This window comes from Phyllobates terribilis, unplaced genomic scaffold (assembly GCF_046119375.1).
Source record: "Phyllobates terribilis strain yellow unplaced genomic scaffold, ASM4611937v1 Scaffold_139__1_contigs__length_4784569, whole genome shotgun sequence".
Classification (NCBI taxonomy): Eukaryota; Metazoa; Chordata; class Amphibia; order Anura; family Dendrobatidae; genus Phyllobates; species Phyllobates terribilis.
Genome location: NW_027362899.1, coordinates 578,803 through 650,891, shown reverse-complemented (window position 1 = coordinate 650,891; position 72,089 = coordinate 578,803).

Genomic DNA, 72,089 nt, shown 5'->3' with positions numbered 1-72,089 from the left:
ATATGCTGCTCCCCCATCCTTGTATATATGCTGCTCCCCAATCCTTGTATATATGCTTCTCCCCCATTCTTGTATATATGCTGCTCCCCCATTCTTGTATATATGCTGCTCCCCCATCCTTGTATATATGCTTCTCCCCCATTCTTGTATATATGCTGCTCCCCCATCATTGTATATATGCTGCTCCCTCATCCTTGTATATATGTTGCTCCCCCATCCTTGTATATATGCTGATCCCCCATCCTGGTATATATGTTGCTCCCCCATCCTTGTATATATGCTGCCCCCCATCCTAGTAGATATGCTGCTCCCCCATCCTTGTAGATATGCTGCCCCCCATCCTTGTAGATATGTTGTCGTCTCCCATCCTTCATCCTGGTACATGCCCACCCATGAATATGCTCCCACATCCTTGTATATGTGCTGCTCCCCCATCCTTGTATATATGTTGCTCCCCCATCCTTGTATATATTCTGCTCCCCCATCCTTGTATATGTGCTGCTCCCTCATACTTGTATATTTGTTGCTCCCCCATTCTTGTATATATGCTGCTCCCCCATCCTTGTATATATTCTGCTCTCCCATTCTTGTATAGGTCCTGCTCCCCCATCCTTGTATATATCCTGCTCCCCCATCCTTGTATATATGTTTCTCCCCCATCCTTGTATATATGTTGCTCCCCCATCTTGGTATATATGCTGCTCCCCCATTCTTGTATATATCCTGCTCCCCCATCCTTGTATATATGCTGCTCCCCCATCCTTGTATATATGCTGCTCCCCCATCCTAGTATATATTTTGCTCCCCTATCCTTGTATATATGCTGCTCCCCCATCCTTGTATATATGCTGCTCCCCCATCCTTGTAGATATGCTTCTCCCCCATTATTGTATACAGGGTGGTCCAAAAGTAGGTGGACAGAAAGTGTAATAAGGTTATGAAGGGGGAGATTTATCAAACATGGTGTAAAGTGAAACTGGCTCAATTGCCCTTAGCAATCAATCAGATTCCACTTTTCATTCATCATAAACTCTTGGGAAAATGAAAGGTGGAATCTGATTGATTGCTAAGGGCAATTGAGCCAGTTTCACAGATCTAGTTTTCACAGATAGATCTCCCCTAAATCTGTTTTCTTTTTAGATAATTCAGATAACACATAATGGCAAATAATTTAAATACAGATTAAAGAAAATGTATTTTAACAGAGTATTGGAAATCTCAAAATGCTGAAACCGTTAGAGCAAATTAGGTTGAAACATTTGGTACTCAAGCCCCAAAGAGACAAACCATTTACCGCATTCGTGACAAATTCAATATCACTGGCTCAATCCTTAATGCTCCAAAAACTTGTCGACCCAAAACAGTCTGTACAGAAGATAATAAACAACTTGTTGCTGAAACATTTGTTAAAAGTCCAAAAAAGTCCACCAGAAGAGCCTCTTTGGAATTGGGAATTTCACGAGCTTCTATCATGCGAATCCTGAAATCTATTGGGTGGAAAGCTTATCGTCCACGTCTAATTCATGGTTTATTGGAGGATGATCCAGACAGGCGGCTGCAGTTTAGTGTATGATAAATCTCCCCCTTCATAACCTTATTACACTTTCTGTCCACCTACTTTTGGACCACCCTGTATATGTTTCTCACACATCCTTGTAGACATGCTGCTCCCCCATCCTTGTATATATGCTGCTCCCCCATTCTTGTATATATTCTGCTCCCCCATTCGAGTATATATGCTGCTCCCCCATCCTTGTATATATGTTTCTCCCCCATCCTTGTAGATATGCTGCTCCCCCATCCTGGTATATATGCTGCTCCCCCATCATTGTATATATGCTTCTCCCCTATCCTTGTATATATGCTGCTCCCCCATCCTGATATATATGCTGCTCCCCCATCATTGTATATATGCTGCTCCCCTATCCTTGTAGATATGCTGCTCCCCCATCCTGGTATATATGCTGCTCCCCCACCATTGTATATATGCTGCTCCCCTATCCTTGTATATATGCTGCTCCCCCATTCTTGTATGTATGCTGTTCCCCCATCCTTGTATATATGTAGCTCCCTCATCCTTGTAGATATGCTGCTCCCCCATCCTTGTATATATGCTGCTCCCCCATCCTGGTATATATGCTGCTCCACCATCCTTGTATATATGCTGCCCCCCATCCTTGTAGATATGCTGCCCCCCATCCTTGTAGATATGCTGTCGTGTCCCATCCTTCATCCTGGTACATGCCCACCCATGAATATGCTCCCCCATCCTTGTATATGTGCTGCTCCCCCATCCTTGTATATTATCCTTGTATATATGTTGCTCCCCCATTCTTGTATATATGCTGCTCCCCCATTCTTGTATATATGCTGCTCCCCCATTTGTGTAGATATGCTGCTCCCCCATCCTTGTATATATGCTTCTCCCCCATTCTTGTATATATGTTGCTCCCCCATCATTGTAGATATGCTGCTCCCTCATCCTTGTATATATGTTGCTCCCCCATCCTTGTGTATATGCTGCTCCCCCATCCTGGTATATATGTTGCTCCCCCATCCTTGTATATATGCTGCCCCCCATCCTTGTAGATATGCTGCTCCCCCATCCTTGTAGATATGCTGCCCCCCATCCTTGTAGATATGTTGTCGTCTCCCATCCTTCATCCTGGTACATGCCCACCCATGAATATGCTCCCCCATCCTTGTATATGTGCTGCTCCCCCATCCTTTTATATATGTTGCTCCCCCATCCTTGTATATATTCTGCTCCGCCATCCTTGTAGATATGTTGCTCCCCCATCCTTGTAGATATGTTGTCGTCTCCCATCCTTCATCCTGGTACATGCCCACCCATGAATATGCTCCCCCATCCTTGTATATGTGCTGCTCCCCCATCCTTGTATATATGTTGCTCCCCCATCCTTGTAGATATTCTGCTCCCCCATCCTTGTATATATGTTGCTCCCCCATCCTTGTAGATATGTTGTCGTCTCCCATCCTTCATCCTGGTACATGCCCACCCATGAATATGCTCCCCCATCCTTGTATATGTGCTGCTCCCTCATCCTTGTATATATGTTGCTCCCCCATTCTTGTATATATGCTGCTCCCCCATCCTTGTATATATTCTGCTCCCCCATTCTTGTATATATCCTGCTCCCCCATCCTTGTATATATCCTGCTCCCCCATCCTTGCATATATGTTTCTCCCCCATCCTTGTATATATGTTGCTCCCCCATCTTGGTATATATGCTGCTCCCCCATTCTTGTATATATCCTGCTCCCCCATCCTTGTATATATGCTGCTCCCCCATCCTTGTATATATGCTGCTCCCCCATCCTTGTATATATGCTGCTCCCCCATCCTAGTATATATTTTGCTCCCCTATCCTTGTATATATGCTGCTCCCCCATCCTTGTATATATGCTGCTCCCCCATCCTTGTAGATATGCTTCTCCCCCATTATTGTATACAGGGTGGTCCAAAAGTAGGTGGACAGAAAGTGTAATAAGGTTATGAAGGGGGAGATTTATCAAACATGGTGTAAAGTGAAACTGGCTCAATTGCCCTTAGCAATCAATCAGATTCCACTTTTCATTCATCATAAACTCTTGGGAAAATGAAAGGTGGAATCTGATTGGTTGCTAAGGGCAACTGAGCCAGTTTCACAGATCTAGTTTTCACAGATAGATCTCCCCTAAATCTGTTTTCTTTTTAGATAATTCAGATAACACATAATGGCAAATAATTTAAATACAGATTAAAGAAAATGTATTTTAACAGAGTATTGGAAATCTCAAAATGCTGAAACCGTTAGAGCAAATTAGGTTGAAACATTTGGTACTCAAGCCCCAAAGAGACAAACCATTTACCGCATTCGTGACAAATTCAATATCACTGGCTCAATCCTTAATGCTCCAAAAACTTGTCGACCCAAAACAGTCTGTACAGAAGATAATAAACAACTTGTTGCTGAAACATTTGTTAAAAGTCCAAAAAAGTCCACCAGAAGAGCCTCTTTGGAATTGGGAATTTCACGAGCTTCTATCATGCGAATCCTGAAATCTATTGGGTGGAAAGCTTATCGTCCACGTCTAATTCATGGTTTATTGAAGGATGATCCAGACAGGCGGCTGCAGTTTAGTGTATGATAAATCTCCCCCTTCATAACCTTATTACACTTTCTGTCCACCAACTTTTGGACCACCCTGTATATGTTTCTCCCCCATCCTTGTAGACATGCTGCTCCCCCATCCTTGTATATATGCTGCTCCCCCATTCTTGTATATATGCTGCTCCCCCATCCTTGTATATATGTTTCTCCCCCATCCTTGTAGATATGCTGCTCCCCGATCCTGGTACATATGCTGCTCCCCCATCATTGTATATATGCTGCTCCCCTATCCTTGTATATATGCTGCTCCCCCATCCTGGTATATATGCTGCTCCCCCATCATTGTATATATGCTGCTCCCCTATCCTTGTAGATATGCTGCTCCCCCATCCTGGCATATATGCTGCTCCCCCATCATTGTATATATGCTGCTCCCCTATCCTTGTATATATGCTGCTCCCCCATTCTTGTATGTATGCTGTTCCCCCATCCTTGTATATATGTAGCTCCCTCATCCTTGTAGATATGCTGCTCCCCCATCCTTGTATATATGCTGCTCCCCCATCCTGGTATATATGCTGCTCCACCATCCTTGTATATATGCTGCCCCCCATCCTTGTAGATATGCTGCCCCCCTTCCTTGTAGATATACTGTCGTGTCCCATCCTTCATCCTGGTACATGCCCACCCATGAATATGCTCCCACATCCTTGTATATGTGCTGCTCCCCCATCCTTGTATATCATCCTTGTATATATGTTGCTCCCCCATTCTTGTATATATGCTGCTCCCTCATCCTTGTATATATGCTGCTCCCCCATCCTTGTATATATTCTTCTCCCCCATTCTTGTATATATGCTGCCCCCCCATTTGTGTAGATATGCTGCTCCCCCATCCTTGTATATATGCTTCTCCCCCATTCTTGTATATATGTTGCTCCCCCATCATTGTATATATGCTGCTCCCTCATCCTTGTATATATGTTGCTCCCCCATCCTTGTATATATGCTGCTCCCCCATCCTGGTATATATGTTGCTCCCCCATCCTTGTATATATGCTGCCCCCCATCCTTGTAGATATGCTGCTCCCCCATCCTTGTAGATATGCTGCCCCCCATCCTTGTAGATATGTTGTCGTCTCCCATCCTTCATCCTGGTACATGCCCACCCATGAATATGCTCCCCCATCCTTGTATATGTGCTGCTCCCCCATCCTTGTATATATGTTGCTCCCCCATCCTTGTATATATTCTGCTCCCCCATCCTTGTAGATATGTTGCTCCCCCATCCTTGTAGATATGTTGTCGTCTCCCATCCTTCATCCTGGTACATGCCCACCCTTGAATATGCTCCCCCATCCTTGTATATGTGCTGCTCCCCCATCCTTGTATATATGTTGCTCCCCCATCCTTGTATATATTCTGCTCCCCCATCCTTGTAGATATGTTGCTCCCCCATCCTTGTAGATATGTTGTCGTCTCCCATCCTTCATCCTGGTACATGCCCACCCATGAATATGCTCCCCCATCCTTGTATATGTGCTGCTCCCTCATCCTTGTATATATGTTGCTCCCCCATTCTTGTATATATGCTGCTCCCCAATCCTTGTATATATTCTGCTCCCCCATTCTTGTATATATCCTGCTCCCCCATCCTTGTATATATCCTGCTCCCCCATCCTTGTATATATGTTTCTCCCCCATCCTTGTATATATGTTGCTCCCCCATCTTGGTATATATGCTGCTCCCCCATTCTTGTATATATCCTGCTCCCCCATCCTTGTATATATGCTGCTCCCCCATCCTTGTATATATGCTGCTCCCCCATCCTTGTATATATTCTGCTCAACCATCCTTGTATATATGCTGCTCCCCCATCCTTGTAGATATGTTGTCGTCTCCCTTCCTTCATCCTGGTACATGCCCACCCATGAATATGCTCCCCCATCCTTGTATTTGCGCTGCTGTTCATCGCATAGTAAAAACAGACAAACATTATAAACTCTCCTACTCACCTTCCTTCCTCTCCCGCGCCGCGTCCTCTCCTGTAGCCGGCAGCTGATTTCAGCGTCCTCTCCTGTAGCCGGCATGACGTCACTGCCATGCGCCCAGTCGCTTGTACGCTGACGCCGCCTGCTGGCAGAGTGTATGGCCGCGCACGGGTTTGGCAAGTTCGTGCGCTGCAATACACTTCAGCTAGATGTGTGTCAGAGAACGCACATCTAGCTGAAGTCGGGGGGCTCCAAGTAATTACCCGCCAGGCCCGGTCCTAGTGCTGAGGCGATGGCGCGCGTGCCCTTTAGGGAGCACTCTGCGTGCCCTCTCTGGCGCGCGTGCCATAGGTTCGCCAGCACGGTCCTAGGTCATAGCACAAAGGCTCAGCAGATGGATAGTACCCAGCGCCCAGGACATAAGATATTTTAGGAATCATTCTGAATTATTAGAAAACTTACAGTGTAAAATCATAATCTTCTTAAAGGGATTTACTGCTGCAATTAAAAAATATAAGTCACATGCAGATCTCCACTGGGAATTTAAAGGGGTTGTCCACTACTCGGACAACCTCTTCTCAATCCCTATGTGTCCCCCAGTAAAATAATAACACTCACTTCCAGTGCCGGCGCTGTTCCAGCGGTGTAGGCACTGGTTCTCCCGGGCTTGTGTGACATTGTTATATCACGCAATCCCTGCAGCCAATCAGCGCTGGCTTCACTTTTCCCTCCTTCATACAAATCAAGACATTCGGAGTAAGTGAGAGTTGCTGCGGCTCTTTCACTTCCCCTGGATGTCAATTCTATCCATAGCAGAGGAAAGTGAAGCCACCGCTGATTGGCTGAAGGGATCGCAGGGAGCACTGGAAGGGACACCGTAGGAACGGCGCCGGTGGTAAGTATAAGTTTTGTTATTTTAACTGAGTGTAAACATAGGAATTCAAAAGGGGTTGCCAAGTAGCTAACTTAGCAAAGTAGGTAACTTCTCCACAAAGAGAAAATGTATCCCTTGGATCCCCTGTCAGAGGTCACTCACCCATACAAGCAAGTTCTCTCCTGTCTTGCACTGATGAGGGACAAACATCCTTAAACACGTGTCCTGAAATTGGAGTTTCTGGTTTGGCCTTTTTATCCTAAGTCATGTGACAATACCCTTTAAAGAATCGATATTGACTTTTGAAATTAATACTTACAATAGGTGGCGCTAGTGTCATGGGTGTGTCAAATGTAACAGACAGTTGCCCTGCAGTTGGTTGCAGAAGATCTCTTCGTTTGGCAATACAGACACCTTCTTAGCTGTTTCCCTCTAGGACCCATCGGCTACCTCCCACCAGCTAATTGACACCCTGGCCTGGGTGTTTAAATAGTTTCACTTTGCAGCAGGGAGGGTCCGGTGATAGTCACGTTTCCTTGTGAATGCTTGGAGCTCTCAGACTGCTAACTTCCTCTGTGGTGGTAGGAGGACTCCTGGAGTTATCTCTACGAAGTCGGCTAAAGCTAAGCTACTTTCCCCCGTGTCTGTCTACCTTGTAGTCTTTATGAGGCAAAGTAATTTGACCATATAGGTCACATTTTAGAAAAACAGAGTCTGTTCAACGTCTCAAATAATGATTCATATAAAGAGAATGACGTACAAGAACATAGTAATATTAAAAATACAAAGTTTATTATTATCCAAACTTAAAAAAATGACTTACATATAAACCATAATGGCGCAGATACATTAGTGGTGGGCAAAAAGACAAAGTACTCTAGGACTGATCCAACACATGATATAGATTAGTAATAAAGAGAACATTAGAGTAAGATATATATAATCCAACACATGATGTAGATTGATAATCAAAAAGTCACTGAAATGAGACGGATAGTCCTCCAAATTGTATGATGGCCTCTACATAGCATTCCAAATAGCATGATGGCCTTCAAATAGTATGACGGCCCCCGCATAGCCCTCCAGATAGTATGACCGCCCCCACATAGCCCTCCAAATAGTATGTCGGCCCCCATATAGCCCTCCAAATAGTATGATGGTCCCCACCTAGCCCTCCAAATAGTATGATGGCCCCCACCTAGCCCTCCAAATAGTATGATGGTCCCCACATAGCCCTCCAAATAGTATGATGGTCCCCACATAGCCCTCCAAATAGTATGATGGCCCCCACATAGCCCTCCAAATAGTATGATGGCCCACAAACAGTATGATTACCCAAGATCCCTCAGATTCATGGGCCTCATAGCAGCCATATGTTTATCTGCTGTTAGCGGTATGCCACTGCGTCATGACCGTACCACATGTGACTGCTGCAGCCAATCAGTTGACTGATCAGCTCATACCATGTACACTAGGATTAGACAGCACCTGGCACAGCTGTGATGGATTTGTTTGGGCATATCAGGTGTACACATAGTGAGGCCAATATTATTCACTAGGTCAGATGTTGAAGCAGGGTAAGACATGGTTCCAGAGGCAACTGAGATGAGGATAGAGAAGCCATGCTCTCCTCTATCGTAGCCACCTCAGAGCTGGACCGGGACCGCTCCCTGCACATAGTCCCGGGTGTCAGCTGTGACAATCAGCTGACACCCGGCGGCGATCGCGCCCGCACAGCCTGTGTACAGGCGAAATCGCCAGGGCGTATTAATACGTATCTGGTCCATAAGTCCCAGGGCACAGATACGTACTAATACGCCCTATGTCGTAAAGGGGTTAATATCCATTAAAAAGGCACATATAGAAGTCCTTATATTTAAAGGGGTTGTCCACTAGTTTTGTAGGATAGGGCATCAATGTAAAAGTAGTGGACAACTTCTTAAGTAGTATAAATCCAACTCATTAAGTGGATTCTTTCAGATGAGGTAGTAGAAGTTGGGACAGGACCCTCTAGGACCTGGTAATAGGTGGTCCTTTGTCTGTAGTGTCAAATAGGCAAAAATATAGTGTGAACAGATTATTCAGATAAGGAGCAATGTCTGGTAAGACACTAATGTCAAGGCAGGCCCCCAGAGAGGTTAGCGTGGGGAACACATAGTTTTACAGGCCCAGTAGAATATTGGTTCTGGAGGTAAGAATTTTGGCTATACTTTGGCTGTATTTGTGCTCCCCTTCCGTTCTTATTTCTCCTCCTACTCTTTTCGGCAATGGTACTTATCATTTCAGAGTCACTGTTGTCTCAGCTGTGATCCTCTACCAGCAAGTTCTAGAAGATTCTGTTGTTTGCGCAGGAAGATGCATCTTTATCCTGATGGGAGAACTAATGCTAGCGCCGGAATATTTCTGCATAAAAGGCCCAGTTTCACCAAAGTCCGGGGTAGTCCATGCACAGCAAGTCACCAGCGTTGGCCACCCACCCTCTTTTTGTTGCGATGCCTATCAGTTGGCTAAGGCTGGGAGGACTAGGTCCATTTTTGATAGTGACAGTTGATTATTTATTTGATTACTGACTGATTAATTTATTCCATGGTTTTTAATATTTATTGACTTATTAATTTATGTTTTAAGTAACCTATTCTTTATCCAAACTAACCTTGTCTAGTCTTTTTTTATTAATAGGTTAAAGGAAATCTGTCACCAGGTTTTTGTTACTGAATCTGAGAGCAGCATAATGTAGAGACTCTGATTGCAGTGATGTGTCACTTATTGGGCTGCTTGCTGTAGTTTTGAAAAAATCACTGTTTTTTCAACAGGAAATTATCACTAGACGACTACTAATCCTGCTGCCAGGTAGTCCTCCATATTCATGAGCTCTATATAACCTCGCCCCCCACCACTGATTGGCAGCTTTCTGCCTATGCACAGTGTACACAGAAATGTGCCAATCAGTGATGTGGGCAGGGTTATACAGAGCTCTGCATTTTTAGATCTGCTGCAGGGAAAACTGTGATTTCATAAAAACTGCAGCAAGAAGCCCATTAAGTGATATATCACTGGAATCAGGGTCTCAGCCCCTACATCATGCTGCTCTCAGTTGGGGCAGCAAAAACCCAGTGACACATTCACTTTAAGTTAATTGGTTGTATTTTTGTTGGTTCTTGGGAGGGTGCAACCTAAATAAAGACCAGAGTGGCAGCCAAAAATGCACAGTTACAATATTGTCAACAAGAAAAACAAAGGATCGGACATCCAAATATATAATAGGATATCTTTATTGTCAACGCTATCAAGAGAAAAGCAGAACAAATCCACAGATCACAAAAATCTAAAAACACATCAACGTGTGCAAAATGACCAATCCATGTCCCAAGTCATGGACGGAAAGGACAACCCCCCCCCATACTCCAAATAAGAGCAGGGGTTCCCAGGAAACATACAAGGATAGTAAAAAATACTCAATAAGTAGAAAAGACTCAATGTAACAGAGGAAATATGGAATGAAAAAAATTATTAAATTGCAGAAAATGGCTTTGATAAAGTATTCATACCCTGTGAACTTTTCCATATTTTTCCATGTTACATCCACAAACTTAAATGTATTTTATTGGGATTTTATGTGATACAACAACACAAAGTGCCAAGTATTTGTGAAGTGTAATGGAAATGATACATGGGTTTCTCAATATTTTAAAAATATCATCCCTAGTAACCATGATATATGAGAAATAGTATTATAACATGAAAGATAAAAGTAATGATTTTTTAAATATATGGAAACCCTAGAATTACATTGGTAATGGGAAGAGCTGGTATTTCATAGTATGTTAGGTTTTTTAATGTATTTTTGACTTATTATTATCTGTCTGTATAATGTGAATAAAAAGAATGTATTATGAAATTAAAAAAAACAGCACTAGAAGCCGCCATGAAGTTCTGTGCCGTTCCTCTGGACCCTAAACTGTCCCCCATGATGCCCACATCAGTGTATCGGGCAGAGCGGGCCACGAGCCGCTGCCTGCACACGACCAACTGCCGTTTACTTTCAACTGTCGGCTGAAGAGATCGGACGGAAGTCTACAGACTGGAAGATATTACTGCAAATGGCGTCTACTGGACACAGAGAAAGCGAGAAGCAGAGAGAAGACAAGAGGACGAGAGAAGAGGACAGTGATACTTCTGGATTCAAGAATATCACAAAGAAGAGGAGAGAGGCCAAAGGCAATGGATTGGAGGATGAACAGCCAACACCTGGATGCAGCAGGGACCCCGGAACATCCAGCCCCTACCCCAGGCTTAACATCAGCAATTTTACCATCCATGATATCTTGGGTAGGGGCAGTTTTGGCCAAGTAAGTTTTTATATATTTTTCTTTATCACCTATACTTGCCATGTTATCTCCATCCGTTGTTTTCTGCAGCAGGGTCGGCATCAGCAGCCGGCACACCCGGGAAAGCGCCAGGGCCCTGAGGAAGCGGGGGGGCACACTCACCGTTAGGACACTGGCACACTGTGAGACCTGTGGGGCTGGATGGCAAAGTTTGGCCTAGGGGGCAAGCACACAGCAGCGGCTCATGAGCAGCGGCCCATCTTTTTTGTATTTACCTATGGCTATTTCATAAAGGGAGCAGAAGGTACAAGACTTTAAAAACATAAAGCCGGAGTAATGATGGGATAGTTGTGGTCAAATGCCGACTAGATTCTCATCCACTTCTATCAGTGAGCTGCTCAGAGAGGTGTCTGAGACTAATCGGCATGCGACCATAACTATGCAAACTCATACTTGTGATCACTACGCTGGAAATACGAAGGAATCGTGACAGTGTGTGCACAGCGCTCTATCACGATTCAGCAATCTGCAGTGACAGAGGGACTACAGGAAGATGAGCTCTGAAAAGTGTGTTAGAAACAAAAGTATGCGGCTGGTAAATTGCATCATGTCTTCAGAATTGATTAAAAATATAATAATAATATTTTTTAATTTTATAGCACCAACATATTCAGCAGCACTTTACATTTTAGAGGGGACTTGTTCAGAAAATAAAAGACATTACAGAATAACGATGATCACATAAATCAACAGATACCAGGAGAAGAGAGGACCCTGCTCGCAAGCTTACAATCTATGAGGAAAGGATTAATATATTCTTGCCTCTATTGTAAAATAGACAAAACCGTCCACCTATACAGGATAATATGTGACTGCTGTATATTATACTATGTGTATAGACATCTGATGGTATATACAGGATAGTATGTGACTGCTGTATATTATACTATGTGTACAGACATCTGATGGTATATACAGGATAGTATGTGACTGCTGTATATTATACTATGTGTACAGACATCTGATGGTATATACAGGATAATATGTGACTGCTGTATATTATACTATGTGTACAGACATCTGATGGTATATACAGGATAGTATGTGACTGCTGTATATTATACTATGTGTACAGACATCTGATGGTATATACAGGATAGTATGTGACTGCTGTATATTATACTATGTGTACAGACATCTGATGGTATATACAGGATAGTATGTGACTGCTGTATATTATACTATGTGTACAGACATCTGATGGTATATACAGGATAATATGTGACTGCTGTATATTATACTATGTGTACAGACATCTGATGGTATATACAGGATAGTATGTGACTGCTGTATATTATACTATGTGTACAGACATCTGATGGTATATACAGGATAGTATGTGACGGCTGTATATTATACTATGTGTACAGACATCTGATGGTATATACAGGATAGTATGTGACTGCTGTATATTATACTATGTGTACAGACATCTGATGGTATATACAGGATAATATGTGACTGCTGTATATTATACTATGTGTACAGACATCTGATGGTATTTACAGGATAGTATGTGACTGCTGTATATTATACTATGTGTACAGACATCTGATGGTATATACAGGATAGTATGTGACGGCTGTATATTATACTATGTGTACAGACATCTGATGGTATATACAGGATAGTATGTGACTGCTGTATATTATACTATGTGTACAGACATCTGATGGTATTTACAGGATAATATGTGACTGCTGTATATTATACTATGTGTACAGACATCTGATGGTATATACATACAGGATAGTATGTGACTGTTGTATATTATACTATGTGTACAGACATCTGATGGTATATACAGGATAGTATGTGACTGCTGTATATTATACTATGTGTACAGACATCTGATGGTATATACAGGATAGTATGTGACTGCTGTATATTATACTATGTGTACAGACATCTGATGGTATATACAGGATAATATGTGACTGCTGTATATTATACTATGTGTACAGACATCTGATGGTATATACAGGATAGTATGTGACTGCTGTATATTATACTATGTGTACAGACATCTGATGGTATATACAGGATAGTATGTGACTGCTGTATATTATACTATGTGTACAGACATCTGATGGTATATACAGGATAGTATGTGACTGCTGTATATTATACTATGTGTACAGACATCTGATGGTATATACAGGATAATATGTGACTGCTGTATATTATACTATGTGTACAGACATCTGATGGTATATACAGGATAGTATGTGACTGCTGTATATTATACTATGTGTACAGACATCTGATGGTATATACAGGATAGTATGTGACGGCTGTATATTATACTATGTGTACAGACATCTGATGGTATATACAGGATAGTATGTGACTGCTGTATATTATACTATGTGTACAGACATCTGATGGTATATACAGGATAATATGTGACTGCTGTATATTATACTATGTGTACAGACATCTGATGGTATTTACAGGATAGTATGTGACTGCTGTATATTATACTATGTGTACAGACATCTGATGGTATATACAGGATAGTATGTGACGGCTGTATATTATACTATGTGTACAGACATCTGATGGTATATACAGGATAGTATGTGACTGCTGTATATTATACTATGTGTACAGACATCTGATGGTATTTACAGGATAATATGTGACTGCTGTATATTATACTATGTGTACAGACATCTGATGGTATATACATACAGGATAGTATGTGACTGTTGTATATTATACTATGTGTACAGACATCTGATGGTATATACAGGATAGTATGTGACTGCTGTATATTATACTATGTGTACAGACATCTGATGGTATATACAGGATAGTATGTGACGGCTGTATATTATACTATGTGTACAGACATCTGATGGTATATACAGGATAGTATGTCACTGCTGTATATTATACTATGTGTACAGACATCTGATGGTATATACAGGATAATATGAGATGGCTGTATATTATACTATGTGTACAGACATCTGATGGTATATACAGGATAGTATGTGACTGTTGTATATTATACTATGTGTACAGACATCTGATGGTATATACAGGATAGTATGTGACAGCTGTATATTATACTATGTGTACAGACATCAGATGGTATATACAGGATAGTATGTGACTGCTGTATATTATACTATGTGTACAGACATCTGATGGTATATACAGGATAATATGTGACTGCTGTATATTATACTATGTGTACAGACATCTGATGGTATATACAGGATAGTATGTGACTGCTGTATATTATACTATGTGTACAGACATCAGATGGTATAAACAGGATAGTATGTGACTGCTGTATATTATACTATGTGTACAGACATCTGATGGTATATACAGGATAGTATGTGACTGACTACTGTATATTATACTATGTGTACAGACATCAGATGGTATATACAGGATAATATGTGACTGCTGTATATTATACTATGTGTACAGACATCAGATGGTATATACAGGATAGTATGTGACTGCTGTATATTATACTATGTGTACAGACATCTGATGGTATATACAGGATAGTATGTGACTGCTGTATATTATACTATGTGTACAGACATCTGATGGTATATACAGGATAGTATGTGACTGCTGTATATTATACTATGTGTACAGACATCTGATGGTATATACAGGATAATATGTGACTGCTGTATATTATACTATGTGTACAGACATCTGATGGTATATACAGGATAGTATGTGACTGCTGTATATTATACTATGTGTACAGACATCAGATGGTATATACAGGATAGTATGTGACTGCTGTATATTATACTATGTGTACAGACATCTGATGGTATATACAGGATAGTATGTGACTGACTACTGTATATTATACTATGTGTACAGACATCTGATGGTATATACAGGATAGTATGTGACTGCTGTATATTATACTATGTGTACACACATCTGATGGTATATACAGGATAGTATGTAACTGCTGTATATTATACTATGTGTACAGACATCTGATGGTATATACAGGATAGTATGTGACTGCTGTATATTATACTATGTGCACAGACATCTGATGGTATATACAGGATAGTATGTGACTGCTGTATATTATACTATGTGTACAGACATCTGATGGTATATACAGGATAATATGTGACTGCTGTATATTATACTATGTGTACAGACATCTGATGGTATATACAGGATAGTATGTGACTGCTGTATATTATACTATGTGTACAGACATCTGATGGTATATACAGGATAGTATGTAACTGCTGTATATTATACTATGTGTACAGACATCTGATGGTATATACAGGATAGTATGTGACTGCTGTATATTATACTATGTGTACAGACATCTGATGGTATATACAGGATAGTATGTGGCGGCTGTATATTAGACTATGTGTACAGACATCTGATGGTATATACAGGATAGTATGTGACTGCTGTATATTATACTATGTGTACAGACATCTGATGGTATATACAGGATAGTATGTGACTGCTGTGTATTATACTATGTGTACAGACATCTGATGGTATATACAGGATAGTATGTGACTGCTGTGTATTATACTATGTGTACACACATCTGATGGTATATACAGGATAGTATGTGACTGCTGTGTATTATACTATGTGTACAGACATCTGATGGTATATACAGGATAGTATGTGACTGACTGCTGTATATTATACTATGTGTACAGACATCTGATGGTATATACAGGATAGTATGTGACTGCTGTATATTATACTATGTGTACAGACATCTGATGGTATATACAGGATAGTATGTGACTGCTGTATATTATACTATGTGTACAGACATCTGATGGTATATACAGGATAATATGTGACTGCTGTATATTATACTACGTGTACAGACATCTGATAGTATATACAGGATAGTATGTGACTGCTGTATATTATACTATGTGTACAGACATCTGATGGTATATACAGGATAGTATGTGACGGCTGTATATTATACTATGTGTACAGACATCTGATGGTATATACAGGATAGTATGTGACTGCTGTATATTATACTATGTGTACAGACATCTGATGGTATATACAGGATAATATGTGACTGTTGTTTTTATACTATGTGTACAGACATCAGATGGTATATACAGGATAGTATGTGACTGCTGTATATTATACTATGTGTACAGACATCTGATGGTATATACAGGATAATATGTGACTGCTGTATATTATACTATGTGTACAGACATCTGATGGTATATACAGGATAGTATGTGACTGCTGTATATTATACTATGTGTACAGACATCTGATGGTATATACAGGATAGTATGTGACTGCTGTATATTATACTGTGTGTACAGACATCTGATGGTATATACAGGATAGTATGTGACTGCTGTATATTATACTGTGTGTACAGACATCTGATGGTATATACAGGATAATATGTGACTGCTGTATATTATACTATGTGTACAGACATCTGAAGGTATATACAAGATAGTATGTGACTGCTGTATATTATACTATGTGTACAGACATCTGATGGTATATACAGGATAGTATGTGACTGCTGTATATTATACAATGTGTACAGACATCTGATGGTATATACAGGATAGTATGTCACTGCTACATATTATACTATGTGTACAGACATCTGATGGTATATACAGGATAGTATGTGACTGCTGTATATTATACTATGTGTACAGACATCTGATGGTATATACAGGATAGTATATGACAGCTGTATATATATTATATACCGTTTTGCTGGGGATTCGGAAGTAGGCCTCAGCGGGACCAATGAACGAGCGCCAGAACGCAGTGTGAATACACCCTTACTGATTACACCTGGACCTGGCTACAGAACATCACATATTATCATGTATAGCAGTATATATAATGTATGAAGTCCTGGATCCAGGCTCAGGAGCAGTCAGTGTTGGAGTATGTATACAGTCTGCAGTGGCTCTGGGACTTTCCTGCAGATCTGGCTACAGACAGCGCGACCTGATGAAGCTGCAGTAATAACTCATGAGACCTCAGAGCATCGCTGACACAAGACACTCAGGATCCAGCCCTGACCTCCTGCCCTGGCCCCTGCTGACCTCTCTCCGGTGAAGACCCAGCAGGCCGGCGTGCTACTGAGTTCAAGAGATAGGGTCACACAGCCGGCAATACAGGGATGGCCGGACCAGCACTTATATACAATTAAAGTGCTGGCTGCTGTCTTCTTGGCAGCCGACGGCTCAAAGCCTCTGCTGGGGAACTGGCCCGGGGGGCATTTGCCCCTCTTCCCCCAGGCCCAGCCCACTCCTGCCTGTGAGTAAGCGGAGTTTGGTGCCAAAGCCCGTGAGAGGGGCCCCCCCGCTTGCTCAGGGCACCGGCACTTGCAATACTTACCTCTCCCTGTTCCACCACAGCTCCGGTGTCTTCAGCGTCTTCTGACTCTGTGATGTTGTGACGCCTCACGAAAGCCCTACCCTGGGAGATGGGGGACTCGGAGCCGGGTCCTATGTTGTAGATGGGGTGCAGCCGTGGCCCGGACCCGCTCCGTGCTCAGGGCCGTCACATTAAAAAGGGATGGTACGGGCTTATCCAGGTTGAGTGGCTGATCTCCACTACGCCACCTGTGGCACCTGGTGAAGGCCACCAGCGCTGCTGCAGTCCTCTGAGGCGGGATTTTACGGCAGCCGTCGTTGTTACTACTCCCCACAGGCGGAGCAGGGCCTCAGGGCAGAGAGACAGGATGGAGGGGGTAGTAGTCTAGGAGTTCTTGTGCCGTGTAGTGCGGAGTAGTGCCGAATAAAGAGTCCGGAGGCCATAGGGGTTAACTTCCAGGGTTTTTACTCACGTTGAAGAGTACAGCTGCAATGCTTCTCCCTGCTCCTCGCGGAGTTCTGCGGTCACCAGGAACGAGGGTCCAACCACCTCCGAGTAATACAAGTGTTTAATCAGGACCCCACACCAGAGTGTTCCTAGACTTCAGACTGGGTCCATTCCTGTCTGCGTGTGTAGATAGGCCAGGTCTCCCTCTGAACTCCTCTCAGAAACAGGGTACGGGTGGCAGCTTCGCTCCTTCCATTACCCGGTGGGATCCTCCGGGCCTACCGGGCTTTCCCGACCAGGACGTGGAGTAGCAAGGTCGGGTGTCGGTACCCCTCTTGCAGCCGGAATCCCTCTGAATAGATCAGCATAGCGAGGACAGGTGGCGTACACCGCTCCGTCTGCATCCTCCCTGGGATCCATTTGCGGTGGAGCTACACTCTTAAGCTCCGGGCCTTCTTGGTCATGGTCCTTGACCGGGTTGAGACATACATTATCTGCAACCTGCCCCTCGACCCAAGGTCAAGGTACGGGAGCTGTGTCTCCATCAGCTGCAGGTCCACACAGGATCCACGCTCAGGGTGGGAGATCACAGTAGAGGACAGTCAAAGAACCATTGCAAAGGACAGACTGCCAAAAGACGACGACCAATGACCAAGATGGCTGTGTATTAAATATGAATTATTGTCACTAAAATGTGAGTCCTCCACCCTCACCCACTAAATGGTTCCCCTATCTCTTGGTTCCCCAGTCTCTCGAGTACCCAAGAGGGAAGCACCTAGTGCATTCTAGCCCCCTCTGGTGGGAGAAGTGTGGTGTTGGATGTGGAGGTGGGGTCCTGACCATCACACTGTTCTTACCTCAGAGGAGGAACACTACACTCCATTAAAGAAGTGCAGTATCCCTGTGGCAGTCGAACCCTCAGGGGCGCCACATTGTCATAGGACAGAGGGAGCGATGACGTCACTACAGAAGCACCCTCTGTACTGAGAAGTGCTCAGAGCCAGAAGACGCTAACACTGAGGAGTCCGAAGCAGAGCAGCGGCCAGCGAGGAGAGGTGAGTATTTGATTTTTTTTATGTATGGAGCAAAATATGGGGCCCATTATGTATGGAGCATTACATGGTGCCCATTCTATATGGAGCATTATATTGGGCCCATACTGTATGGAGCAATATATGGTACCCATTATTCTGTATGGAGCATTATATGGGGCCCATCATTCTGTATGGAGGACTATGTGGTGCCCATAATACTGTATGGAGGACTATCTGGTGCCCATAATACTGTATGGAGGACTATGTGAGGCCATTATACTGTATGGAGGACTATGTGGTGCCTATAATACTGTATGGAGGACTACGTGGGGCCCATTATTCTGTATGGAGGACAATGTGGTGCCCATAATACTGTATGGAGGACTATGTGGGGCCATTATACTGTGTGGAGGACTATGTGGTGCCTATAATACTGTATGGAGGACTACGTGGGGCCCATTATTCTGTATGGAGGACTATGTGGTGCCCATAATACTGTATGGAGGACTATGTTGGTTCCATAATACTGTATGAAGGACTATGTGGTGCGTATAATACTGTATGGAGTTCTATACTGTCCGGTCTGCACTGTGCGTTGCGAGGATTCGCCGGTTTCTGAGTTATTGTAGAATTTACAATAGATATCACTCATGTAAGTGAAATCTTTGGCATTGTACTATACCTATATTTCCCTACCGTATCTGTGCATCATGAATGGTGGTATGTGTTAAAGGGGCCCACTTAGACTTTTTCACCCGGTGCCCATGGAAACCTTGGGTTGGCCCTGTTCTGTAGATATATATTCATTGAAGTGCTCTTCTATGGGATGACTGAAAAAACATCCAGACGCTCCCCTGAGCTCATGATTATTTCACATATTAGCTCATCTATTCTATAAATGGGTATTCTGATTCATTGAAGAGCTGATCTCTGGGATCACATCTGTGGGGAGTTGGGGGGACAAGGTTTATTTCCGTCCATGCCCTGGTCCATATGACGTGCCCCCTGGGCCGTGGGGTGCATGGTGCCGGGCCGGTCGGTGCAGGGGATGTCACAGTGGCAGTGACCCGGTCCGTGACCCAGGCCGGTCAATAAAAGGGGATTATAGTTTTTATAGTTTAATGTTCATGACGCAACCTGTGGTATGCGGCTATATGGAGCCGCCGCTGCGGTGCAGATCCCTTGGAGCTAATGGTGATGCAGCAGAGTTGGTTCAGCTCTCCACAGGTAGAGCTATGCTCCAGGGCAGGATATAGTGATTTTATGAGGTAGATGTTGCTGGTGCTGTGTAGTGCAGGGCTGGTGATGGTTATTCAAGGACACAGTGGGGTGCAGTCTTCAGATTTTACTCAGTTATCATGCTGCTCCTGGTTACAACTGCCAGCTTATAACCACCCACTTTGCCCTGCGTTCACCAAGGAAGGGGTTCAGCAATCCCTCTTTCAGGAGTACTTAAACGAAGTACTAAAACGGGACCCCGTTCTATGTGCCTTCCTTTTTCAGGAGTACTTAAATGGAGTACTTAAACGGGACCCCGTTCTACGTGCCTTCCTCGGTCGTCTTCCTGCACTGGCTCTCACCCTCCTGCCCTGCGCCTCACAATCAGTGCCCCAAGCCGGTAGCCTCGGATCTTGTCGGGCGACCTGCAGTCCCCTGGACCTTCTGTGACCACCTTTTTGGCGATGTAATTGTGGTGGTTGGCAGCTGCACCTTGCAAGTACAGCAGCCTCTGGTTTCTAGCTGAGATTTGTAGTTCTCCACTAGTTAGGGGCCGGTCCCCTCTGCGGCCTGATCCCTCCACTTCCTGGTAAATTCGCGCGCACGGGAGGCATCCGCACTTCCCGTGCCCCTGGGATCCCCCCTGTTCCTCTTGGAGCCTTCCCTCTGCTCCCATCCTCTCTCTCAGTCTGTTCTCCTGGGCCTCCCAGACTAGACCCGCTCCTTCCTCCTCTCCTCCTGAGCAGAGTTCCTCCAGAGCTCCTGCTCCCAACTATCTCTCTCTCAGACTGACCACACTCTCTCAAGATGGCTCCCCTTTTTATACACCTACTGAAGTGCTCCCCTAAACTACTTCTTCCACCCACACCCACTACATGGTTCCACCCTCCAGCTAGAGACCAGGGACTCTGCTCTCCCTTAGAAGCAATCTCGCCCTTCCCTCTGAAGTGGAGTCTAATGGATGCAAGTGTGTGGGTCCCGGGCAGTACTCCATCCTTACCTGAGAGTGGGATACCACACCTCTGGGTGAGATGCAGTACCTATGGGGCGCCACACATATATGCTCCTATCAGGATACAATATATACATTGCCCTCTATGTTTCAGTAAACTTTAAATCAGTTGCACATTGATATAAGACCAATACTGACTCCAACCAGCTCAAAGTGCCATCCAGTGTTTGTCCTATTTGTTCCCATATGGTGATAATGGAATACCCTTTAAGACCTCTCCATAGAGCATTCATGGAGCAGATAATGCATTATGCCGATAGATTAGCTTTGCTCAGCTATAAGGTCCAGGTTACTGTGATGCCTCCCCTCACGGGGACTCGCTCGCTAGCCCACCCTGAGAGTTGGGGTACTCGGAGCCGGGTGGTTGCAGTTGTGACCTAGGCCCGCTCCGTGCCCAGGGTTGTCACATAAAAATACGGGCTAGGAGGGATGATGGAAAGGTACTCGACTACGCCACCTGTGGTGTCTGGTGATTGCCAACAGCGCTGCAGCAGTCCTCTGAGGTGGGATGTCATGGCAGCAGCAGATGGTACTACTCCCCACAGGCGGAGCAGGGCCTCAGGGCAGCGAAGAGGGATCAGGAGAGTAGTAGTGGGTTGTATGTTGTGGTGTGGTGTCGCGCTAGAATAAAGGACTGGAGGCAATGGATGCAGTCTTCCAAGCTTTACTCACGTTGTCAATGGTCAGCTGCAAGGCTTCTCCTTGCTCCTCACGGCGCGCTGTGGCCACCAGGAAAGGGGGTTCGGCACTCTCCGGGTAGTTCGGGTGCATCAATCAGGAACCCCAGCACCAGAGTGTTCCTAGAAACTCCCACTAGGTCCTCTCCTGTTCGTGTGTGGTGCGTGTAGTAAGGCTGGGTCTACCTCTGGTTACTCACAGAACAAGGGTACGGGTGGCGACTCCGCTCCGTCTGTTACCTGGTGGGATCCACCAAGCCTCCGGAGCTTTTCTGACAAGGACGTGAAGTAACAAAGTCAGATAACGGGTGCCGGTCCCCTCTTGCAGCAGGAGTCCCTCTGACTAGGCCAGAATGAAGAGTACAGGTGGCGTAAACCGCTCCGTCCGAATTCCCTGGGATCCTTTTGCCTGTGGAGCTTTACTCCTCCGCTCCCCTCCAGGCCTTCTTAGGTAGGGACCTTGACCGGGTAGAGACAGCCGTTAACTCTAACCCGCTCCTCGCCTCAAGGCCAGAGTACGAGGACCGTGTATCTTCAACAGCTGCAGGTTCTAGCAGAAAGCCAAGTTCAGCGATGAAGATCTCAATCAAAAGACCTTGAACCTAAGATGGCCGTTTATTAAATATGTATTAGCAAGTGTAACCTCCTGGTGTGTCCTCCATCCTCACCCACTACTAGGTTCCCCCTATCTTTGGTTCTCCCCATCTCCTCTTATCCTGGCTGGGGCAGCACCCTGGTGCATATAAGAACCCTACAGGTGGGAGAGGTGTAGTGTTGAATGCAGAGGTGGGGTCCTGACAGGTGCTCCATCCTTACCTCGGAGAGGAGATACCACACCTCATTAAAGAGATGCAGTACCCCTGTGGCGACAGAACCCTCAGGGGCGCCCCATTACCATCAGACTCACACACCACTCAGCCCACCCATTTCTTGTGCAGTGATAAACCAGCTGTTCACCTCCCATACACATTTTCTAAGCATTCCCTATTTCTTTCTTCAGGTGGTCCTGACATCAGTCCCCAGCCGAAACATCTTTATGGCTGTAAAAATGATCAAGAAAAAGAAGGTGAAGGAAAACATCCTTATGAGAGAGCGGCGGATACTCCTGGCGGCCCGAGACTGCCCATTCTTATGTCACCTCTATGCCGCACAGCAGTCTCGGAAGCTGGCGTATTTCATCACGGAGTATCTGTCCGGCGGCAGCCTCGAGGCTTTGATTGACATGTGCGGCTGCCTGAACATCGACAGCGTAAGGTGAGTATGAGGAAGATATACCAAAAAGAAAGCAGAGGGGTGAAAATAAAAGCAGAGGTGGAAATGTAGCTGGGAGAGGACTGGCAGGTCATGTAACCCAGGAGGGAAGGAGGTATCAGCGATGACATTGATACTACACTCTGTTCTCTCCATCAGATTCTACACAGCAGAGATTGTATGTGGTCTCCAGTTCCTCCACGGACACAACATCGTCCACCGGTAAGCACAACTTTCCTCCTTCTCTCTGTCCCCTCTACATGCTCAAAAAATTGCCCCCAACTTTCCTGGGCTCCAGTCTGCCTAGTCCACCTGATCTTGCAGTGACCCATTTTCCATCTCCTGTATCATGGGGCAGATTTCTTATTATGTTTTCTTATTTCATTGCAGAGATATTAAGCCAGTAAACATCATGTTGGATGCCGATGGCCACATCCGTGTAGTTGACCTGGGGCTCGCCCAAGATGGGGTCACCTCCTCCAATAACATCTCTGGAGTGACGGGCACTTTCCACTTCATGGCCCCTGAGGTGCTTCTCAAAAAAGGATATGGCACAGCAGTGGATTGGTGGAGCCTGGGGATTGTGGTGTCCAAGATGGCAACAGGACGCTCCCCATTTTACACTGGCTCCGTCAGCAAAATGGCTTACACAGCGATAACCAGAGGAGAGCCTGAAATTCCATCTTGGCTTGATGCTGACTTGAAAGATCTTATCAAGAAGCTGCTGTGCAAAAATCCTGAGAAGCGCTTGGATGTGTGCGGTAACATCAGAGAGCATCCATTCTTTACCAACATCGGCTGGGAGGATCTAGAGAAAAGGAGAGCAAAGCCGCCATTTATACCATTCAGGCCAGTTCTGGAGAACCATCATCTGCAGTGGCCGGAGGATAAGAAAGCCTTTAACCCCGTGGCCGGATTCAATTATGTGTCATCAAGCTGGGCCCGGTAAGATCATCCTCTGTGAGGATAAATCCCATCAAATGTTCTTCTCACCTTGTGGCCATTATGACCATCTTTGTCTTCTCCCACTGTTTCTGTCAATGACTATGTCTCTGTCATTCTTAGGTGGCTGAGAATATCTGGGCTGTGAAAGAATCCACGACCATCTGGTGAGTGACCGCTGTACACACAGGACACCGATCATTAGATGTGTACATTATATCTGATGTTACATAGGGGAATGGTTCATTATAATGACCATTCCTCTAAGATAACAGAAGATCCTGAAGATAGAAGTTATTGAAATGTCTTCCTCCTTATGTCTTGCAGGATGAACCCGTGCCAACTGCCCAGAACTTCTTGCCTCCTGACCCGTACCTCACATCTCTGCTGCTGTTTGTCACCTCGGCTGCCCTAGAACATCATGTCTCTCATTAACACCTTCATGTCGGACCACTGCCATCGTGTCGCTGCACCAGGCCCTTGACTTGGCCTCCTCCAATCCATGGCTGGCATCTGAGATCCCTCCAGCCCGAAGGTCTTCTGCGCCCCAGGAGCGGCCTGTGCTAAGTTTCCATCTGGTGAGTTCAGGAACAATAGTATAATATAGGCCATTATCCCTGAACTTACCTCAGCGCAGGCCGGGTAAGTACTGCACCCATCATCCGTCACATCCACAGTACATGATAGGTGTAGACCCTACACTACACTACAGGTATAGGCACACACACATAGACACATAGGACGTAGATAGAGATTTCGGCTTTTGATCCTGGGATTTAATCTGATCGCCATATTTGGGGTCAGGAAGGAATTTTCCCCCCTAATATGAGGATAATTGGCCCATTCCTCATAGGGGGTTTTTGCCTTCCTCTGGATCTACACGGCCTTAAATAGGTTTAGTAATATATCAATAAGTAGATTCACACATAAGTAGTGCAAAAAAATAAGTTTAAAAAAATAAAATTCAAAAATAGTTTATTTTACACAAACCAAAAACATTTTTAGTCTAAATTAAAAAATGTAAATATATATTTTAAAAATCTCACTTCCACTACACACAGGGAGGTACGAGCCTTTGATCCTGGGATTTAATCTGATCGCCATATTTGGGGTCAGGAAGGAATTTTTCCCCCGTCATGAGAATAATTGGCCCATTTCTCACGTGGGGTTTTCGCCTTCCTCTGGATCAACACGGCCCATAGATAGGTTTAATAAAATAGAAGAAATAAGTAGGTTCTTATATTTATAATGAAAAAATATCTAAAAAAATAATTTATTTTTTGGTTTAAGAAAAATTATTTAATATAAATATAAAAATAAATTAGTCCAAAAATTGAAAATAATTAAATATTTAAATAAAAAATGTACACTTACGTATCACACATTAGCTATGAGCCCTTGATCCTGGGATTCATCCCGATCGTCATATTTGGGATCAGGAAGGAATTTTTCACCTTCTTCTGGATCAACACGGCCTTAAATAGATATAAACTGACAGTTATATAAGTAATTCCCAGATTAATGGCTTATTATAAATACATAAAAACATTTTAAAGTATAGGTAGATTTTCAGATAATGTATAATATATACCGTAGCTCTGAACTTAAATAAGGAAAAGATAAATAGTTTAATACATTTTTTAGAAATTAATTTATTTTCGGTCTCAGCCCTTGATCCTGGGATTTATTCTGATCGCCATATTTGGGGTCAGGAAGGAATTTTTCCCCCTGATATGAGGACAATTGGCTTATTCCTAACAGGGGGTTTTCGCCTTCCTCTGGATCAACGCGGCCCATAAATAGGATTATTCTGATAGAAGAATAATTTACACATATACATGATACTATAACATATAATAACCCCATCTATAAATAAAATCTTTCGTTTACCCCCTACATCGTTGTTCTTGTCTTTATTCCATCGGTCGTCCATGTAGTCTCATGTAAGTTTTCTCCATATGGGTCAGAGGTGAAACCCCAATGTGCTGCGGATAAAGACCAAACTGATCCCTTCTGCAGTAAGCGAGTACCCGGCAGCAGGTGCTGAATTTCCCTACAGCACCTCCAAAGGAGAAATGAAGTATTACACATGATTCTCTGTAATCACTGGGCTGTACCTGGAAATCATGGAAGTGTTGGGTCCTCCAGGGCAGGAGACGCTGTTTGGTGGTCGTTTTCATTCTGACTAATGGATGAGAATACAGAACTTCAGATTCCCATAAAATGGCATTTGGATATTGGGTTTTCTACAGCTGCCGCTCACTATACACAGAGCGGTGATTGAAACCGCGCAGGCGCCGCCCCTGTGACTGACAGAGAGAGGCTGCTGGGTGACATAAAGTTAATTTCCTCCTGGCAGCGGGGCTCTCAGTGCAGGCACCGCACAGTGTCACAATGCTATTACTTGCAGATTTACCCCATATCCCATATCTGCAGGTTAATAGTGTTATTTTACATGACAGGTTCCCTTTAACCCATGATGTAGTTTTGTCCCAGGTCTCTAAGGCCTCTATGAAACCAACTCAGTAGTAGAGCTCACATCATATGTAGCAGATGCCGGCTGTGCTACACAGCCAAAAACTGCCTGTAACTGCAGCAACCGGAGCTCGCTCCGATCGCTGAGGTTTATCCATCTAAATGCCTTTGTCAATCACTGAATGGCGATTGCAGGGAGCTGATGGGTTACTGACGCGCCCCCTGGGGCTGTGGGGTACTCGGTAGCTGGGCCGGTTGGTGCTGGGGATGTCACGGTGGCAGTGACCCGGTCCGTGGCCCCGGGTGGTCAAATTAAAGGAAAAGTAAAAGGGGAATAAAGTTTTTTAGAGATAATGTTTGTGACGCCACCTGTGGTATGCGGCTATATGGGGCCGCCGCTGTGGTGCAGATCCACTGGAGCTGAAGGTGACGCAGCAGAGTTGGTTCAGCTCTCCACAGGCAGAGCTTAGCCCCAGGGCAGAATAAGATTAATTTTGAAGGTAGATGTTGTTGGTGCGGTGTAATGCAGGTGATGACGTAGCAATTATTCAAGGACGCAGTGGGGTGCAGTCTTCAGGTTTTACTCACAGTTGTTAAGTTCCTCAGGTTACAGTCACCAGTGTGCAACTTCCCATGTCGCCCTGTGTCCTCCGGGGTAGTGATCCAGCAAACTCTAAGGTACCTCAGGAGCACTTGGACGGGACCCCGTTCAATGTACCTTTCCTGGTCGTCTCACAGCGCTGGTTCTCACCCTCCTACCCTGCGCCTCACAATCAGTGTCCCAAGCCAGTGGCCTCGGGCCTTGTCGGGCGACTTGCAATCTCCTGTACCCTATGTGGCCACCTTTTCAGCGATATAATTGTGAATATTGGCTGCAACACCTTGCAAATGCTGCAGCTTCCGGTTGGCTAGCTGAGCCTGGTTGTTCTCCACTAGTCTGGGGCCGGTACCCCTCTGCGGCCTGATCCCTCCACGTCAGCATGAATTCGGGCGCACGGGTGGCTTCCTGCGCTCACCGTGCCCCTGGGATCCCCTCTGTCTCTGGAGCCTTTCTCTCGCTGCTCCCGTCTTCTCTCACTCTCCTCCTGGGCTTCTCTTACTAGGTCCGACTCCTCTCTCTCCTTCCTTGCTCTCCTGAGCTCCCACTCCCAACTGAGCTCCTCACTGTACTGTCCGCTTCTAGATGGTTTCCCTTGTCTTTTATACTCTTTCTGTCTGTGCTCCCCTGAACTTCTTCCTCCACCCACCTCCTGTACCTAGTTCCACCTCCAGCTAGGGACCAGGGACTGCTCTCCCTTAGGATCAATCTCGCCCTTCCCTACTGTAGTGAAGAATATTGGATGTGGGTGTGTGGGTCCCGGGTAGTACTCCGTCCTTACTTGAGTGTGGAGTACCACACCTCTGGGTGAGATGCAGTACCTCTGTGGCAACTGGACCCGCAGGGGCGCCACATTACCATGGCAGCCGGTAAGTATAGTGTAAGCAATCGAACAATTGCAGGTTGAGATCCCCTAGTGGTACAAAAAAGTAGAAATAAAAAAATGGGTACCTGTCACGTGAAAAAACAGGGTTAATCTGTAGGTTAATAGCGTTCTGAACCTGTCTGGCCCTGGCACTTAGAGCCCCGCTGCCGGGAGGAAATTATGTGTATTCCTCCTGGCAGCGGTCAGCTTCCAGTCATAGGTGCGGTAGCGCGGGTTCAGTCACTGCTCTGTACATAGAGAGTGGCGCCTCCAGCACTGACTGTCGTCCGGTCGTACTACTGAGCTGCTGTCAATCAATGCCGGGGGGTGCGGTTACACCAATGCCGGGAGGAATAAAGCTTCCTCCTGGCAGCGGGGCTCAAAGTGCGGGCGCCGAGCAAGTTCAGAGTAACCCCACATCTGCAGGTTGATAGCGTTTTTTCACATGATAGGTTCCATTTAAAAAATAAAACTGTATAAAAAACTGCACCTCCTTTGTCCCCATTCAAAAATGGAAAAATGGAAAAAAAAATTGATATTGTCATGACTAGTGTTGAGCGATACCTTCCGATATCAGGAAATATCGTATTGGATTGGATCGGCCGATACCCAAAAAGTATCGGATATCGCCGATTCCGATACCGGAAACCAATGCAAGTCAATGGGACACAAATATCGGAATGAAAATAAACCCTTTCTTTCCTTGTAGGTTAATTCTACATGAAGTAAAACAACTAAGAATAATGTAGAATGTATTATGCGAAAAGCCGGCAATTCATCAGCGGCATTCACCGGTACCCGACAATTTACAACAGAAAGAATAGAGCATCACACATAGATTAGATAGATAGAACCATGTCAGTCACATATATATGAAGTACAGTGACAGTGTTGCTTATTGTTCTTGTCATTTAGTGTAAATGATTTATTTAAAAAAATAATAGTGTTTTCATGCACTGTCTCTTTAAAAAAGCCGGCCGGCAATTCAGCATCTGTACCCGACAATTTATATCAGAATAGAGCTTCACACATAGATTAGATAGATAGAAACATGTCAGTCACATATATATGAAGTACAGTGACAGTGTTGCTTACTGTACTTGTCATTTAGTGTAAAGGATTTATTTAAAAAAATATTAGTGTTTTCATGCACCGTCTCTTTAAGAAAGCCGGCCGGCAATTCAGCAGCGGTACCCGACAATTTAGAATAGAAGGAATAGAGAATCACACATAGATTAGATAGATAGAAACATGTCAGTCACATATATATGAAGTACAGTGACAGTGTTGATTACTCTACTTGTCATTTAGTGTTAAAATAAAGGATTTATTTAAAAAAAAATTGGCGTGGGGTTCCCCTTAATTTTAGACTCTAGCGGAGGTTAAGCAGATGGCTGGGGCAGATGTTTGAAGCCTGGGAAGGGGGTAATACCCACGGAGCTTCCCAGGCTACTAATATCAGCCCCCAGCTGAATACCTAGCCTTTACTAGCTATTAAAATGGGGGAACCCCCCCCAAAAAATAACGTGGGGTCCCCCCTAATTTAATAGCTAGCAAAGGCTCGGCAGACAGCTGGGGGCTGATTTTAATAGCCCAGGAAGGGTGCCATGAATATTGGCCCCCTCCCAGGCTAGAAACACCAGCCGTCAGCCGCCCCAGAAATGGCGCATCCATAGGATGCGCCAATTCTGGCACTTAGCCTCGCTCTTCCCACTGCCCTGTAGCGGTGGCAGTGGGGTAATAGGGCTGGGGTTGATATCAGCTTATAATGCCAGCTGACATCAAGCCCAGATTAGTAATGGAGAGGCGTCTATAAGACACCCCCATTACTAACCCCATAGTCAAAGTTAAAGAAAAACACAAACACCCAGAATAAAGTCCTTTAATTGAAATAAAGACACAATTCTTTATTGTTCTAAATTAAACCATACTTACAGTCACGCCCATTCCAGCTGAAGCCAACGATCTCCTGCAATAAAAGAAAAATAATAAAGCAACCTCATCCTTACCTTTCCATGGTTCCCACGACAGCTTCAGTTCTGCTACATCGAGATGACAGGCTGGACCGCAGCAGAACGCTGCCAACCAGCCTGTCATCCCGCAGACACTGAGAAGCGCAGGCATGCTTGCGCTCCTCAGTGTCTGGCTGTGACGGCATAAAGATGAGCCGAGGTCATGTCCAATGAACTCAGCTCACCTCATGCACGTCACTGACAGCGTGGGAAAATTCTCCTGCACTCAGCGCTTCAGCGTGAGAATTCTCCCACGCTGTCAGTGACGTACATGAAGTGAGCTGAGTTCATTGGACATGAACTCGGCTCATCTTTATGCCGTCACAGAGAGACACTGAGGAGCGCAAGCATGCCTGCGCTTCTCAGTGTCTGCGGGATGACAGGCTGGATGACAGCGTTCTGCTGCGGTCCAGCCTGTCATCTCGATGTAGCAGAGCTGGAGCCGTCGTGGGAACCATGGAAAGATAAGGATGAGGTTGCTTTATTATTTTTCTATTATTGCAGGAGATCGTTGGCTTCAGCTGGAATGGGCGTGACGGTAAGTATGGTTTAATTTAGAACAATAAAGAATTGTGTGTTTATTTCAATTAAAGGACTTTATTCTGGGTGTTGTGTTTTTTTAAATACTTTACTAGAAATTCATGGCGGTCATGTCTAATATTGGCGTGACCCCATGAATTTCGGGCTTAGGGCCAGCTGATAATGCCAAGCTGGCCTTAACCCCTTTATTACCCAGTGAGCCACCGCACCAGGGCCCTGGATGAGTTGGGTACAGCGCCAGAAGATGGCGCTTCTATGAACGCGCCATTTTCTGGGGCGGCTGCGGACTGCAATTTGCAGCGGGGGTGGCCCAGAAAGCTTGGGTCTCCCTGCGCTGCGGATTCCAGCCCCCAGCTGCCTAGTTGTACCTGGCTGGGCACAAAAATAGGGCGAAGCCCTACGCATTTTTTTTTTAAATTATTTCATGAAATTCATGGAATAATTAAGAAAAAAAGGGCTTCCCTATATTGTTGTGTCCAACCAGGTACAAATAGGCAGCTGGTGGTTGGGGGCAGCCCGTTCCTGCCTGCTGTACCTGGCTGGACACAAATATAGTGCAAAGCCCCACGTCAATTTTTTTTTAATTATTTCAGGAAATTCATGAAATAATTAAAAAAAATTGATGTGGGGCTTCGCCCTATATTTGTGTCCAGTCAGGTACAGCAGGCAGGAACGGGCTGCCCCCAACCACCAGCAGCCTATTTGTACCTAGCCGGACACAACAATATAGGGAAGCCCTTTTTTTCTTAATTATTCCATGAATTTCATAAATTTTAAAAAAAAATACGTGGAGCTTCGCCCTATTTTTGTGTCCAGCCAGGTACAACTAGGCAGCTGGGGGCTGTAATCCGCAGTGCTGGGAGGCCCAAGCTTTCTGGGCCCCACCCGCTGCAAATTGCAGTCCGCAGCCGCCCCGGAAAATGGCGCGTTCATAGAAGCGCCATCTTCTGGCGCTGTACCCAACTCATCCAGGGCCCTGGTGCGGTGGCTCACTGGGTAATAAAGGGGTTAAGGCCAGCTTGGCATTATCAGCTGGCCCTAAGCCCGAAATTCATGGGGTCACGCCAATATTAGACATGACCACCATGAATTTCTAGTAAAGTATTTAAAAAAAACACAAACACCCAGAAAAAAGTCCTTTAATTGAAATAAACACACAATTCTTTATTGTTCTAAATTAAACCATACTTACAGTCACGCCCATTCCAGCTGAAGCCAACGATCTCCTGCAATAAAAGTAAAATAATAAAGCAACATCATCCTTACCTTTCCATGGCTCCCACGACAGCTTCAGCTCTGCTACATCGAGATGACAGGCTGGACCGCAGCAGAACGCTGCCATCCAGCCTGTCATCCCGCAGACACTGAGAAGCGCAGGCATGCTTGCGCTCCTCAGTGTCTGGCTGTGACGGCATCCAGATGAGCCGAGGTCATGTCCAATGAACTCAGCTCACTTCATGTACGTCACTGACAGCGTGGGAGAATTCTCACGCTGAAGCGCTGAGTGCAGGAGAATTTTCCCACGCTGTCAGTGACGTGCATGAGGTGAGCTGAGTTCATTGGACATGACCTCACCTCATGTATGTCACTGACAGCGTGGGAGAATTCTCACGCTGAAGCGCTGAGTGCAGGAGAATTTTCCCACGGTGTCAGTGACGTGCATGAGGTGAGCTGAGTTCATTGGACATGACCTCGGCTCATCTTTATGCCGTCACAGCCTGACACTGAGGAGCGCAAGCATGCCTGCGCTTCTCAGTGTCTGCGGGATGACAGGCTGAATTGCAGCGTTCTGCTGCGGTCCAGCCTGTCATCTCGATGTAGCAGAGCTGAAGCTGTCGTGGGAGCCATGGAAAGGTAAGGATGATGTTGCTTTATTATTTTTCTTTTATTGCAGGAGATCGTTGGCTTCAGCTGGAATGGGCGTGACGGTAAGTATGGTTTAATTTAGAACAATAAAGAATTGTGTCTTTATTTCAATTAAAGGACTTTTTTCTGGGTGTTTGTGTTTTTTTTAAATACTTTACTAGAAATTCATGGTGGTCATGTCTAATATTGGCGTGACCCCATGAATTTCGGGCTTAGGGCCAGCTGATAATGCCAAGCTGGCCTTAACCCCTTTATTACCCAGTGAGCCACCGCACCAGGGCCCTGGATGAGTTGGGTACAGCGCCAGAAGATGGCGCTTCTATGAACGCGCCATTTTCCGGGGCGGCTGCGGACTGCAATTTGCAGCGGGTGGGGCCCAGAAAGCTTGGGCCTCCCTGCGCTGCAGATTCCAGCCCCCAGCTGCCTAGTTGTACCTGGCTGGACACAAAAATATGGCGAAGCCCCATGTATTTTTTTTTTAAATTATTTCATGAAATTCATGGAATAATTAAGAAAAAAAGGGCTTCCCTATATTGTTGTGTCCGGCCAGGTACAAATAGGCAGCTGGTGGTGGGGGGCAGCCCGTTCCTGCCTGCTGTACCTGGCTGGACACAAATATAGGGTGAAGCCCCACATAAATTTTTTTTAATTATTTCATGAATTTCCTGAAATAATTAAAAAAAAATTGACGTGGGGCTTTGCACTATATTTGTGTCCAGCCAGGTACAGCAGGCAGGAACGGGCTGCCCCCAACCACCAGCTGCCTATTTGTACCTGGTTGGACACAACAATATAGGGAAGCCCTTTTTTTCTTAATTATTCCATGAATTTCATGAAATAATAAAAAAAAAAAAACCGTGGAGCTTCTCCCTATTTTTGTGTCCAGCCAGGTACAACTAGGCAGCTGGGGGATGGAATCTGCAGCGCAGGGAGGCCCAAGCTTTCTGCCCCCCCCCCCTGCTGAAAATTGCAGTCTGCAGCCGCCACGGAAAATGGCGCGTTCATAGAAGCTGGATGCTGTACCTGGCTGGCATACAAAAATATGGCGAAGCCCACGTCAAAAGTTTTGGGAAAAATTAATTAAAAAATAAATAATAATTTAGGGACTGCATCTTTATTAACTCCTCAAATGTCATTTAGTGTTAAAATAAAGGATTTATTTAAAAAAAAAATGGCGTGGGATCCCCCATAATTTTAGTCTCTAGCGGAGGTTAAGCAGACGGCTGGGGCAGATGTTTGAAGCCTGGGAAGGGGGTAAAACCCACGGAGCTTCCCAGGCTACTAATATCAGCCCCCAGCTGAATACCTAGCCTTTACTAGCTATTAAACTGGGGGACCCCCCCCCAAAAAATGACGTGGGGTTCCCCCTATTTTAATAGCTAGCAAAGGCTAGGCAGACAGCTGGGGGCTGATATTAATAGCCCAGGAAGGGTGCCATGAATATTGGCCCCCTCCCAGGCTAGAAACACCAGCCGTCAGCCGCCCCAGAAATGGCGCATCCATATGATGCGCCAATTCTGGCACTTAGCCTCGCTCTTCCACGCTGCCCTGGTGCGGTGGCAGGGGGTAATAGGGTTGGGGTTCATGTCAGCGCCAGCTGCCATGAAGCCCAGGTTAGTAATGATGGGCGTCTATAAGACACCCCCATTACTAACCTACAAAGTGTTAAAAAGAAAACACACATTACACCCAGAAAAAAATAATTTATTTGAAATAAAACAGACCATTTTATTTAATTCTTAGTTTACTAAAAATAATAGTTACCTGTCCACGTTCCTGCGCTGATCTCCCATGCACAGCTGTCACATCTGGAGATGGTGACAGCTGTGCATGGCTGCTGTAAGCTCACACTGCCGCGAACACGTCAGCTCCCGGCAGCGGGAGCCCCTGACTGAGGTCACCGGAGTGCATTCAGTCAGCGCTGCTCCGGAGACCTCCTTTACGGCAGTGCTGTACCGTGGGAATTTCTCACTATACAGCAGGGCCGTAAAGGAGCTAACCGGAGCAGCGCTGCCTGAACTCCGGTGAACCCTTACGGCCCCGTCATTCTAGCGGCGGCGGCGGTTCAGAGCGGTCACATTCTATGTGGCTGCTCTAAACTGGAGATCTTCGTGGGACACTCGTGGACTACTACGGAGGGGTAAGGATAAGGTTGTGGTTTATTATTTTATATTTTATTACAGGAGATCGATGACTTCGGGGAATTAGGTGTCTAGGTGAGTATAGGTGTAGTTTTTTATTTTTTACTTTATTTTAGGTGGCGATCGGCGGGGACAGGTAATGTATGAACTAATTTATTGTAGGTAACCACTGGCCACCAATGACATGTATTTAAAATTTATTGGGGACACAGTAGGGCAATTTAAATAGCAGGATCAGGCTGATGGGAACTACTGCTCCCATCGAGCTGATCCTGCTAGCACGAGTGGACCGGGGACAGACATAGGCCGATGGGAGTAGTAGTGTCACATCGGCCTATGTCTGCCTGCACGCACAGACACCGCGCACACCCGCACAAACATCGCACAGACACCCCGCACACACACGCAGACATCGCACACACACCCCGCACACACACGCACAGACACCCACACACACCAATCATGATGGGTCTGGGAGGTGAGGCTGACCTGTGCGACCGTGGGAAAGTTCATGTGAGTTCATGCAATGCAGTCAAGCATGAACTCACATGAACCCTCTGAGGGCAACGCGGCAACTTCAAATGAACAGCTGATCAGCATCACCTGATACCTCAGCTGTTCATTTGAAATAACCGGCGGGAAAGCGCAGCACAGAACGGGAAAGCCGGCGGTGAAGTCTTTTCACTGCCGGCTTCCCCGCCCGGGTCCTTCACTCCCCGCTTCTTGGTGCTGCGCTCCCCGCCCGGTCCTAACTTACGATCGGGATGGGAGGTGGCGAGGGGAGCGGAGGTTCGGGGTGGGAGGCTACGGGGAAGCAGTATGGGGCTGTGTGATTGTTTAAAAGCCGGCGGCTTTTTACCGCGCGCCGGCTTTTAAACAATCAGGAGAATTCTCCCCCGCTGGGATGGCATTCTGATGACAGGCTGGATCGCGCTGCCATCCAACTTGTCATCCTTCACAGACACTGCAGAGCTCAGGCATTATGGGAACTTCCGATTCCGGTATTCGATATTGTAAAAGTATCGGAATTAAGTATCGGAATTCCGATACCGCGAATATCGGCCGATACCCGATATTTCAGTATCGGAATGCTCAACACTAGTCATGACTAAAAAGTCCGATCTATCGAAATATTAAATTATTCAGACAATATGTTAAACATGAAGAAGGAAAAAAAAAGTTATGGCTCTGGGAAGAAGGGGAGCAAAAAACGAAAACGCAAAAATGGAAAAACCCAAGGTGGTGAAGGGGTTAAAAGCATCAGCTCCCAGCGAAAAATAACCAAGACCTCACTCAGCTCCATGAGCGAAAAGATGCAGGTCTCAGAATATGGAGGAACAAACAATTTAAGGGTCTGAATTTTTTTTTAACCACTAAAATATAAAGAAACGTCATAAGGGTATGTGCACATGTTCAGTAATTGCAGCAGAAAAACCCACTGCAAATATTGGAGTATTATTTTCCGTCCTATAACAGAACCCAGAGGGTCCCCTTGCTTCCATTTGTATCAGACATACTGATAGGGAATGTAGATTGTGAGCCCCAATGGGGACAGCGCCCAGAATGTCTGTAAATTGTCTGAATTGTAAAGAGCTGCAGAATATGTTGGCGCTATATAAATAAAAAGATTATTATTATTATAAAGATTATTAGTTATGCAAAGAGTTGAAAAAACGCAGCATGTGAACATAGCCTAATAACTGTTCTTAAAAATAAACTATTATCACTTCTATTTTTAAAGCTTTTTACTCTGCGGCATATTTTCCACACCTGCCTAAAACTTTTGCACAGTACTGTATATGAGATGCTTTTACAAAAAGATGCAGTATTTTTTGATAGTATGATACAAATCACTCTTGCTATGTGACTCCCTATTTCTTAATTTAAGAATCCATGTAGTAATTTGCATTTCGACCTCTAGATGGTGACACCTGAATACTGCAGTGACAATATCTCCAAAATATCCTAGGTCGGTGATGGCGAACCTTTTACAGACCGAGAGCCCAAACTGCAACCAAAAACCCACTGATTTATCCCATAGTGCCAACACGGTCATTTAACCAGAATGCTGAGGTTTTAGTTTAGAAAAACAACTCATACATAGAGCAGACGAGGGGAACCAAAAGCAGCCTCAAACAGCAGCAGGGGTATGAGACTGCAGATAGAAAAAATATGCTCCCCCTTCCATCCTGGTATATGTTTGCCCATCCTTGTATATATGCTTCTCCCCCATCCTTGTATGTGCTACCCCCCATCCTTGTATATATCCTGCTCCCCATCCTTGTTTATATGCTGCTCCTCCATCCTTGTATATATCCTGCTTCCCCATCCTTGTATATATGCTGCTCCCCCATCTTTGTCGGAACAAAGAGGAATCTGCTACTAGTGAAATGTTTCTGTGTTTTCTTATTAGGAGTTTTCCCTGGAGAAGGCGATGCATACCATGGAAGAAATGTGGGACTCCATAGCCTTTAATAAAGATAAAACCATATATATTTATATTATGCACAGCTACTACTTACACATACACACATGGAGTACAGGATATACAGACAATTACCACATACTACATACAAAATATTTCTCACTCTCTGAAAAAGTGTAAAATACATAATGGTGCATCCAGACACCAATTCTACAGTGCTGCTCATACACTGCAAAGAGTCTAAATACCTGTGGTCATCTGTGACTTGCACACACAAGTTAAGGTGGCCACACACAATAACCCTCTCCTCAATCCTGGTATATATGCTGGTCCTCCCGTCAATCCTGGTATATATGCTGGCCCTCCCCTCAATCCTGGTATATATGCTGGCCCTCTCCTCAATCCTGGTATATATGCTGGCCCTCCCCTCAATCCTGGTATATATGCTGGCCCTCCCCTCAATCCTGGTATATATGCTGGCCCTCCCCTCAATCCTGGTATATATGCTGGCCCTCCCCTCAATCCTGGTATATATGCTGGTCCTCCCGTCAATCCTGGTATATATGCTGGCCCTCTCCTCAATCCTGGTATATATGCTGGCCCTCCCCTCAATCCTGGTATATATGCTGGCCCTCCCCTCAATCCTGGTATATATGCTGGCCCTCCCCTCAATCCTGGTATATATGCTGGCCCTCCCCTCAATCCTGGTATATATGCTGGCCCTCCCCTCAATCCTAGTATATATGCTGGCCCTCCCTTCAATCCTGGTATATTTGCTGGCCCTCCCCTCAATCTTGGTATATATGACGCGCCCCCTGGGCCAGTGTTGTTTGGGGGATACCCGGAGCCGGATCAGGTGGGGGTTGTAGTCTCCGAGTGGCGGTGACCCGGTCCGTGCCCAGGGTGTCAAGCTCAGTGTGTGGCAGTCCTACAGATGTTGCTGGATGTTCCTTAGTGTCGACTACGCCACCCGTTGATTTGCGGTCACTACGGCCGCCGCTGCAGCAGGGTCCGCTGAGGCTGGTGGTGTGTGTGCAGCTCAGGTAGTATAACCCCCAACGGGAGGGGTATAGCCTCAGGGGGTCAGTTGTAGAGGGTGGTGGTTGTGGTGGTGCAGTGAGAGTGGTAATAAGACTCCGAGTCGGGCTGTGCAGTTCAGGGTTTTACTTACTGCTTTTGTGTTGGTCACTCCGGCCTTGAGTGACCACCCGAGCCGTGCTGCGTCCACCAGGTCCTGGACTCGGCCAACCCCCAGGTGATTCTGGAGCGTGGTCCTGAGCTCCCTTTCTGACTTGTCCTTCTCTCTGGCCTTCCCCACCAGGGATCCACCTAAGTCCGGCTCCCTCGGGCCTCTTGTTGGTAAAACCCTTGTCTCTGGGTTCCCTGACCCTATTCTTGGTTTGCCTTCCGGGTGGATTTAGTGGGTGGTCGTGGCAGATCCTGCCCACGACCTCCGGTCTCTGGCTAAGGATTAGGGCCCTCCACCAGCTTGGGATCCGGTACCCTTGTGCCAACTCTTCACCCTCTGGTCTAATTTTGGGTTCTTGGAGTTCCCTCTTCTCCCCCTCTGGGTCCTTCTTTCTCCTCTCTCTCTCTTGGCCTTGGAGCTGGCTGAGCTGCTCTGCTTCTCTGACTCAACTCTGACAGACTGACCCTGATCTAAGATGGTTCCCACCTTATATACTCCCTCTATGTGTGAGCTCAGGTGACCAGCACCCAATGAGCTCCTAGCATTACCCAGACTGCTCCCCCTATCTGCCCCTACACTACTGGGATGTTCCAACCCCCTCCCACTCCAGCCAGGGACAGACACTGTCGTACCTGCACATTTCTCTAGTGGGAGTACCATTGATCTGTCCCCCGGAAATGGGATGTGTGTAGTGCATGCAGCCTACTGAGCCCAGTTCCACACTCCATCCTTACCCGGGAGTGGAATACCACACCTCTGGCTTGAGGTGTAATACCCCTGTAGCAGCCGAATCCTCAGGGTGCTACATTCCCCCCTAGTAAATCACAGCACGTCCTCGGGCTGTTAAAGATAAAAACATCCAAAACATACAATTATTTTTCATAAACATCAACATATAAACATATAAAACATCATATATATATCAGCAATAAAACGTTTTCATAAATAACATTCTTGTAAACATTCCTGTCGCTGGTTCCTCCGGTCACGGTGCAACTTGTGACCGGGTAAAGTGCGACAGTCTCTTGAAGAAAAATGGTTTTCCCATAAAACCAGTAGGGGGCGCTTTAGGAAGCGCAACTATATACAAAGGGGATATGGCCGCTCTCAGTCCTCGGCCAGCTATTAGGAACTAGGGACACACGGGCATCAGTTCACACTTTGTCCCAACGGGGAACATATTTTAAATAAGTAACAGTTCTTGGTACCCCGATGGGTAACTATTTACAGTCTCTTTACCGTACTTTAACGACGGCGTCCTCCTGCTCCTTCTTTGGATTTAGACCCGTCCGGGTCCTCCTGCTCCTCCTCACACCGCAGCTCCTCCTCCGTCAGGCGATGTACATGGAGGGCGTAGGGTCCTTTGGCACACTTGTGCCGGGTGAAGGTGACCTCGTCCCCTACGTACAGGTCACGACCTCTGTGTCCCTCCGGCAGATGGCTTTCTACGTCTCTGCGGGTCACAAAGACGTCGCCGGGGGTATGATGGTCTCTAATGAAGCCCCACCCATGCTGCATGTTGAATTTTATCACAGTCCCGGTGGAAAGGGGACCATGAGCTGCACGGGGATTCCTCCTGGTCCGGCTCTTCTGCTCCGCGCTCCTTATCTGTGCTTGCTGTTCCCGGACCCGCCTCTCTCTCCGCTCCCTCTCGAAGACTTCGAGCTGCTGCCGGCAGCACTCTGCACGCTCCGCTGCGGCCGCCCGAGTCTCCTGAGTGAACCCCATGAGGTCTTCTCCGGTGGGGTCCCACTCAAACTGTGCCTCCTCCAGCGGGGGTGAGGTCCTCTTTACAGGCTTCGGAGCCGGAATCAGGGGCTCGCACATGGGCCTTGCTCTCTGGAGTTCCAGCTGAATGTACTCCTGGGGCCATACAAAGGGCTGCCCATCCGGGCACGTATGCTGGGCAAATAGATTTTCACCCAGGTGCGGCACTCTAGATGTTGAGGGCGCGTTGATGGTAGCGGCGCCCGGGTTGACCAGGCCTTGCGACCAGGCTTGGGGCACCCTAAAGGCAAAGGGCACCGTAAGAACGGCGGCGCCCTGGGTTACTCGGCCCTGCGACCAGGCCGGTGGCTCCGCGGAGGTAGGGGGCGCTGTTGGAATTGCGGCGCCCGGGGGTACTGGGCCTTGCGACCAGGCTGATGGTATATCCTGCTTGGCCACGCTCAAGGTCGAGGCGTGTGACGTCACAGGGGTCACGGCCGCGGTTTCCGGTTGAGGCCTAGTCGGCGGCGGTGACGATGCAGCGACGGGCACGGCAGGGGGAACTTCGGGCTCTGCGACGGGGAGCTGGGGCAGGCACGCGGTTTCCCGGCTCGGGGTAGAGACGTCCCCTTTACCTGCCTCCGTCCGTTCAGCTCCCTTCTCGGCGCCGTCTCCGGCCTTCAGTCCTCCTGCACCATCCTCAGAGGCGGTCTGTCTCCTCGTCTCGGGTGGCGTGCTCCGCTGTCGGGTTTCGGTCTGCTGGGCCATCTCTCGGCTCCACTCCGCCAACGTCTCTCGCTGTACCCGGGCCATCCTCCGTGCGAGGCTCTCCAACGCAGTCTGTGCACACTCCCGGTCTCGGGGGAGCTGTGCCAGGACCTCCACTAGGCCTAGTGGGGTTGTTGCTTGCAGCAGGCTCCTGACCACTGGGTCGGTGCTGCCTGATTCTCCCTCCATCTCCGGGTAGGCTTTCTCTGGACTCCCCTCCAGACTTCTTGTCTCCGGGTGCGCTCTCTCCAGACTGCTCCAGGCGACACCCATCTTTGCTCTCTTGTTCTGTCTCCGCCCACATTGAGGGTGGTCCCGGGGCAACTTAGTGATTGTCAGTTCCAGGGGCAGTTCTCTCACGCTGATGGACACTTCCAGCATCACAGTCTCTGTTGGTGGGCGCGGTTTCCGCTTTTGGCGCCATCTTCGACCTGGCCCACGATGGGAGGTGGCCTTTTGCCACCCTCTGGCACGCCCATAATGGCGTCCGCTCTTCCAAGGCGGGAAATCTTTGGAAATGGCGGGAAAAAGCTGCAAATGGCGGACAACCGGCGGGAAACGACCTGTGATGGGGTCCGTTGGCGGGGACCCTCCGGAACCGGCGGGACACTTCTTTTTAAGGTAACGGTGAACTTTTCTTCAGGCACGCAGTACCCGGTTGTTGCGGGCACGTAATCCTGCCGACTACGCCAAAGTTGACGCGCCCCCTGGGCCAGTGTTGTTTGGGGGATACCCGGAGCCGGATCAGATGGGGGTTGTAGTCTCCAAGTGGCGGTGACCCGGTCCGTGCCCAGGGTGTCAAGCTCAGTGTGTGGCAGTCCTACAGATGTTGCTGGATGTTCCTTAGTGTCGACTACGCCACCCGTTGATTTGCGGTCACTACGGCCGCCGCTGCAGCAGGGTCCGCTGAGGCTGGTGGTGTGTGTGCAGCTCAGGTAGTATAACCCCCAACGGGAGGGGTATAGCCTCAGGGGGTCAGTTGTAGAGGGTGGTGGTTGTGGTGGTGCAGTGAGAGTGGTAATAAGACTCCGAGTCGGGCTGTGCAGTTCAGGGTTTTACTTACTGCTTTTGTGTTGGTCACTCCGGCCTTGAGTGACCACCCGAGCCGTGCTGCGTCCACCAGGTCCTGGACTCGGCCAACCCCCAGGTGATTCTGGAGCGTGGTCCTGAGCTCCCTTTCTGACTTGTCCTTCTCTCTGGCCTTCCCCACCAGGGATCCACCTAAGTCCGGCTCCCTCGGGCCTCTTGTTGGTAAAACCCTTGTCTCTGGGTTCCCTGACCCTATTCTTGGTTTGCCTTCCGGGTGGATTTAGTGGGTGGTCGTGGCAGATCCTGCCCACGACCTCCGGTCTCTGGCTAAGGATTAGGGCCCTCCACCAGCTTGGGATCCGGTACCCTTGTGCCAACTCTTCACCCTCTGGTCTAATTTTGGGTTCTTGGAGTTCCCTCTTCTCCCCCTCTGGGTCCTTCTTTCTCCTCTCTCTCTCTCTTGGCCTTGGAGCTGGCTGAGCTGCTCTGCTTCTCTGACTCAACTCTGACAGACTGACCCTGATCTAAGATGGTTCCCACCTTATATACTCCCTCTATGTGTGAGCTCAGGTGACCAGCACCCAATGAGCTCCTAGCATTACCCAGACTGCTCCCCCTATCTGCCCCTACACTACTGGGATGTTCCAACCCCCTCCCACTCCAGCCAGGGACAGACACTGTCGTACCTGCACATTTCTCTAGTGGGAGTACCATTGATCTGTCCCCCGGAAATGGGATGTGTGTAGTGGATGCAGCCTACTGAGCCCAGTTCCACACTCCATCCTTACCTGGGAGTGGAATACCACACCTCTGGCTTGAGGTGTAATACCCCTGTAGCAGCCGAATCCTCAGGGTGCTACATATATCCTGGCCCTCCCCTCAATCCTGGTATATATGCTGGCCCTCCCCTCAATCCTGGTATATATGCTGGCCCTCCCTTCAATCCTGGTATATATGGTGGCCCTCCCCTCAATCCTGGTATATATGCTGGCCTTCCCCTCAATCCTGGTATATATGCTGGCCCTCCCCTCAATCCTGGTATATATGGTGGCCTTCCCCTCAATCCTGGTGTATATGCTGGCCCTCCCCTCAATCCTGGTATATATGCTGGTCCTCCCCTCAATCCTGGTATATATGCTGGCCCTCCACTCAATCCTGGTATATATGCTGGCCCTCCCCTCAATCCTGGTATATATGCTGGCCCTCCCCTCAATCCTGGTATATATGCTGGCCTTCCCCTCAATCCTGATATATATGCTGGCCCTCCCCTCAATCCTGGTATATATGCTGGCCCTCCCCTCAATCCTGGTATATATGCTGGCCCTCCCTTCAATCCTGGTATATATGGTGGCCCTCCCCTCAATCCTGGTATATATGCTGGCCTTCCCCTCAATCCTGGTATATATGCTGGCCCTCCCCTCAATCCTGGTATATATGGTGGCCTTCCCCTCAATCCTGGTGTATATGCTGGCCCTCCCCTCAATCCTGGTATATATGCTGGTCCTCCCCTCAATCCTGGTATATATGCTGGCCCTCCACTCAATCCTGGTATATATGCTGGCCCTCCCCTCAATCCTGGTATATATGCTGGCCCTTCCCTCAATCCTGGTATATATGCTGGCCCTCCCCTCAATCCTGGTATATATGCTGGCCTTCCCCTCAATCCTGATATATATGCTGGCCCTCCCCTCAATCCTGGTATATATGCTGGCCCTCTCCTCAATCCTGGTATATATGCTGGCCCTCCCCTCAATCCTGGTATATATGCTGGCCCTCCCCTCAATCCTGGTATATATGCTCCCTCTCCCCCCCCAGTCACTGTGCATCACATATTAAAAAAAAAAAAAAGACACATAATAAACCCTCCTCCTCACCTTCCTTCTTCTCCCGCGCAGCGTCCTCTCCTGTGGTCGGCACATCTAGCTGAAGTGTATTGCAGCGCACGTACTAGCCAGGCCCGTGCTCTGCAATACACGCTGCCGGCCAACATCATATGCCCAGTCGATCCTCTAATTGGCCGGCCGAAGTCATGCTGGCCTCTGATTGGCCGGCAGCCGCTGATTGGCCGGCCGAAGTCATGCTGGCCTCTGATTGGCCGGCAGCGTGTATTGCCGCGCACGGGCCTGGCTAGTTCGTGCGCTTCAATACACTTCAGCTCGATGTGTTTCCGTCCGAGAGAGATCGCACATCTAGCTGCAGTAGCGGAGCTGGTGCCGGCACTCGGCGGCTCAGAGTTCTCCCCGCCGGCCCAATCCAGTAGCGCTAGTGCTGCGGCCATGGTGCCCCCCAGGAGGGCTCTGCTGCCCCCTCTGCACGCTGCCATAGGTTCCCAGCACTGGTGTAAAGCTTTTCTTCTTTTACAGCTGACGACCCAAAATTGGTGATTTTCTGAAAAAAAAAAAAAAAAAGGCCAGTCTGCATTATATATGGTGGAAGTGAGAATGTATCATCTGGATAAGGGGGTGGTCTTCACAGAGGGGTCTATGGAGAGATGTCTCTTTATAAGAAGCACATAGCATGGAATACCGGGGGGAAGCCTTCTGGCTCCTTATGTTGCTCCAGTCCGGAATGCTCCACTATGGTCCATCCTTCTATAGTTCTTCTCTTACACTTTCTGCTGGTCGGTATATGGACGTATTCGCTCTATGCTGACAGGCGCTCCCTTAGTATAGCCCATGTAATGCACGGCACCACAATGTTGTAGGTTCTGACTACTGTGTAAAAAAACACCCACCCAGAGACCGGCCATAATCTTATAGTCTGGGTGTGAATACGCTGTAGGTAGAGCTACACTTTTGTTGTGGAAAGTTTGGTCATTTTATTTACCTTTTTGCATTTACCCGAATGAGGCTTGTGAGAAATCCTTAAATATGCAGCAGATTTCTCCTGTATGATGCTGACCAATCATAAGCAAGCAGCAACGCTCAAAGAAAAGAAGAACACGCCCCCACCATAGCTCAAAGCGGGTTTCTTAGGGTATAAAGCTACATTCTCACAATGAGTTTTTAGTGAGTTTTTACGCTGCATATTTTAGAAATAATGTAAGTAACCTATCTTAATGGGTGCAGAAATTCTACAACATCAAAAACTCACCAAAAGCTCATCGTGGGAACCTAGCCTAAGATGTATAATGATGGAGAGTCATGATCTCCTGGTCTAACCTTCTGCATGATTAGAAAGCAGAGGTAACAGCTCTTAGACAAGGAAGGAGCCGCACAGCTGAGTTTCTCTGTGTCACATTACAAACCCTTTTATTGACTCTCCTGATTATGGAGTGTGCCAGTATCACACTTATGTCTTCTGTGCTAAAGCAACTTGTATTCTCTCTGCAGTGATATTAGGCTGTTATTACACCTCACACAGGAGCAGTGTGTTCTGGGTTACTTCCATGGTGAAATGTAATGACAGTCTCCTCTAATCTCACTGCAGAATCAGTACAAGTTGAGCACAACGGATCTAAGTGTGATACTGACGCTGTGCTCTCATTTCTGGACAGGCGGTGTGGGATAGGCGCAGTACAGCAGAGGTGAGAGTACCATAAGAGGAGGAGAGCTGTTAGAAAGGTTTGTAATGTTGCACAACTAAACTCTCTTGTGCTGCCCCTTCACCCACAGAGACCTTAACTGGAAGGTATTAGTCAGTTGTGTGCTCTAATCATGAAGGAGGTTAGCCCAGGAGACCAGGTCTGTATCCTTACATCTTAGACACTGAGAAATCTGCTCTAAGCTATGGTGGGGATGTGATCATCTTTCTTTTCAGTGCTGTCGTCTGCTTATAATTGGTCAGCATCATGCAGGGAGAAGAATTTCGCACCCCCAGTGAAAACTCTGATAACATCTACTTGGACTTAATTTTTTTAACTCATTAGGCGCCAAATACTTTCATTGCTAATATCTCCGCAAATGAAAGATAAAATAGAAAAAAAAACATGAAAAATTTGGTGATAGGTCCTCTTTAGGATAAGACAACCCCTTTAAATGTAAGAATTGAATTTTAGTCGAAAAAATGTATGCAACAAAAATGCCACATGTGATTTGATCCAAAAACATGCTGCATTTCAGGATGAGAGAAGCAAGTATTTGCAAAAAAAAGTTAAAAGGGGTGTTCACTGTTATGATATTGATCACTTATACTTAGGATGGACCACCATGATCAGATTGGTAGAGTTCCAACACTCTGCCACCCCATTGATTTCATGCTGGAGCTGGTAACAGCTGATTGGTGGTGTTAGGATTTGGACACCTATCAATCTGATACTACTGACTTATATTGATGCCTTCTCCTAATTGATAAGTGGTAGCATACCCCTTTAAAACAATACGTAGTTTTTATTTAGTTGTAAGATGAAAGTGACTCTACACATTAAGGCGTGTCATGGTCTGAGCACAAAATGATTCTAAGATTAGTTGCTGGCCTCTTGACCCGAACTTAAGAGCTTAAGGCCATGTTCATACATTCAGTAATTTGGTCAGTATTTTACCTCAGTATTAGGAAGCCAAAACCAGGAGTGGAACAATTAGAGGAAAAGTATAATAGAAACACGTCACTGATGAAACTTACTGAACGTGTGAAGGTGCCTAATAGAGACGCTGTGGAGAAGGACAGGAGCGCACACAAAATAGGGCAATAGCGTCTGATAAGGGGTCGGGATAATTGATGGCAGCGCTCACCTAGAGGTGTTGTGTGCAGTCACCACAGCTATAATGGTGTAGAAAGCCGCTGCTGCCCTGTGGCTGGAGGAAAGGTTCTTCAAGAGGTGGAATGGCAAAAATGGAAGCTGGCACATTTAGGTGGGCCGTGCTGCGGGAGTGAAGAGCTTGTTTTTTTTTTATACCTTGAGAAAGGCCCTGGTCCATTGCAGAAACGCATTGATATTAATAAAAAACGTTTGGGAATCCCAAGGCTCTTCATTCCCACAGTGCAGCCCACCTAAACGTGCCAGCTTCCATTTCTGCCAATGTGGCCTAATAGACGTATATGAGGCTGTCAAAGTTCGGGGCAGGAGACTCGCAAACAGCTTGTGCATCACGATCTATGACACACAGATGTGTGAATACGCCATTACTCTCATATAAGATTACCTGCATCAAGTTTCAAAGGAGCAATTGTAACCCTCTTTCAATTATTTAAAGGCATTTTCCCACAAACAAAATTCATTTTAATCAATAGATCTTGGAATAATAATAAGTTCCACAATTGGATGTGTTTAAATAAAATGTTCCTGTGCTGAGATAATCTTAGAAATATGCCCCTGCTGTGTACTGTGTAATGTCTGACCATACAGGAACATGGTCTGAACATACCTCATCTCCTGGACGGGGAGGATGCAAGAGAGTATACAGACATTACAGCAGGGGATCACAGCCGATTCTTTATGTGAGGTAAAACAAGTTTTTAAACAGGCAGGGAAATGTTTTACCTCACAGAATCAGCTGCCATCCTGTGCTGTCCTGTCTGTATACTCTTTCGCTTCCTCCCATGGCCAGCTGTGTTATGTGCAGACCATGTTCGCTCCACTGGGAGTCTGTTTATGACACGACACAGTAAAAGTGCAGTCATCAGTAATGATGTCAGGTACAAAGCTATTATAGTAAGGCCCAGTGTAGTGTGGAAGTCCAATGTGACACTGAAGATGTCCGCCTAGAGATAGATGCTAGTTATTGAGCTGCAGCTGGTGATCCATGTAACGCATAGGTTCACCTTTATACACCATTTCACCCGTTTACCCAGATCATCAATCTTCAGAACGTCTTCAAATGTAGCATAAGTTTGTAAAAAATGATTCTGTACTTGTATCATAGCTCAAAGCTGCATTCACACTGAATTACTACTGAATGTAAAGGTGTGGGATGACACATGATTAGCTACAGCTTAGTTCTGCTGTACTGCTTTTTGTAGGGTCCTGTTCTGTGCTCCGGCCCTCCGTCTGTAGATCCATTATGCATTCATTTGCTTTTCATGGCAAAAAAGGTGCAGCATGCAGCGCTATTCCTACCATCCAAACAATGCAGACCTCGAAGACCACTCAGCGGCTTGCGGCAATGGGATCCAGGGGTGCCATATGGCAATGGATCCGCAGGGATCCAGCATTGAATTTTATTTCCCTGAATAACTGACTTAATGATGCCCCTTCTAACACATCAGATGACTGTATGATGCCAAGAATACAAATAAAGTAAAGAGCATAATTGCTGTCCAGACACTGAACAAGCAGGCTATGCAGTAAAATTAAGAATGATCAATGTAGATGTGGAAGAGAATAAGGTATAACTCAGGGCCAGTGCAAGACAAGCAATTCTATCTAGTAACAAAGTTGCTCAATTTATTATGTAGATTATAAATGGATGTAATATAAAATTGTTTTGCGGATGAATCGCTGCTCTGAGTGTTAGATTTTCAAAGTGGTAAAAGGGTTTATCTGCCAGTAATGATATTTACCTGGGGACATCCACCTATTGGAGACAGGCCATTAAAACTGGCCAAACTTTCTCCTTACTTTCTTGGCCACTGTGGGTCTTTTTGGACTGCAAATGGTTGATAAGTGTTGGTAAGAGTTTTCGAAGTATATATGTCATAAGTGTCTATGGTTGGAGAACCCCTTTAAAGAAAAACATTGGTCAACAATTTTAGGAATTGTAAGGAAGGTTAGAAGATGTTTGGCTACGGTCACAGTCTGGTGGTTTCACATTTTATATGATTTAGGCTTTGCATGTGTTAGTTCACTATATCGCACCTCTGATCTCTCTATTGGACCATGTAAAACATAAAAAACCTAATGACAGAAGAAAAGATCAGCAGGATCGGTGATGGTAGTTACTGGGAACCCCACCATTCACTAGAGTGGGGATCCCTATCCTCTCTTATGGAGGAAATAGAATGGAGCCGTTGCCAGGCATGCGCACTGCAACACTCCATTCAGTGTCTATGGGACTGATGGGGACAGCCGAGAACATCAGTAGCCATGTATATATTATATATATATTTACTGTATACACACTGCTCAAAAAAATAAAGGGAACACTCAAATAACACATCCTAGATCTGAGTGTATGAAATATTCTCATTGAATACTTTGTTCTGTACAAAGTTGAATGTGCTGACAACAAAATCACACAAAAATCATAAATGGAAATCAAATTTATTAACCAATGGAGGCCTGGATTTGGAGTCACCCCCAAAATTAAAGTGGAAAAACACACTACAGGCTGATCCAACTTTGATGTAATGTCCTTAAAACAAGTCAAAATGAGGCTCAGTATTGTGTGTGGCCTCCACGTGCCTGTATGACCTCCCTACAATGCCTGGGCATGCTCCAGATGAGGTTGCGGATGGTCTCCTGTGGGATCTCCTCCCAGACCTGGACTAAAGCATCCGCCAACTCCTGGACAGTCTGTGGTGCAACGTGATGTTGGTGGAGGGAGCGAGACATGATGTCCCAGATGTGCTCAATCGGATTCAGGTCTGGGGAACGGGCGGGCCAGTCCATAACTTAAATGCCTTCATCTTGCAGGAACTGCTGACACACTCCAGCCACATGAGGTCTGGCATTGTCCTGCATTAGGAGGAACCCAGGGCCAACCGCACCAGCATATGGTCTCACAAGGGGTCTGAGGATCTCATCGCGGTACCTAATGGCATTCAGGCTACCTCTGGCGAGCACATGGAGGGCTGTGCGGCCCTCCAAAGAAATGCCACCCCACACCATTACTGACCCACTGCCAAACCGGTCATGCTGAAGGATGTTACAGGCAGCAGATCGCTCTCCACGGCGTCTCCAGACTCTGTCACGTCGGTCACATGTGCTCAGTGTGAACCTGCTTTCATCTGTGAAGAGCACAGGGCGACTTTGCCAATCCTGGTGTTCTGTGGCAAATGCCAAGCGTCCTGCATGGTGTTGGGCTGTGAGCACAACCCCCATCTGTGGACATCGGGCCCTCATACCACCCTCATGGAGTCGGTTTCTAACCGTTTGTGCAGACACATGCACATTTGTGGCCTGCTGGAGGTCATTTTGCAGGGCTCTGGCAGTGCTCCTCCTGGAGGCACAACCAACATTTAAAAGTGACCAAAACATCAGCCAGAAAGCATTGGTACTGAGATGTGGTCTGTGGTCCCCACCTGCAGAACCACTCCTTTACTGAGGGTGTCTTGATAATTGCCAATAATTTCCATCTATTGTCTTCCATTTGCACAACAGCATGTGAAATTGATTGTCAATCAGTGTTGCTTCCTAAGTGGACAGTTTGATTTAACAGACGGTTGATTTACTTGGAGTTATATTCTGTTGTTTAAGTGTTCCCTTTATTTTTTTGAGCAGTGTATATATATGTAATATATATATATGTTTGTGTGTGTGTGTGTGTGTGTATGTACAGTACAGACCAAAGGTTTGGACACACCTTCTCATTTAAAGATTTTTCTGTATTTTCATGACTATGAAAATTGTAAATTCACACTGAAGGCATCAAAACTATGAATTAACACATGTGGAATTATATACTTAACAAAAAAGTGTGAAACAACTGAAATTATGTCTTATATTCTAGGTTCTTCAAAGTAGCCACCTTTTGCTTTGATGACTGCTTTGCACACTCTTGGCATTCTCTTGATGACGTTCAAGAGGTAGTCACCGGAAATGGTTTTCACTTCACAGGTGTGCCCTGTCAGGTTTAATAAGTGGGATTTCTTGCCTTATAAATGGGGTTGGGACCATCAGTTGGGTTGTGCAGAAGTCTGGTGGATACACAGCTGATAGTCCTACTGAATAGACTGTTAGAATTTGTATTATGGCAAGAAAAAAGCAGCTAAGTAAAGAAAAACGAGTGGCCATCATTACTTTAAGAAATGAAGGTCAGTCAATGCGAAAAATTGGGAAAACTTTGAAAGTGTCCCCAAGTGCAGTTGCAAAAACCATCAAGTGCTAGAAGTAAACTGGCTCACATGAGGACCGCCCCAGGAAAGGAAGACCAAGAGTCAACTCTGCTTCTGAGGATAAGTTTATCCGAGTCACCAGCCTCAGAAATCGCAGGTTAACATCAGCTCAGATTAGAGACCAGGTCAATGCCACATAGAGTTCTAGCAGCAGACACATCTCTACAACAACTGTTAAGAGGAGACTTTGTGCAGCAGGCCTTCATGGTAAAATAGCTGCTAGGAAACCACTGCTAAGGACAGGCAACAAGCAGACAAGACTTGTTTGGGCTAAAGAACACAAAGAATGGACATTAGACCAGGGAAATCTGTGCTTTGGTCTGATGAGTCCAAATTTGAGATCTTTGGTTCCAACCACCGTGTCTTTGTGCGACGCAGAAAAGGTGAATGGATGGACTCTACATGCCTGGTTGCCACCGTGAAGCATGGAGGAGGAGGTGTGATGGTGTGGGGGTGCTTTGCTGGTTACACTGTTGGGGATTTATTCAAAATTGAAGGCATACTGAACCAGCATGGCTTCATTAGGAGAATATTTCTGTGTGAGCACATATAAAGGAGCAGGTGAGATTAGTGTCCCAGCACTATACACTGGCTCTCTTTCTTATTTGTGAGGTATGTACAAGGACCTTTACTTCACTGATAAAGCCATGTACAATAATTTAGTTATTATATTCTGTAATGTTCATTAACTTGTAAATAACCTGCAGTCTATAATGAGCCGTGTTAATAATATGATCCCACCAATAGTGACTCTGTATGGCCAATTTGACAATAAACTGTGTTGGTATTGTACTTTTTATTTTTCATCACTAGATGGCAGTGCAGCAGTGTAAATGTGTGAGAGAATGGGATGATGGCTCCATTATTGATCACTGGCGGCATTTTCTCTGTATTGGGTAAACTGGAGATAAACCGCTCTTGTCAGCAGATAGAATATTTCAGACTTTTGCCATATTGATTAATTTGCACATAATTTTCCTGTTTACAGTTTAGTCACCTGGATGGTGGAGGCCTCCATTACACATGTGGACATCTCCGAATTCCAGGACTTAAACACATCATATATATCTTGTTTTTTCACTTCATAGTCCGTTATTATCCGTAAATAAGCCGGAACCTTCACAATTTTACTTACTTAATAATAATCTATTAATCTTGAATAAATGCTCCAGATCCTGGATTTTACAATTTGGCTATTATGTTCCATTATGTAAAATCAGGAGCTGACCTTCTTTATTGGTAAATCACGATGTAATTCAGGTTAATGATTCTTATGATTTTGCTAATAAAAACACTATTGCATTGTACACGTGTCGTTGTGTGATTGATCTAGATCCCAGCAGCCTCAATTGTCCGCTATTATTGAGAAGTCTTGGCTGCTAGATATGGCAGTGTCATCAATCTCAAGAAGCCTTTTATTCTCACATACATGATAGAATCCAATAGTAAACATCAGCATATCCCTTCCAGGAGCGGAACGACATCGGTCACAGAGGGTGCGACCGGGCCCGTGCAGGAGTGGGGTCGGCCGCCACCAGCACCTATTTCAGTTAGAGGTGCATGCAAGGACACACATTCAGCTGAAATGTATTGAGACGCAGAGACCATCTGTGTCCCTGCACCGCAATACACCCTGCCAGCCAATCAGAGGCCGGCTGTTGACGTTGGTGTGCCAGTCACAGGTCGCACATGACCATGACGTCATGCACCATGCCAGCAAGACGAAGTTAGATGCCAGTTCCTTCAAGTGCTATAAAAGAATACGCTGCAAGTTGTGGGAGTGGAGGAAGGGAAGAAGAATAATTTATTTATTTTTAAATGTATTGGAGAAGAACAGCAAACATTATTAATGGAAGGGGCACAGGATGGGGGACATTATACCAGGAAGGGTACAATAAGAAAGCACAGCAACACACTGCAAGGGCCAATACATATGCTGACACTGAGAACATAAGAGCTAAACTGCATTATTGCTAAATAAAATGTACTTACAAAAAATGAAGGCTCTTAGCGCACAAATTGGCCAATTCATGTATGCCCATCAACCACAACAAGGTAGCCTCCGCATGATGGGTAACTAACCTCTTAAACATGCCTCTCTTGGGCTATAAGCCTACAATATAAATGGGCAAACATGCCTCTCTTAGGAGAAAAGCCTACAAATTTAAGTGGGCAGGTAGAAACCAACACTAATTAAAAGCACCCGTGGGCTGATGGGTGCTTATACCAGGAAGGGTCCCAGGATGGAGTGCATTATACCAGGAAGGGTCCCAGGATGGGGAACATTATACCAGGAAAGGGCTCAGGATGGGGGACATTATACCAGGAATGTGCTCATGATGGGGGACATTATACCAGGAATGTGCTCAGAATGGGGTACATTATACCAGGAATGTGCTGAGAATTGGGTACATTATTCCAGGAAGATGCCCAGGATGGAGTGCATTATACCAGGAAGGTGCTCAGGAAGGGTAACATTATACCAGGAAGGTGCCAAGGATGTAGTGCATTATACCAGGAAGGTGCTCATGATGTAGTGCATTATACCAGGAAGGTGCTCAGGATGGGGAACATTATACCAGGAAAGGGCGCAGAATAGAGCACATTATACAAGGAAGAGGCCCAAGATGTACAGTTGAAACCAGAAGTTTACATACACTATATAAAAAGACACATATGCATGTTTCTCTCAATATCTGACATGAAATCAGAATAAACCTTTCCCGTTTTTTAAAATGCCTTAATACATTCTCTCTCTCCTTATTCTGGCATTTGGCAAATATTAAAAATTATGGTAATCCTAATTGACCTAAAACGGGAAAGGGCATCAGCGTTCCCATGTAACTTCCCAGGCCTATGCTCTACGTGAAAGTTGAAGTCCTGAAGAGCTAGGAACCATCTAGTTACCCTGGCATTGTTACCCCTCTTTTCCCTCAACCATCTCAACGGGGCATGGTCTGACACCAACTTAAACTTCCAGCCTAGTAGGTAGTATCTTAATGTATCTACGGCCCACTTTATGGCTAAACACTCCTTTTCTACTATTGCGTAGTTTTTCTCGCAGGAGGACAGCTTCCGGCTCAGATAGAGAATGGGATGTTCTTCCCCATTTATCCATTTATCTCTTGAGAGAGTACAGCTCCTAGACCAAGCTCTGAAGCGTCTGTCTGGACCACAAACTCTTTCTTAACCCCTTTACCCCCGAGGGTGATTTGCACGTTAATGACCAGACCAATTTTTACAATTCTGACCACTGTCACTTTATGAGGAAATTACTCTGGAAAACTTAAATGGATCCCCCTGATTCTGAGATTCTTTTTTCATGACATATTGTACTTCATGATTGTGGTAAAATTTCTTCGATATCACTTGCGTTTATTTGTGAAAAAAATGGAAATTGGGCGAAAATTTTGAAAATTTTGCAATTTTCAAAATTTGAATTTTTATGCCCTTAAATCAGAGAGATGTGTCACACAAAATAGTTAATAAGTAACATTTCCCACATGTCTACTTTACATCAGCACAATTTTGGAACCAAAATTTTTTTTTTGTTAGGGAGCTATAAGGGTTAAAAGTTGACAAGCGATTTCTCATTTTTCCAACAAAATTTACAAAACCATTTTTTTAGGGACCACATCACATTTGAAGTCACTTTGAGAGGTCTTTATGACAGAAAATACCCAAAAGTGACACCATTCTAAAAACTGCACCCCTCAAGGTGCTCAATACCACATTCAAGAACTTTATTAACCCTTCAGGTGCTTCACAGGAATTTTTGGAATGTGGAAGAAAAAAATGAACATTTAATTTTTTTCACAAAAATGTTAGTTTAGACCCAATTTTTTTTATTTTTGCAGGGGTAAGAAGAAAAAATGGACCCCAAAATTTGTTGTGCAATTTCCCCTGGGCACGCAGATACCCCATATGTGGGGAAAAAACACTGTTTGGGCGCACGGCAGGGCTTGGAAGGGAAGGAGCGCCATTTGACTTTTTGATTGGAATATTTGCTTAAATAATTAGCGGACGCCATGTCGCGTTTGGAGAGCCCCTGTGTGCCTAAACATTGGGGCTCCCCCATAAGTGAACCCTATTTGGAAACTAGACCCCACAAGGCACCTATCTAGATTCATAGTGAGCACTTGGAACCCCCAGGTGCTTCACAAATTGATTCGTAAAAATGAAAAAGTGGAAAAAAAAACACTTTTATTTTTACGGATTAATTTGTGAAGCACCTGGGGGTTCCAAGTGCTCAATATGCATCTAGATAGGTGCCTTGGGGGGTCTAGTTTCCAAAATGGGGTCACTTGTGGGGGAACTCCAATGTTTAGGCACACAGGGGATCTCCAAACGCGACATGGTTTCAACTTGTTAGCGGACACCATGTTGCGTTTGGAGAGCCCCTGTGTGCCTAAACATTGGATCTCCCCCACAAGTGACCCCATTTTGGAAACTAGACCCCTCAGGGAACTTATCTAGATGTGTGGTGAGCACTTTGAACCCCCAAGTGTTTTGCAAAGGTTTATGACGTAGAGCCGTGAAAAAAAATATTTTTTTTTCCACAAAAATGCTCTTTTAGCCGCAATATTTTTATTTTCACAAGGGTACTAGGAGAGATTGGATCCCAAAAGTTGTTGTGCAATTTCTTCTGAGTACGCTGATACCCCATGTGTTGGAGAAAACTACTGTTTGGGCGCATGTCAGGGCTCGGAAGGGAAGGAGTGACGCTTTGGAATGCAGACTTTGATGGAATGGTCTGCGGGCGTCATGTCACGTTCTCAGAGCCCCTGATGTGCCTAAACAGTGGAAATGCCCAACAAGTGCCCCCTTTTTGGAACAGATACCTGATTTGTCAATTTTATAATGTAGTGTTATACGCCAGTTGTGTAGGACAACCTGACAAACACTACACAACTGAAGTATGACAACCTGACGAACATTACGTCAGCTGTGTAGTGTTCGTCAGGTTGTCATACATCAGAAATTAATTCAATAGTCCATGGAAGTATGGTACCTTTTGAAGCAGTCTTTCATGCAGAGGCCAGGTTTGTCGGGGCAGGTGTCACATTGGTAAATGGTGTCCTTGCGTATTCCCCTTCGGTAACACACTCGGCACTTCTTTTGTGACTTACCTTTTTTTCCGCTGTGAGCGATCTGCCCCAGGAAATGCTGGCCAGGTACAATTCTAGGTCCTTCAGTTCCAGAAGTAGAGGGGCCCGCTCCACCACCACTGCCAAATATCAGGGCCTTGATAACTGTCTCCTGGAAGTGAAGGTACGACGTAGAAGTCTGGCCTGCACATTTTGACAGAAGGAAAGCGTTGTGCATTGCCATCTGAACAATGTGCACGGCCGGCTTCTTATACCATACCTTGGCCTTTCTCAAAGCACTGTACGGCTGGAGGACTTGATCGGAGAGATCAACTCCCCCCATGTACTTGTTGTACCCCACTACACAGTCTGGTTTGGCGACCTGTGTAGTGGAACCTCTTACAGTGCTGAGGGTGCTGCCATCACCATGTATGGTGGTCAAGAGAAGGACATCCCTCTTGTCCTTGTACTTGACCACCAACAGGTGGTCGCTACATTGGGCTCTACTCTCACCCCTTCTGAGCAGCTGCCCAATTAGCGCCTTTGGGAGGCCTTTCTGATTTTTGCGGACAGTACCGCAAGCTGCGGTATGTCGCGCAGAGAGGGACTTGAAGAGCGGGTTACTTGTATAAAAGTTATCCACGTACAGGTGATAACCTTTATCCAGCAGTGGGTGCACCAAGTCCCACACAATTTTCCCACTCACTCCCAGAACAGGGGGGCATTCAGGGGGTTCAATCCAGGAGTCCTTCCCTTCATAAACTCTAACCTTGTGAGTGTACCCTGAGGTACTCCCCCAAAGTTTATACAGCTTGATCTCGTACCTGGACCTTTTACTGGGCAGGTACTGCCGGAATCCAAGCCGCCCCTTAAAAGAAATTAAGGACTCATCCACGCAGATGTCCCTTTGGGGCACGTGCACTTCACCAAACTTGTTGAAGTGCTCGATGACCGGCCGAGCTTTGAAAAGACGATCAAAGTTTGGGTCATCGCATGCAGGACACATTGCATTATCTTGGTAATGCAAGAACTTGCGGATGGCCTCAAAACGTGTCTGGGTCATGACCATTCGGAACACTGGAGTGTTATACAAAACGTTAACACTCCAGTATTGCCGAACCTCTGTTTTTTTCAGGATCCCCATATGAAGGACCAGGCTCCAAAACGTCATCATTTCTTCTGCGTCTACAGGAGACCAGTTAGAAAATGATGAAGAGGGTTTTGTTCCAAAAATTGATGAGCATACAAATTAGTTTGGCCCACCATGAGGTTTATAAAATCCTCAGAGAAAAAGACTTTGAAAAAGTCTATTTCTGTGAGGCCGGTGGTGTCAAACTTGATTCCTGATTCCGCCACGAAATCAGGAATCAGTGGCTCAACATTTTCGGGGAGCGAGGTCCATATGGGGTCAGTAGTGGGGGGCGCTGGAACATCTTCTCTCCTGCAACGACTGCGGGGCGGTCCAGCAGCACCTGAGGAGGAAGAGGAGGAAGAAGAGGAGGAAGAGGAGGACGATGAGACGTCGGAAAAGTAATGAAATGTGGGATCCTCACCCTCGCTGTCAGTCTCAGTGTCGGAGGCAACAATAGCGTATGCCTCCTCCGCTGAATAGCAAGTTTGGGATGAGCCGGACATTTTTTTTTTCTCGTGTATGTGGTGCGTGTGTGTCAGTACTTTATTTAGAGTGTGTGTGTGTCAGTGTGCTTGGGGTGAATTTTTTTTTTCTGAAAAAAAAAAGAGAAAAAAATAAACTACCGTAGGTGGTGCAAACAGCGAGCACGAGTGCGGATCGGTGAACTATGTCACCTATCAACTTTCGGCAGCTGCTGGGTGTGTGCGCGGATGTGGTGCAAAGGTGGGGGGGAGAATTGACAGGGGCAAGAAAAAGTCCTGAAAAGCAGCGAGCACGGACGTTGATCAGTGACGTAGACACTGCTCAGCGCTCGGCCGCTGCAGGACGCACGTAAAAAAAAAAACTGGGGAGGAGGAGGATTGGGGGTAAAGGGAGGGGGGAGAGGAGGAGGGGGGGAGAGGGGTGGATGAGGGGAGAACAGAGATGGACTTACCAAAGTCTTCTCTGTTCTTCTTTCAGCAGGATCAGCAGCAGGTTCTGGAAGAGGCTCTGGAGCAGGATCCGCAGCAGCTGGATAAGGAGCTGGAGACCCAGGACCCTGGAGACAGCAGCAGGACGCCGAAGCTGGAGACCCAGCAACCTGGAGACAGCAGCAGGATGCCGGAGCAGGAGATCCAGGACCCTGGAGACCGCAGAAGGATGCCGGAGCAGCAGCAGCGACTGGAGCAGGTAGGAGAAAGGTCTTGTAGTGTAACAGAAGATTCTGTGGCACTACAAGGCCCAGCACAGCGCAGATCAGACGTGACCTCTCTGTAGAAATCCTCACCAAGTGTGAGGATCTGCAGGGCGGTCACAGGGGGGTGACAGGGTGGTGACAGGCAGGTCACCGGCTGGTCACCACCCGGTCACCTCCCGGTCAGGTTCTCTGATTGGTGCGATCGATGATGACATCGATCGCACCAATCAGAGATGGCAGGGGCCTGGGCAGCATCACAGGGGGTCACAAAGAGGTGACAGGCAGGTCACAAGCCGGTCATCGCCCTGTGACCGCCCTGTCACCTGTGTTCAGGTACTCTGATTGGAGCGATCGATGTCATCATCGATCTCTCCAATCAGACCTGGCTAGGGCTTATTTGACATCACAGGGGGTCATGGGGAGGTGACAAGTAGGGTTACTAGGCAACAGCCTAGGATCAGTGCTCTTAGGAGCACCGATCCTATGCTGCACATCACTGTTTCCGGCAATCTGATTGCCGGAAACAGTGAGAAATGCTGTGATTGGCTGTTCAGAATTGAACAGCCAATCACAGCGATCGTGGGTGTGAAGGGGAGGCGACACCCCCAAGATGCTGGCACCATCTACCCTAAGGTAAGATGGCACCGGAATTTTAATGCTATCACCGCGACTTCGGTCGCGGTGCCGCATTAAAGATAGGGCGTATTAATACGTATCTGGTCCATAAGGCCAAGGGCACAGATACGTACTAATACGCCCTATGTCGTAAAGGGGTTAAAGTCTGGTGCGACCAGGACCGGTTGTTTACACAGTGCTGACTTCAACAGTTGGAACGTGGTCTCTGTTTTCTCCGTCCACTTCCCCATGGTTGACCTGGTGCCTTTTAGGAGATCCGTCAGTGGTGCAGCCATCATGGCAAAATTTGGGTTAAACTGCCGGTAATATCCCACCATTCCCAGGAATGCTCTCACTTGCTTCTTGGAGAGCAGTTGCGGGCAGGTCTGGATTGCCTCCACTTTATTAACTTGCGGCTTTATTTCGCCTCTCCCGACGACATAGCCCAAGTACTTGGCCTCCTCTTTTCCAAAGGTGCATTTTTTCAGATTTATTGCAAATCCCGCCTTCCTTAGAGCATCCAGAATGGGCTGTAGTTTAGGTCTAAAGTCTGGGCTAAAAACTACAATGTCGTCAAGGTAGGCTGCGGCATACTTCTTATGTGGGGCTATGATCCGATCCATAGCCCTCTGGAAGGTGGCTGAGGCCCCCTGTAACCCGAATGGCATCCAAGTGTATTGAAAGCACCCATCTGGGTGTAGAGAAAACCGTCTTCTCCTTGGCCACCTGGGACATGGGGATCTGCCGATAGCCCTTCGTCAGGTCGAGAGTGGTGATGTATCTCGCCGGTCCAAGCCTTTCGATGAGTTCGTCAACGCGGGGCATCGGGTATGCATCACACTTGGACACCTCATTCAGCCGGCGGTAGTCATTACAAAACCTCCACTCTCCGTTGGGTTTTGGTACGAGGACGATTGGGCTCGACCACCCACTCTTTGACTCCTCTATCACATCGAGGTCTAACCTCCTTTTCACCTCGGCCGAGATCATTTCCCGGCGTGCTTCCGGAACCCGATACGGCTTCAAATTCACTCTTACATGTGGTTCTGTTAACTCGTCATGCTCTACCACCTGAGTATGCTCCGGCAACTCTGAGAACAGCTCCCGATTCCACTGTAGTAGTTCTCGACACTCTTGCTTCTGGGCTGGCAATAGAGTCTCTGAAATAGTGACCTCTTCCACCTTGCCTTCGGGAGCGGTTCCCAGGCAAGGAGTTTCCACAGGCTCCCGGTTCTGCCACAGCTTGAGCAAGTTCACATGATATACTTGGTGCGTCTTCAGCCATGCTGGTGGACTCGAAGTTCACTTAACTGAGTTTCTCCACCACCTCATATGGGCCCTGCCACTTTCGACAGTGGAAATGAGAACCAGAACACTATCCCTGATCAAGGTCACCAGACTCCTGGAGTCCAACAGCCCATCACTCCATTTACGTACATGGCATACCCCTGCGGCCCCTCGCCTTGTCGACAGTCCACACTGCATGTTGGGTAAGCATAGTATGAACATCATCTGCCTAGGCTCAGCAGATGTATGACACTGGGCGGCTACGTGTCCCGGACTGCGACATCGCCAACAAATCACATCCTCCACAACAGACCTTGCAGTCTCTTCTGTGGAAATGGAATGCCATCAGTTGTAGCTCTGAATCGCTTCCACGGTGAACCCATCCTCTTTTGGGCACTCCAGTAAGGGTAGGTGGCTATGTCGGGTTTCCCCAGGGATTTTTCGACCACTTGGTATCTTTCTACCAGACCTACGAGATTGTCTGCGTCCGAGGGTCACCTTGGGCAAACCAGGTCTGCATCGGCCTGGTTAGGGAATGGATGAACCTGTCCATCACTACACGCTCAACCATCTGGGCAGGAGAGGAAGACACTGGCTGCAGCCATTTTTGTACAAGATGTAACAAGTCGAACATCTATGAGCGTGGAGATCTGTCGCCAGCATACGCCCAGTGGTGGACCCTTTGTGCTCTGACAGACATAGTCACTCCTGAGCGTGCCAATATTTTGGTTTTTAATTTGGCGTATTCCTTTGCGTCCTGTAAAGTCAGATCGTAATAAGCCTTCTGCGGCTAGAATTGGGGGCTTTGTGGGCAGTACACAATGTTAGTACTAGTATAGTTGGCTATCATACAGTGTGAGGAGTATTATACTGTGTACACAGGAGATGTGGGCCATTATAGTGTATACTAGATGGTGGCCCGATTCTAATGCATCGGGTATTCTAGAATAGGTATGCGGCCGACCGGGCGCAATCAGCAGAGCTGTGTTTAAATTTGGGGCTAAAATCGCTGATTGGTCGCGTTCGGCAATCGCGACCAATCAGCAAAGCGGTGTTTAAATTTGGCGGCAATATCGAAGATTGGTCGCGGGCGGCTGCCGCGACTAATCAGCGAACCATGTTAGTGAGGACTGGAGAGCGTGTTTAAATTTGGCACCAAAATCGCTGATTAGTCGCGACCAATCAGCAGAGCGGTGTTTAAATTTGGCGCCAATACTGCTGACTGGTCGCGGCCGCGACCAAACAGCAGAGTGTTGTTTAAATTTGGCGCCAAAATCGCTGATTGGTCGAGGCCAGCGACCGCGACCAATCAGGAGAGTGTTGTTTAAATTTGGCGCCAATTTGGCGCCAATCTCGCTGATTGGTCGCGGATGGCGGCCACGACCAATCAGCAGTGCGGTGTTTAAATTTGGCACCAAAATCGCTGATTAGTCGCGACCGCGACCAATCAGCAAAGAGGTGTTTAAATTTGGCGACAATAGTGCTGATTGGTCGCGGCCGGCGACCGCGACCAATCAGCAGAGCGATGCAGAGCGGGGTTTAAATTTGGTGGCAAAATTGCTGATTGGTCGCCGGCTGCGACCAATCAGCAGAGCGGTGTTTAAATTTGGCACAAAAAGCGCAGATTGGTCGCGGCCGGTGGTTGCTGACATCCAATTGGTCGCGGACGCTATTTAAAATTGCCGCACAAATCGGTGATTGGTCGCTGTCTTGGCCCGCGACCAATGACTGATCTTGGCGCCAAAGTTAAACACTATTGTGCTGATTGGTTGCGGACGCTGACAGCGACCAATCACCGATTTGGGCGCCAAATTTAAATATCGGCCGCGACCAATCACCGATTTGGGCGCCAAATTTAAATATCGGCCGCGACCAATCACCGATCTTGGCTCCACATTTAAACATCGCTGTGGTGATTGGTCGCGGCCGATATTTAAATTTGGCGCCCAAATCGGTGATTGGTCGCGGCCAGCGTCGGCGACCAATCAGCACAGCGGTGTTTAAGTTTTGCGCTAAGGTCAGTGATTGGTCGGGTCCGAAGACCGCGACCAATCATCGAATCGTCTTGGTGAGGACCGGGGAGCGGCGCTGCCTGTGCGGCTACTTACGCTGCGAGAACCCGGGACATCGCGGGCGCTCGCAGCAGAAGTATCCCGACCCGCAGCGCCGCTCCCCGGTCCTCCCTTCCACATGGAGGTCAGCGGCGCCGGCGGTCCTTCCGCTGATACCGGCCGGGAGATGAGCACCTCGCGCCGCTCATCTCCCGGCTGCATCTCCGTCCCGCAGATGGGTCCAGCGGTCGGGTTCCTTCTGCTGTTGCCGGTCGGGAGATGAGCGCCTCGCGGCGCTCATCTCCCGGCTGCATCGCCGCTCAGCTCCGTCCCGCAGATGAGCCGCTAACGGCCGCCATATTTTTTTAGAAATCCCCCGGCGCTGATTGGCCGCTGCCGGACCAATGAGCGACGCGGGATTTCCTGGACAGACAGACAGACAGACAGACAGACAGGATAAGACGATTATATATATAGATATGGGAGCTATGCGGACATCCTGGTGTAGAGAGCATTATACTGAGTATTGGGGGCTTTGAGGATATTATACTGTATTAGAACTACAGTAGAGTTGTAGGAAACTATTAAAAGGTAGTTGCAAAAACAAAGAAAATATCCATCTATCTATTGTCATCTATCTGTCTGTACTTCATGTCTGAGTGTCTATTTATCTCTCTACTAGAGATGCATCAAACTGCTAAAATTCAATGAGACAAATTCACTTGAATTCGGCCAGAAAATGTGATTTGCGGCAAATGTATTCAACGCAAATTGAATTACTGGTAAACTTGTGATGGGTAGATGTTACATAAGATGTTGTTAAGCATCCAGCAACTATGGGGGTTAACAGGGTGCAGCTAAGGTGAGTGGTCAGGCCTGCCCCAGTGAGACTGGGTAGTGTCAGTTCTGAGCTGGAGAGCCAGCTTAAGGCTGTGTGCCCACGATGCGTTTTTTAAGCGTTTCCGCAGCGGCAAAAACGCTGCAAAAATGCATGGTAGAAAGCCTGCCATGTCCCCCAATGGTAATCCGCATGTGCTTTGCACATGCTGCGGAAATTTCCGCTGCGGGTTATCATTGTGGGAAAAAACGCAGCACTACCAAATATTTTGCGGAAGCACAGCGTTTTTGCCGCCACTGACTTTCATTGGAACGCATGGAATCCGCATCACTACATCTGTAGATGCGGAATCCAAACGTTTCAGTGTGCGGATGGTACCAGGGTCTGGAGGACAGGAGACTCTCCTCCAGACCCAGGTACCATAGAACCTGTAAAAGAAAGAATAAAATATATATTATACTTACCTTCTGATGGCCCCCGCTGCGATCGTCTTCACTTGCCGGCAGTTCGCGGTGGACTGAAGGACCTGCGCTGACATCATAGTCATGTGACGGCAGGTCCTTCGGTGTAGTGTACCGCGAGCTGGACATCGTAGGCACATATCCTTAAGGATGCAGACCTCTTCATCAGGCTGATGAGGATACTGGGACTCTCCCACTGTGACTGCCATTTAGTTGCTAGTGGTATCTATAGTAGAAAGTAGTGGAGAAAGGAGTAAACTGTTGTTTAGCAAAAGCAAGGATTGAACACCACATCTGAGGACTGGACTCATCCTTCCATTCTAATCGCCCCATCGTACCTCACAGCACTAGAAGGTAAAGCCTGTGACACTGTGGACCGGGGAATGCTGGTGGGAGCATTGCTGTTGTGGGAGTATAGAAGTGTGCTACTAAAAAGACTTGATCTGTGCTGTACTGTACTAGTAAGAAAGACTGTTTATTAATGTGCTTTTAAGAAGAAACTATTTGTTACTGGAGCCTGTTGCTCAAGGGACTTAAATTGCACTGGCCGTGCGGCTTCATTAAATGCGACTGTTCATGAGGACTCGTGTCAAATGTGTCTGGTCAGCAAGTGAATCCAGCTATATGTCTGTGCCTGAGGGTGAATGCCCCTGTATGACTGAGAGAAACTGCAGTATATAGTCACCCTGAGTAACGGTTCGCCCAGGATTCCAAAGAATTCATGAACCTGTCTCTCCGCTATCTAAACCTAGCGGTGTGCACGTAACATTGGTGGCCCGTACGGGGAGTCCTGAGCGGGAATTAGCGTATAGGAGGGAGAAGAGGCAAAGTGTCTGGAAAAACATAGCAGCAAAGCACCTCAATTCAACCCTGGTATACCAGTGAAAAGGGAAGACAGCCAGTGATGACTGGGAAGAAATAAGGAGATAAAATACAGAGAAACAGGCACCTGCAAAATGCAAGACTTGACACATGTTGTACAGTTAAAATGGTGTCTGTTTTTGTTAAAAGCACAGTGGGGAAGAAGAAGGACATCCCATCTTGTAGGAGTATATGATAAAAGAGCGCCAAACAGGGCCAAACCTCCTGCAGTGGAACAAGCCGGGGAAGGCTGGCCTCAGAGAAAAGACACCCCAACCACCAGCATGTTGGACCAATGGCCAGTGAGGTACTGTCCCAGAGGAGGAGGAGTAAGAGTGAGCTGGAGCTCTTCTGGCCAGAAGAACTCCATTCTGGTCAGGAGTGAAAAGGAGAGGAGAGTGCGAGTCATAGTGCCTGCCAGTATGTCGGAGCTAGGAAGGTGTGCTATGTCCCAGCAGTCTGCAGCAAGAAGAGAAGCAGGGGAGGACGCAGCCCTTCATCACCTCACCCACAACCGCGAGGTACCGGGCAATACCCAGCCAGGCCAGGGCACGGCCGCACCGCATCATCAGAATCCGGAGGCTGCCCGAAGGCAGGAGTTGGGACCCCAAGGTCTGCCGTCGGACCCTGTGCCCATCCCACCACCAACTGTGGACCGTGAGCCGATGTCCGGAGCCCCGGCTGTCATCCCGCCGCAGGCCACCGCGTAATCCTGCCCAGCAGCGGACCCACCTGAAGGACCGCTGCTCGTTCCAGAACCATTCCGACCAGTACCGGACTCACCGGAGGACCTGCTGCCCACAGGTACCCTGACCGTGACCCGGCCCACCGCACTGGAAGCCACCACTGGGGCCGTGACGTCCGCCCCGACCTCCGCTCTCGAGAGAGGGACGGGACTTCTGATCAGGACCAGCGTGCACAGCGGGACCGGAAGGAAGATGGCGGCGCTCTGTGTTCCTGCCGGTGAGTCACTAGCCCCCGCTCTCCAACTGATACCAGTAGTGATGATCCGCTCGGGGACCGCCACTCACCCAGCGCAAGGGTGAGGGAACCCCCGGCCTCATTCCATACCCATATGATGGTCACCACCAAGCAGGGACCGGTCGTAAAGCCGCCAGCGGAGGAAGAGGAGTTGGATTACTCTCTGTTAGCATTACCTGGAGAGCAGTGGATGACCAAACTGCCACCTCCACGGGGTCCATTCTCACCCCCTAGGGCCTACTGTGTGAATCCCAAGTATGGGGGAGTGAGGGGATGGATCCGGGAAATACATGATATAGCCTGGATAGCCAGAGGAGGTGAAAGGATGGGGGCCTGGAGGAAACAGGAGTCATATGCGTTCCCCTTGCCTATCAACACCAGGAAACCAGTACCTACCCTACCACCTACTCCACCGGAGGCACCTATCCCACCACCTGCCGATGTTGTTGCTCAGCCTGGCCAGGCTGAAAGGTCTGTTCCTGTGCCCATCATCTCCAAAGAAGAACAGGAAGAATACAACTTCCAACAACGCCTGGCTGCATGGAAAGAAAAGATCATCCAGGAGAAGAGACGGATGGAGGAGTGTGCCCAGGAGTGGAGAGAGTACCCGGGAAGGGACTGCCTGGAGGATCGGATGATCAGAGGTGCGGTCATAAATTTTTATCAGCTAAAGGGATTTGGCTTCGCCTGGACATATTTGTCAACAGGAGGTCGGTGGAGAGGGATTATGCCCTATGACGGACCCGGAGTCTCTGGCCAGGAGACAAGGTCAGATTCTTAAAGATGTGGGGACCTCTGGGCTGGTACGCCATTTCAGTCTCCCGCATAGATGAAATGGAGTAGTACCACTCCGAGGATTGGGCAGATGCAGAAGAACCAAGAGCTTCGTGTCAAATGAGAGGATTCTTCCCCATCTCTACTGGGCCCCGCTTCAGGATTCGTCCCAACTGGGAGAGCAAACCTGTCCCACAGGCCACAACCAAGGAGGGGGCCACTTCTGCTGGGGTGGCAAGAGAGGAACCCCTCCCAGCATCAGTTCAACTCCCCACTATCAATGCCGCGCAGTGTCCATTTACTGTGGACTGGTGCCAACCAAAGAATAAAAAGGACTAGGACAGTGTTGCTCTCTCTCAAAAAGAAAAAAAAATCACCGAGTTGTGTTGGTTGCACGCCGTGTTCCAGTGATAGTTCCTCATCTCTGCCTAGGTAATGTGACGTGTTCTTTCCTTGAAGGCTGGTAAAGCCACCAGAGACTGTGACCACAGTAGAAGGACCGCTACTGCTTTCCTGTTAAGGCCGGATAGGCCTATGGTATATTAAAAACTACGGTAGTAGCTGGACAAGTTGATATTTATTTTTGGTTTTGCCTTATTTTTTTTATTTGCACCTGTTGTGTCCTTTTCTGCTGGATATGCGGGCACCTCAAGCGAGTTGGGGAGTCTTCACTCTCAACTTATGGACTGTGCCGTATCCTGTCCAGGAACTGTTTTCCAAATTTCACTTTATGGACTGTGCCTTAGATGTTTACAAGAAACGGACATTGTTTCTGCCAGGGCCGGCGTCAGCACCCGGCGCACCCGGGCAAATGCCGGGGCCCTGAGCAGGCAGAGGGGCCCACTGGCGGTCGCGCACCCCGCTGGGCTATGGGCGGAGGAGAGCGGTGTCAGCGCCCGCCCTTCTCCGCCGCTTGCTCAGGGCCCCGGCAGCTAGATACTTACCTCTCCCCGTGCCTCCGCAGATCCGCTGTCTTCCTGCTCTGCGCTCCCTGTGACGTCTCAGGTCAGAGGGCGCAGTGACGCCTTTACACCGCGCCCTCCCCTGAGCCGTCACAGGGAGCGCTGAGCGGGAAGACGCCGACAACGCTGGAGTCCGGACCCGAGCAGCGGCAGCAGGTGAGAAGGGAGGTGAGTATTTGATTTTTTTTTTTAATGTATGGAGGCATGGGGCATTATAAAGAGGGGGGGGATTCCTGCATGGGGCATTATAAAGAGGAGGGGTGACAGCCTGCATGGAGCATTATAAGGTGGGGAACAGCCTGCATGGGGCATTATAAAGAGGGGGGGGACATCCTGCATGGGGCATTATAAAGAGGAGGGGTGACAGCCTGCATGGGGCATTATAAGGTGGGGAACAGCCTGCAAGGGGCATTATAAAGGGGGGGGGCAGCCTGTATGGGGCATTATGTGGGGGGGGGTAACAGCCTGCATGGAGCATTAAAAGGGGGGGGGCTGTATGGGGCATTATGTGGGGGGGGACAGCCTGCATGGAGCATTATAAGGGGGGGGCAGCCTGTATGGGGCATTATGTGGGGGGTAACAGCCTGCATGGAGCGTTATAAGGGGACCGGTATCCTGTATGGAGCGTTATATGGGGGCCAGTATCCTGTATGGAGTTTTATAAGGGGACCAGTATCCTGTATGGAGCGTTATATGGGGGCCAGTATCCTGTATGGAGCTTTATAAGGGGACCAGTATCCTGTATGGAACGTTATATGGAGGCCAGTATTCTGTATGGAGCCTTATATGGGGGCCAGTATTCCGTATGGAGCCTTATATGGAAGCCAGTATTCCGCATGGAGCCTTATATGGGGGCCAGTATTCCGCATGGAGCCTTATATGGGGGTCAGTATTCCGCATGGAGCCTTATATGGGGGCCAGTATTCCGCATGGAGCCTTATATGGGGGTCAGTATTCTGCATGGAGCCTTATATGGGGGTCAGTATTCCGCATGGAGCCTTATATGGGGGCCAGTATTCCGCATGGAGCCTTATATGGGGGTCAGTATTCCGCATGGAGCCTTATATGGGGGTCAGTATTCCGCATGGAGCCTTATATGGGGGCCAGTATTCCGTATGGGGCCTTATATGGGGGTCAGTATTCCGCATGGAGCCTTATATGGGGGTCAGTATTCCGCATGGAGCCTTATATGGGGGACAGTATTCCGCATGGAGCCTTATATGGAGGTCAGTATTCCGCATGGAGCCTTATATGGGGGTCAGTATTCCGCATGGAGCCTTATATGGGGGTCAGTATTCCGTTTGGGGCCTTATATGGGGGCCAGTATTCCGTATGGGGCCTTATATGGGGGCCAGTATTCCGTATGGAGCCTTATATGGGGGCCACTATTCTGTGTGGAGCGATTCACCGGTTTCTGAGCTATTGTGGAATTTACAATAGATATCACTCATGTAATGTAAGAAGTGAAATCTTTGCATTGTACTATATATATATATATATATATATATATATATATATATATATATATTTCTCCGCCGTATCTCTGCATCATGAATCGTGGTATGTGTTAAAGGGGCCCACTGAGACTCTTTCGCCCGGGGCCCAGAAAAAACAGGAGCCGGCCCTGGTTTCTGCCCCCGTTTTAAAGAACTGTCTCCCTTGCCTGTTCCAGGGTCCTTGCCTAGAAGGACCGAGGACCCCGTGCCTTAAGAAACAAAGGACTGTGTTCTTAAAGTGGCACACTCTCTCAAGAAAATAGGTTGTGTTGAATATATGTGTTCTATTTCATGCCAAATATTTTACAAAGACTATGCTATATTTAACATTTTTGCACTTGAATTTGAAAAATGTTTAGTGGTAGTTAGGGAGAGCCGGTTGAAGACGAGCAAAAAGCTCCAGCTGAAGAATAGTTGTTGGTTAAAATTGTGGTTAAATCTGTGTATTTCTTGCAGGAGACCGATTGACAAGAGATGTAGATAGGGTAAGTGTGCTGTATGTGTAAATTGCTTAAAGGGGTCCATAGTGCCTAACTACCAACTCACCTTTAAGTAAAGAGGCAGTATTGGGGGAACACTATCTGAGGATAGTTAGGGGAGAACTACCACAACTCCAAGAGGCTGGTTAAGGTAACCAGATAGAAGGCAAATGTCAAGGACGACATTCAAAAAGGAGGGAAGAGTGTGACAGGTAGATATTACATAAGGTGTTGATAAGCGTACCTGTCAGCAGAATTGTGCTTAGTAAACTACATACACTGTCAGGTGGGTGCCAATGATACCTTTGATTATGAAATCCGTGCAGTGGTTCTTTTATAATCTTTAGTTTCAGTTCTGCCATAATGATATGCATGTGCTCTGGTGCTCTGCTTCTGTATTCATGTATTCCTATCTCTGGCCTCTGACAAGTCTCTGTGCTTTCAATGACCTGCCTACTATTTTAAATACTGGCTGTGTAATTTCTCTGCCCATGTGAAATCTACATATCCCAAAATGTCCACCCAACACCCACGCATGCGCTGTAGCAACTTTCGGTTGCCAAGAGATACTACTGCGCACGCACAAGCACCATTTTGCTTTTGGAAAAAGAGCGTGGGTGCAGAAATATGGCGCCGCATGTGCGCAGTAGCATCTCTCGGCAACCGAAAGATGCTGCTGCGCGGGCATCGGGTGGCCATTTTGGGATATGTAAATTTCACATGGGCAGGGAAATTACACAGTCAGTATTTAAAATAGTAGGCAGGTCACTGAAAGCACAGTGACCTGTCAGAGGCCAGAGATAGGAATACATGAATACATAATGAGAGCACCAGAGCACATGCATATCATTATGGCAGAACTGAAAATAAAGATTATAAAAGAACCGCTGGACGGATTTCATCATGAAAGGTATCATTTTACTCAGTGTAACGGAGTCCACCTGTCAGTCTATGTAATTTACTAAGCACAATCCTGCTGGCAGGTGCGCTTTAAGCATCCAGCAACTAGGGGGGTTAACAGGGTGCAGCTAAGGGGAGTGGTCAGGCCTGCCCCAGTGAGACTGGGTAGTGTCAGTTCTGAGCTGGAGAGCGAGCTTAAAGAAGTTGTCCACTACTTTCACATTGATGCCCTATCCAAAAGATAGGTCATCAATGTATGATCGGCCGTGATGCCGTACCCGGCACCCCTGCTGATCAGCTGTCATCGGTGCCGCCGCCGGCCAGAAGTGCTTACCTGCGGTGCTTGGCCGTCCATCTGTAGTGGCCGCCGCGGGATATTGCACATCCACCTCCCATTGAATTGAATAGGAGGCAGATGTGCAGGAACAAGCACTGGCCACTGTAACTTGATGGCCAGGTAAGCACTTCCTGCCGGCGGCTGCCGCCACCAATAACAGCCGATCAGCAGGGATGTCGGGTGCAGGACCCCAGACGATCATAAATTGATGCCCTATTCTACAGATAAGGCATCAATATGAAAGTAGTGGACAAACCCTTTAAAAGATACAGACCTCTTCACCAGGCTGATGAGGGTTCTGGGACTCTCCCACTGTGACTGCCTTTTAATTGCTAGTGGTGTCTACAAGAGAAAGTAGTGGAGAAAGGAGTTAACTGTTGTTTAGCAGAAGCAAGGATTGAACACCACATCTGAGGACTGGACTCATCCTTGCGTTCTAACCATCCCTCGTACCTCACTGCACTAGAGGCTAAAGCCTATGACACAGTGGACCAGGGATTGCTGGTGGGATCATTACTGTTATGGGGCATAGAAGTGTGCTGCTAAAGAGACTTGATCTGTGATGTACTGTTCTAGTAAGAAAGACTGTTTGTTAATGTGCCTTTAAGATGAAACTGTTTGTTACTGGAGCCTGTTGCTCAAGAGACTTAAATTGCACTGGCCATGTGTGGCACCCCAGGGGTCCGGTTGCCACAGTGGCATTGCCTCCCTCACAAGAGGTGATGCCATGCCTGGAAGTAAGTAGGGGTCCCCTAATCAGGTTTTGCTAAGCACGCAACACTTTCCTGGCTCCAGACCAGCAAGGGGAGCTCCTCCCCTTGGCAACTGGGATCTGGAGGCGGGGTTAGTGAGACTTAGTGTGAGGAGTTGAAGTCAGGACATCGAAGAGAGAGGAGCTGGGGACTGGAGCTGCGCGGCAGCTCACCCCAGAAGGACCGGCACAGAAGAACCGGACACCGAGGCTGTGGGGCACTGAAGGCCCAGCAGCAGAAACCGGAGGGGAGGAGATTGCAGGTCTCCTGGCCCCATCAGACGCCCGGAGGCTCAGCAGCACTACAGGGCCCAGCACCGCCACGTGGGAGCGACGCACCATCAAGGCCCGAGCTGCCTGCCATACGGGTGAGCACAGAACCGTTGCACTCAGGGATGAGGGCCACCGCACAGCTACAAGCAGCAGGGCCATAGAGTTTAGTGGAAAGGAAAGGCCTCCAACTTCACCTGGCAAGGAGGATTCTTTACTTGCTTCCAGGCTGCCCGGACTTCCACTTCTAGCCAGTACCCTACACTACAATGCCCAGCACCACCTATAACATCCACACTGCCCTGGAGCTAAGCTCTACCCGTGGAGAGCCACACAATCCCTGCTGCACTAACATCAGCTCCAGAGGACCTGCTCCGCAGCGGCGGCTCCCTGTAGCCGCATACCACAGTTGGCGTCACAAACTTTATACAAACACTATAAATCCCCTATAAATAAACCCCTTTTATTGACCACCCTGGGTCACGGACCGGGTCTCCGCCACTGTGACATCCCCCAGCATCTACCGGCCCGGCACTGGGTACCCCAAGGCCCAGTGGGCGCGTCACATGTGGCTTCATTAAATGCAACTGTTCAACTGTTCATGAGGACTCGTGTACTGGCCTGTACCCCCAGCTCACTATCAATGTGCCAAAGGAATGTTGCAGGAGATGAAGGAGGCTGGGGTGATCAGAGATAGTTGTAGTCCCTGGGCAGCTCCATTAGTTCTCGTTAGAAAGAAGGATGGTACCATGAGGATGTGTGTT